Raw genomic sequence first — 68,920 nt, forward strand, 5'->3', positions numbered from 1 at the left:
GCAACTATAGGAGCCCTCCAATCACTTGAATCATCTTTAGCATCAATAAAGAGCAATTTAAGTCGATTTGAGGAAAATCCTATAGGCAAACCGGCCTGGCCAGTTTCTGGAACCGACCTAGCCGGTTCATCAGCCACAACATAGAGTAGAACCGGCCTGGCCGGTTTGGCAGACCCAGAAGTAGCGATGCAGTGCATCGGCTCCCTTTTGATGTGAAAATTCCACCCACCGACATCATAACATGATGTTTGTTGAGCCAACATGTTGACCTTAAAATTCTCATGCCTTGGAAATACGCCAAATTCAAAATTCGGCAAAAGAAGCAATTATATCAAGGCACATATCATGATGAGCATTAATAAGTGATCCTTCTAGACATTGAGGCTCACCAACTACTTGTTGTGCCACTAGTAAGGAATCACCAATGGCTTCAACATGTCATACCCCATGGATTGCAATATGAACAAGCCGAATAAGAAAAATTCACATTCGGCTCAAATGTTAGTGCAAATATAGTTTTAATTGGATTGACGTTTCAAATAGCACCATTGTGAGAAATAATTATTATGACAACACCTTAGCCTTATTTGCAATCCGATTAATCATATTGTCACATCCATGAAGTAAATCTAAATACATATATCATGTCCCCCGGGCATGAAAGCCATCAAAGTAAATTCCATGGAGGTCTTACTAATAGCACGATGGTTGCAAGCATTCATCGACTATATTTTTACACTAAGGGCGATATCAAGATATCATCCATATGAATTCATCCACAAAAGTATGCATTACCAAAATAAATATTTCAGCTCTTAATCATCGGTAAGCAAAATAATTTGATAACCCTCCATAACATAAAGTTCCAGACCAAGGATCAAAATAAGGAGATGAGGGATAACCATACATACTAGGGGATGAATTCCACATAGGCATAGGTATAGGCAGAGAGTATGGATGATGCCATGACCAATGATTTTTATGATTCGGTGCAAACCTCTAACTTGGCAATTGTTTCTTGAATCTCCTTCTCTTCTTTGCCTTTGTTGCAACACTTGCTTGAACATCATTTTTCTGAACTTGAATATTTCCTTTAGGAACCCATGCCAAGCCATTTTCTTTCAGCTTCTCTGCACTAAGCTTCTATAATTTCTTTTCTTTCCACCTTGGTAAATCGATTGAGCATATCACTTTTATTTTTGTTTTGGACAACAGCAATTCTTTCTTGATTTTGGGCACACTCACCTTCTTTCATTCAGATTTGGAATCTAGAATATCAATAGATGATTTTTCCATGTCTTTGCCATCAATAGCCGAATTTTTCAGTAATGTAATCGGCTTTTCAGTAGTTGAATTTAGATCTGAACTTTTCTTCTTTCGACCATCATACTTCATACGGTAAACTTGCTTTACCACTTTCTTCTTTGGCTAAGCTCTGGACCGATTTTGATCAAAATGGTCTTTACAAGATGATGACCTCTCTGGCCTTGCTTGGCGGTCCTCTCAAGCGTCGTTTTGACCTGGACAATGTCTTATATGCCAATGCCATGCACTACACTATACTACCACCCTTCAACTTGAACAGCTCTTCAAGTCTCACCACCTACTACCTCTCATGCATGCAATCCATGCGTCGCTCTATAATCATCAGCAGCATTAAATTGTTCGTAGCTATCCGACATCGTACGTGCTCGATCGAGGTCATGAAGATCACCGTGCACTCGTCCAAGGCCGTGAAGCCCGCCTACGAAGGCCGCGCCGTAGTGCCTCCGACTACTACCACGGCAACCGTGCCGCTAACGGTGTTCGACAAGGCCAACTTCGACACGTACATATCCGTCATCTAAGTGTTCCGCCCACCGGCGCCGGCCAACGCCGCCCTGGAGGCCGGGCTCGCCAAGGTGCTGGCGGAGTACCCCGAGTGGGCGGGGCGGCTCGGCGTGGACGCCAGCGGCAACCGCGCCATCTTGCTCACCGACGATGGCGCGCGGTTCGTGGAGGCCACGGCCGACGTCGCCCTCGACACCGTCATGCCGCTCGAGCCCACGGCCGAGGTGCTGAGCGCCTGAGCCTGCACCCCGGCGGCGCGGCGGAGCTCATGCTCATCCAGGTCACGCGTTTCGCGTGCGGCTCCCTCGTCGTGGGCTTCAACCACGCAGCAGCACATCGTGGCAGACGGGCGCGCCACGGGCAACTTCTTCCTCGCGTGGAGCCAAGCCACCCGCGGCGCCGCTGTGGACCCGGCCCCCGTGCACGACCGCGAGTCCCTGTTCGCGCCGCGGGACCCGCCGCAGGTGGAGTTCGAGCACCGCGGCGTCGAGTTCAAGCCATCGTCGTGCGAGAAGCATCAGGACGAGCATGCGGAGAGCGGCGGCGGCGACGGCGACGAGGTGGTCGTGCAGAAGGTGCACTTCAATCGGGAGTTCATCTCCAAGCTCAAGTCCGCGGCGTCGGCGGGCACTCCGCGGCGCGCCCGGAGCCTGCGCTCCCACAGGTCCCAGGTCCATTGAAGCTACAATATATAAGGTATTGGGCATTTCCAACCCAATATACGATGTGGGACTAAACACATGGACGAGTCCCAGCGCACCAGCGTGTGCATTGCCGTGGACGGGCGCGCGCAGATGAGCCCGCGCGTGCCGGACGGCTACACGGGCAACGTGGTGCTGTGGGCGCGCCCCACCGCGCTGGCCGGGGACCTGGTGGCGGGGCCGCTGCGGCACGCGGCGGCTCTCATCCACCGGGAGGTGGCCCGGATGAACGACGCCTACTTCAAGTCGTTCGTCGACTTCGCCAGCTCAGGCGCCGTGGAGTAGGAGCGGCTGGTGGCGGCGGTGGAGATGGTGCTCAGCCCCGACATCGAGGTCGACAGCTGGCTGCGGATCCCGTTCTACGACCTCGACTTCGGCGGCGGCCGGCCCTTCTTCTTCATGCCCAGCTACTTGCCGGTGGAGGACCTGCTCATCCTCCTGCCGTCCTTCGCCGGGGACGGCAGCGTCGACGCCTACGTGCCGCTCTTCAGCCGCCACATGGACACGTTCAAGAACTGCTGCTACTCCATCTCCATGGACCAGTAGGCTGCACTACCACTAGCTCCATCAGTCCATCTGCAGGCGTCGTCTGCCCTGCACCTGGACAAGATACATACATACATACATAGCTGTTGTTTCTCGATCGTATTGGCTCGTTGAATTGCCAATGCTGCTGGTACAGTGGTACCTTTTTTGTTTGTTTCGGAGGCAAATTGCCGATCGATGCCGTTTAATTGTCAGAGACTAAATAAATGAATGAAGCTTTAGTACCAAATGCTGCGATCACGAGGCTTGCAATTTGCAAAGGAGATTGCATGGATAGAGAGAGGTGGTAGCTGGTAGCTGCTGAATGTTCTCTGCAAGCTGCTGAGCCTCCATCTGATTATATGCTGACCATGTGTTTGTCAAAGAGAAATGCTTGATGGTGCTGTACAGTCAAAATTTGATAGCCAAGCACGTCCCTTTGCAATTGAACAGGACTACAGGAGAACATAGAAGCGTTGTGAGGAACTGTTCCACTTCCATTGGACAGGAAGCAAACTTCAAAGTTGAAACAGGTTCAGAAGCGCTGGATGCCCCAGTTTGAAGAAAGACGAGGCAAGGCAAGGGAAGTTGGGCGATCATTGGACTTGAAGATTGCTTTTGGTGAAATGGATGTTCTGCACGAGAATTTGGAGCTGATCAGATGGCAAATGGGCCTAGAGCGTGTGGAGGTGTTGCTGGCGTCTTCATGAGCAAGCCTGGTGGGCCGTTCACGATCTTCATGAGTAAGCAGGGTTTGAAGCCCAAAACTAAAAGTTGCGATTGAATTAGGCCCACGCAAGACTAAAAAAAACATTAAGGACCAAGAATGTTAATCTGCCACAGCATGGTGTGATTTACTGCTAAGTGCTAATACTCCTCACTGTGGCACATGTTCACGGATGATCCAACCAGACCGCCATCGTCGTCAACATTGACACTCGCACTGGCAAGCTCCCAGGCCTCGAGCTTGGACACCTTCACTGCATCTGATCCATTGTTGAACACGTACAGGTGGCTGCTGCCTGTTGCAACGTGCTCGGGGTACACTCTCGCCGTCATGCACGTCCTCCCTCCACCGCCGAAGCTCTCCACGATTGAGTGATCGATCTGTACGTACACGAGCACTCATATCATGAGTCTGCATATTTGAAGTATCCGTGTCACTGAGATTTTACTCTAAGAAGCTCACCAATGTTCTTAACGATATGCTCATGTCTTTCTCGATGTCCACGTTGACGAACCCTCCATGCGTTGGCTTGTACACGCCAGCCTTCGAGGAGGACCTACACATTTGATTTGAGGTTCACAGATTGGCAGATTGCCATGTCAAGTTCAGACAAAAGGATTGCTCAGTTTCTGTACCTGATGAGGTCCGTGCACATGAGAACAGCGTACTCGTGCAGGAGCCTGAACACCCTGAAGAACACGGCGGTGTGCTCTCGCAGGTCGCCGGAGGCCATCACCAGCAGGCCGAACGGGCCGACTCCGCCTCGCACGGAGGCGCCCTTCTCCCGGCACAGCGCGTCGGGGTCAGCCAGCCGGCTGGGGTCGAGTCCCTCGGCGCGACCTAGACTCGGGATCTCAAACACGACGTTCACGTCCGCCTGCGAGCTCACGATGCCGGTGACCTCGCGCAGCCCGCCGGCGGGTTCCACCTCCAAGCCATGCGGCAGCGGCGCCGCGCGCCTCGTCCTCAGCGTCTCGATCTCCTCCACGGGCCACTGCACCAGCTGCTTCCCGCCACCGTCCAGCCACAGCGCCCGCGGGAACGACTGGAGGCCGGACCAGCCCCGGGCGACGTCGTCGGCCTCGCTGTCGGACTCGTTCACCCACGCCCACAGCACCCGCCGGCTGCTGCGCGCGTCGAAGAACGTCTTGGATGCGTACAGGTGCCCGCGGTCGATCCTCCGCCACATTCGGTAGTCGCCGTTCCCGTCCGGCGTGAACGTGTCCGCCGCGTCGTCGTACGTCCCGACCGCGTAGTAGTCCTCCAGCGTGTCGGGCATGCTCACCTTGAGGACGTGCCGCACGCCCGCGCCGCTCGCCGACGTGTCAAGCCCCTCCTCCGCGCCGCTTGCCGCCACGGGGAACAGGTCCGGGCACTCGGCCATCACGGCGTCCCGCGACGCGTGCAGCGGCGCGGCGCGCCGCTCCCAGCGCAGGAAGTCCGCGCTGCGGTACACGAGCGTGTTGCCCACGCCGTCGGCCACCGCGGAGATGGCGAACCGCCACAGCCCGTCGCGGCCCAGCCACGCCGTGGTGGGGTCCCGGAAGTCGTTCGCCGACACGTCGGCGGGGAGCGGGACGACGGGGTTGTAAGCGGGCTTGGCCCACTCGCGGAGGAGCGGGTCGCGCTGGTTCTTGGGGAACGCGATGTTCTGGACCTGCCGGCGGTCCGCGTCGATGCCGGAGTAGAGGATCACCGGCGTGCCGTCGGGAAGTATGGTGACAGACCCTGACGCGCAGCCGTTGGCGTCGAACGGCGCCGTCGGGTCGAGCGCGTTGCCGAGGGCCGCCCAATTCACGAGGTCGCCGGAGACGGAGTGTCCCCAGGAGAGGTTGCCGACGTCCCACAGCGCGCCGTGCGGGTTGTACTGGTAGAACAGGTGGTACATGCCGTTGTAGTACACGGGACCTGTTGGTCAACAGGCCTTAGCGACCATGGAGCGAGCCAGCGAGGAAACAAAGGCAAGAACAAACCGAGCACTAGAAGAAGAACACGCACCATTTGGATCTGAGAGCTCTCGTCGTGACCGCCATGAATTTGCATCCAGAGGAGACGTTCCACAGCCGTATTAAGAGAGTTCACTGAAATCGATCTGTGGCTGAACTAATTCATAGCAAGGATATTGAAAGTTACCGTTCTGCCAGTTCTTGGCGGGCTGGAAGTGAAACGCCGTTCTCACATGGTCCTGCGTCCTCACGACGCAAATCGATGACGAAGACAACGAAGACAGGAGAAGAAGGCAGATCAAGAATACCGCGACGGCACGCATGGCAAAGGGAAGTGCTGCCATTGGCCCCGCCACCGGCAAATGTGAGTGACAGATCACGAGAGCAGATGGTTGGCGTTGTTGCAAATGTTTCTTCTACTGCTTTTACAATTTTTCATTTTTCAAAACGCTTGAAATCGACAGGCCTCCTAAGTCCTAGTCTCCAGCTTAGTTTATGGCCTGCCACCATGTGCAGGATGTTTAATTAAGCAATAATGACAAATTGGTCTTACATCAGATTCCTACGCAAGCATCTTGATCAGATCCAGTCAGATGCAAGGTTATTCAACATTTTGTAGGACCCAATGCACTTAGCTTTTGACCAAAACCCCTTGGCAATAACAAAGAGAACATATGTTTTAGGTGTTTCAAATGTACGTTGGAAGTGTTTCGTATTGGTGTTGTAAAATTATATCGGGATGTTGCAAAATTAGATTGGGATGTTGCACATGTTGCAATGGCTATACACGTATATTTCAAGTATATGTTCTAAATATTTCATCTGTATCATACGTATGTTGCAAATATTTTCATCTGGATGTTGGATATACATGCATGTTGCAAGCGTATTTTCCAAGTGGTTTCAGGTGTTTTACACTTCAGTTGCAAGTGTTTCATCTGGATGTTGCATATATTTTGCAATGGTTTTGAAGTGTTTTGCAAATATTTTAGACACATGTTTAAATGTTTCATCTGTCTTCTTTGTATGTTGCAACTGTTGCATTTAGATGTTTCAAAAGTTGATCAGGGATCACACATGGGATGCGTGTGGAAAGCGCTTGGCGACGCAGGCCCACTGCTGCGGCGCTCGCCCACAAGTCCGACGCGCTAGGGTGCTCGCTCTTACTGAGCGGGTGCCGTCCGACATTAATGCTCCGAATTGGACGTCCAAACGCTAGCACGTCTATTGCGAATATGGTTAAGCTGATAGGGCTACTGGCGAGCCAGATCTGTGGAATTCATCTTTTCCTCCTCCCCGAATCAACCAATATGGATTTCTCAACGTTTCTTATTTGAAATACAGTCTTTTCTTTTTCTCTCCCAAACAATCAAATCAAACGGACCCCATATTATCAACACATTAACCTGAAGATAATTAATAGGATTCGCTTTCGTCTTTAGATTGCGACACAACCAAGCCGTCATCCCCAACAGCATTCACGGTCGCCGCGGCGAGCTCCCATGCCTCGAGCTTTGACACTTCCACCGTGCCCGTGCTATTGTTGAACACGAACAAGTGGCTGTTGCTCGTCTCCGCGTGCTCAGGGTACACTCGAGCCGTGATGCACATCCGCCCTTCAGCTCCGAAGCTTTCCACCACCGAGTGATCAATCTGTGCAGATTCCAAACAAACTGAGCAAATCGCTGAAGAACAGTGCAGAGAATGAATCGCCAAAAAAGACTCACCAGGGTTCTCAATTTGATGCTCTCGTGCTCGTCAATGTCGAAGTCCACGAATCCTCCGTACGGCGGCTTGTACACGCCGGCCCTCGTGGTCGACCTCGTCAGGTCGGTGCACATGAGAAGCCTGTACCTGCCATGGTGCCTGAACACCCGGAAGAAGACGGCGGTGTGCTCCCGCAGGTCGCCTGAGGCCATCACGACGAGCCCGAACGGCCCGACGCCGCCGGGCACCGACGCGCCCTTCTCCCCGCACAGCTTCTGCGGGTCCAGCAGCCAGTTGGGGTCCAGCGCCTCGGCCCCCGCCAGGCTCGGGACCTTGAACTCGACCTCCACGTCCGCCTGCGAGCCCGCGACGCCGACGATCTCGTTCATGCCTCCGGCGCTCAGCACCGTGCCGCGGCTCAGGCCGACGCGCTTCCTCCGCAGCGTCTCGATCTCCTCCACCGGCCACTGCCGCAGCTGCTTCCCGTCCTCGTCCAGCCACAGCTTCCTCGGGAACGTCTGCATACGTCGTACAAGCCAGTGAGCAGTGAGTGAGTGTGTCAGAGACTGATCGGAGCAAGCAAGGAAGCAAGCAAGCGTGCCGGCGGGGTACCTGAACGCCGGACCAGCCCTTGGCGACGTCGTCGGCCTGGCTGTCAGACTCGTTGGCCCACGCCCACAGCACGCGCCGGCCGTGGCGCGCGTCGAAGAAGGTCTTGGACGCGTACACGTGGCCGTAGTCCAGCCGCCGCCAGGCGCGCACGTCGTCGCCGCGCTCGGGCTCCGCCGGCACGAACGCGTCGGCCGCGTCGTCGTACCGCCCCACCATGTAGTAGTCCTGGAGCGTGTCCATCACGCTGAGCTTCAGCACGTGCCGCACCCCGTCGCCGCTCGCCGACGCGTCGAGCCCGGCGTTATCACCGCGCTCAAGCACCGGGAACAGGTCCGGGCACTCCACCATGCCCGCGGCGCGTGAGGCGTGCAGCGGCGCGGTGGTGGCGCGCTCCCAGCGGAGGAAGTCCGCGCTCCGGTACACGAGCGTGGACGCCACGCCGCGGACCTCGGCGGACACAGCGACGCGCCACAGCCCGTCGTGGCCGAGCCACGCCGTGGAGGGGTCCCGGAACTTGTCGCCGGGGACGTCGGCGGGGAGCGGGATGACGGGGTTGCGACTGGGCTTGTCCCACTCGCGGAGGAGCGGGTCGGCAGGGTTCCTCGGGAACGCCACGTTCTGCACCTGCTCTCCATTGGCGTCGATGCCCGTGTAGAGGATGGCCGGCGTGCCGCCGGGGAGGATGGTGGCGGAGCCCGACCAGCAGCCGTTGGCGTCGAAGGGCGACGTCGGGTCCAGCGCCGTGTGGAGGGCGGCCCAGTTGACGAGGTCGCCGGAGACGGAGTGGCCCCACGAGAGGTTGCCGATGTCCCAGAGCGCGCCGTGCGGGTTGTACTGGTAGAAGAAATGGTACATGCCGTTGTAGTACATCGGCCCTGTTCGTAGTAGGAGTAACACAAGAATTAACCGTGGCTTTGTCATTTACTGTATTACCAGAAGTATACCATCGTGATCAGCAGATTCAGCAGCTAAGTGTTACACATACTGACACTGACAGACAGCATAGCCAGTCTGGTCCGGTGATTTTAGGCACAAATGTAAACAGCTGCATGGTTTTGTTAGCTGAATCATATCAGTTTGCTGTTTTCATGTTTCCTTTTTGTGAAAGATTGTTGTGTTTTTTACTGAATTGGAACAAGATGATTTCTTTTGTCCACTCAAGTTATAGAGCAGGCAAGATTTATGCATGCGAAAAAATCTTCGGAGATGAGACGCAACCAACTCCAAAGTTCAAAGCAGGTCCACGGTGGCAAGCACACTTGGCACTCCAATCTACCCTATCAACGTGGGCCACACGTGCATCTTTCCATGCTTTGTTTGTTCCTTTGTCTGTCTGCTTTCTTATCACCTATGGAGGTATGGATAGGTTCATGCTGCTGACTACTACTACTACTTTACTATGTTCCTCCCAGGATGTCATCCAGACTAATTAACGAGTTTAATCCGTGCGATTCAATTTAATTAGATACACACGCGACATGATCAAGCGACACAATTCAGCTTCAGCGGAGCAAAGCAAATTCTACATCTGCCGGGGTATGAAAACCAAGAACAGAGCACCAAGAACATGAAGGAGTCAGCACGTACCATTCGGATCTGAGGATCGCCAGAGACGGCCAAAGAAATCCACCGGGATGAGCAGTTCGCCGCGCGATCGGACAACCACACGAATCGGTTCAGAACATCTGGTTCGGATCAAAGCACTAGCATGCACAGCGGCTAGATAGAAGAGAAGTCAGCGCGCTCACCGTTCTGCCAGTCCTTGGCGGGCTGGAAGTGGTAGGCGGTCCTGCCGGCACGGCTGCCGCCGCCGCTCTCGCTCGCGGTTGTCGCCGGCCGAAGAGCAGACGACGACGACGCGAGGAGGCACAGTTGGAAGGCGACGGTGACCAGCGGGAGCCCCGCCATGGTCGATGCGGGACGAGAGCGAACCCTCTGGTTGCTCTGCTCCAGCTCTGCTGACGAGTCCCGGATTAACACATAGATATAGCCTCTCGAGTCTCAGAAGCTTGTTATTAACAAGTTGAAGACTTGCCACCAATCACCATGTTGTTGGTAGTATATATAATTTTGAAGTGTGAAATGCTATTAGCCATGGAGTGCTTATTCCTCGGATGCACATGGGATCGTGTTGCGTGAGCGATTCAGATTCCATTTCCATCACTTTGTTGCTGAGTTTTGAGCTCGTAAAAACTGCTGCTTGGGTTTTCTCAAGATCCGATCGGGCCAGGTCAAGGTCATTTCTTAAAGGTCACCACCGGCCAGACGACAAATCCAGATCGTGGCTCAGCAACGGGATCTACTTCTACTCCAACGCAAGCGATCCCTTCTTCTTCAACGCAAAGTTACCTGGGTAATCAATCATCTACAGGATCGAGGATACGAGCGTATGGAAATGGAACTATGGATGCAATGTTGCACGGGTATCCGGTCTGGATTACTGGCGGAACTAGTGGTATTGTTTGGTACTGAGTTTCTTGTCAAATGATGCATAGGTTGCTTCTGCATCTGGCCAACTAGGACTAGGATAGATGCTGAACAGAAGTACAGAACACCTGATGAGTACCTTCAGGAGTTGTTAAACTTTGGTAGAGCCCATTTTTCTTTTGAAGCAATATGGCAAACTCTATTCATCCAGGATAGTTACACCATTTGCTAGGAAATCAAGAATGAAAAGTACAATTTTGCTTTGATTCTCTTCTTGCTAAATTATGCGCTGCTTGATTCGTCTCTCTATTACAATGCTCGATCGTTATATTGCACTCGTCATATAAGGCTGCTACCGAATTTGCCGTGAATCCTCCATCCTCCGTTGTCCTCCATGCAATCTGATTGAATAATTAGCCGGTTGCATCCGATGTGCTGCACTAGCATCAAACCTTCCTTCAAAGCATAGGCTTCCGCCATCGGTGCATCCACTAAGTGTGGCACAAAGATGTGAGCAGCAGCTAAGACACCCTTGGTGCAATCTCTTATGATCACTCCCACACTACCGTGCCCCCCATCCTCATCAAAAGCCACATCAACATTCATCATCACTTTGCCTTCTGGAGGCTTCATCCATCCTGTCGTAGCTGTGAACCTTTACTTTATAATTCTTCGTTAGCGCCGCAATAGACATGGTTGATCTTGATGGTCGCTGGAAAGTCTCTCATGAACATATTGCTGCCACTCCCACCAAATATACCAGCCGGTAGTAAGCATCAATTCCGCTAAGCCCACTTTAATGTTCTATCACACGATCTTGGTCCTACAGTTTCAGTGTTGCTCAACTAGTTGTATGGGTTAAGTCATTGACTTAACATGGATGGTTGTTTCTTTTTGGATTTATTCTAAAATTTAATTTAATGACCCTTAGTCATTCGAAGGTGCTCGTAATGGAGTATATGTGAACGTGTTAAGAAAGATGGGTGCACATGCATGCATGTAAGTGTCCACGCCCCATATTGTGTTTTAGAAAAAAGACGAGTTGCTATATTTCAGATGCCCCAATTTTATGAAATTTTCAGACAACGATCTTACACAAACAACTAGTACAACTAAAATAACAACTCACAAGAGACAATTTAGCCAAATAATGACAAAAATGTATGTTGAATAACAACTTACAAGAGACAATTTAGCCAAATAATGACAAAAAATATATGTTGGCTGAATGACGACACCTAAAATCCGGGGGTCATGTCATGCAAAGGGGTGAAAATAGTGTGGATATTTTTCAACATATTCGAGACCGAATCCGTTTATAGAGGTTTAAATCTGTCCGTATCCAAGTCCGGATATTCAACATCCGATACCGTATCCGTATCCAAATACTCAAATCGCATATTTATGATGTCGATATTCAATTGTATCCTATCCGGCATGGTTGACACTATCCGTATTCAAATCCGAATCTGAATAGAAATATAAAAATAAATATAATATCAATGATATCGTCCGTATCCTATCAGTTTTTATCCATCACAAACGAGAGGATAATTCAATGCCTATTCTTTTTGGTCCATGTCGCAGTACTCTGAAATCGGTGAGTTGGCCCATACTGTATGAATAACCGGACTGTCCAGACGGTCCAGCTCTAGGAATGGGAAGATAAACAGCCCATTACCAAAGCCCTGTCCATCCCATCCGGAAAGACGACGGCTAATCGAAAGCCCAAAAAAAGGGAGCGGAGAGGAGGAAGACGACGACGCGGCACCATGGCGACGGCACAGGCAGCGTCGGCGTCCCCAACCTACCACCGCGCGTCCCCGGGGACGTCGCCGCCGCAACCGCCGTACCCCAGCGCTGCCAGGATCGACGACTCCGCCTGCTTCCCCCAGTACACCGCCTCGCTGAAGTGTACGCGCGCAGCTGCCCACCCGCCCTAATCCCTAATCTGGCCCTCCTCTCCTTGACCCATTCACACTCCAGCGTTCGCTAGGAAGGTGTTACTTGATACATGCCATACTTGTATGGCCGCTCGCTGATGCTGCTGTTGTTTCTTGATTAAAGGTTTGGAGGCCAACCAGGACAAGAGCAAGTGCCAGCAGCAGTTCGACGATTACAAGGAGTGCAAGAAGAAAGAGGTTTGCACCCCCCCGGTTCCTCTGTATCTCAGGAGTAGGTAGTTGGTGTACTCATCAACTACTATGTACCTGGTAGAGGTACCAAGCACCTGTATATATGCTATGCCAATGCAATACAACAAATCAGTTCAGTTGCCACAAACCAAAGGGCAGAGCTTCGGTAAACGCTGATGCTTGTGCTGAGTGTGTGTGTTGAGCTCAATCTCTTCTTCTATCTCTAGCCATAGTGAGTGAGTGTGCTGGTAAGCTTACTGCTTACCTGTGCAGGGCAGCCATGGACTAACAAGTGGTATTAGAGTCGTACAAGCGTCGTCGCTGGACTAATCGCTGGCGATATCGGACGGTTTAGAGATGGGCGACAGCAGCGGCGCTGCTGTGGCTGCCCAGCCACGACAGGAGGTCGTTGTGCGCACAGTGCGGGAGGTCAGCGGCACCAGTTGGCCTGACTCGCACTAACTATGGCGAGTGGGCGGTGACCATAAAGGTCAAGCTCAGAGCCCGATAGCTCTGGAATGCCATTGACAAAGGCACTGACAACGAAGAAGACGACATGTCAGCGCTGAAGGGCATCCTCGCTGCTGTGCCTGCGGAGTACCGGGAGCCGTTGGGGGCGAAGAACTTTGCTAAGGAGGTGTGGGAGGCTATTGCCGCGATGCACGTCGGCTCCGACCGCGCAAAGAAGGCGACGGTCCAGCTGCTGAAGCAGGAGTACGCCAACCTCAAGTTCAAGGATAGTGAGTCGGTGGAGGATTTCTCCCTCCGCCTGCAGTTGCTCATCAGCAAGCTGAAGAGCCACGATGTCACCATCGACGAAAAAGAGACGGTTTCCAAGTACCTCCACTTCGTGCCGGCGAAATACATCCAGATCGCTCTCTCCATAGAGACGATGCTGGACTTGTCCACCCTCACCATTAAAGATGTAACAGGCCGTCTGTGGGCGGTGGACGAGCGCATGGAGCAGGCCACAGCAACAACGGACAGCGGCAAGCTGCTACTGACAGAGGAGGAGTGGGCTGTCCGGATGAAGGAGAGGAAGTCCGGGAAAGCCTCCTCAAGCCGCGGTCGACCCCAACGCCTGCCGGTGCTGTGGGAAGACAGGCCATTGGGCAAAAGAGTGCCCAAATCGCAAGCGGGAGAAGAAGGCTGAGGCTCATCTGGCGTAGGCTAATGATGATGATGAGGCCACTCTCTTTATGGCTACGTTCTGTGCACTGCACGATGTTGAGGCCAAAGAGAAGGGAGAGACGACGGCGGTGGAGGAGCACGGGAAGGCTCTGAAGGCTGTCAACCTCGACGAACCGCGCGCCCAAGTCCACCTCGGATGTGTGGGTGGCGAGTAGGAGCAGCGGTGGTACCTGGACTCTGGCGTCAGCAGCCACATGACGGGCTCCAAGGCAGCCTTTTCCGAGCTCGACGGCGACGTGATCGGCACGGTGAAGTTCGGTGACGGCTCAAGGGTGGTGATTCGAGGGCGTGGCATCATCATCTTCAGGTGCCAGAACGACGAGCACCGCGCGCTGACGGATGTATATTACATCCCACAGCTGCGTTCAAGCATCATCAGCATTGGCCAGCTGGATGAGCGCGGCAGCGAGGTACTGATCAAGGACGGCGTTCTCAGGATCACGGACCGGGAGCAGCGGCTTCTTGTCAAGGTGAAGAGGTCCCGGAACTGGCTGGACCTGCTCGACTTGAAGGTGGAGCAGCCCATTTGCTTGGCTGCACGGCGCACGGAGGAGCCGTGGCTATGGCATGCCATCTCAGTTTCGACGCTCTTGGTCGGTTGGAGAAGATGGTGACTGGGCTGCCTCACATCGAGCACGCCGGCGAGCTGTGTGACAATTGTCTGGCCGGGAAGCAAAGAAGGCTGCCGTTCCCGAAGACCGCGAAGTACCGCATGGCTGAGGCCCTCGAGCTGGTCCATGGTGACCTCTACGGGCCGATCACGCCGGCAACGCACGGCGGGCGCAAGTGCTTCATTCTGCTCGTGGATGATTGCAGCCGCTACATGTGCCTACAGCTCCTGACGAGCAAGGGCGAGGCGGCGGAGGCGATCAAGAGGTTCAAGGCGCGTGCGGAGGCCGAGAGCGGGAAGAAGCTACGCGTGCTGAGGACGGATCGCGGCGGCGAGTTCACCTCGGTGGAGTTCGCCGCGTACTGCGCGGATCAAGGGGTGGTGCGTCACCACACTGCGCCGTACATGCCGCAGCAGAATGGCGTGGTGGAGGGCGGAACCAGACAGTGGTCGGCATGGCGAGGTTGATGATGAAGGCCAAGAAGTAGCCAACGGAGTTCTGGGGTGAGGCGGTGACCACGGCGGTGTTCATCCTCAATCCCGCGCCCACCAAGGCCCTGAAGGGCAAAACGCCGTTCGAGGCTTGGCATGGATGCAGGCCGAATGTGTCCTTCCTCAGGATTTTTTGCTGCATCGGCCATGTGAAGAACACCAAGCCTCACCTCGGCAAGCTGGAAGACAGGAGCACACCCATGGTGCTCCTAGGCTACGAGGAAGGCAGCAAGGCCTATCGGCTTTATGATCCCAAGAGAAGCAAGGTGGTGATCTCTAGGGATGTGGTGTTCGATGAGATGGCTGCTTGGGACTGGGAGGGTCCGGGCGCGGGGGAAGCTGGCAGCTTGAGCAGCACCTTCGTCGTCGAACACTTAGTCATCCACGGTGGTGGAGACGCTGGAGAAGAGGTGCCGACCACCCCAGGAGTGGAGCCGACCACTCCAGAAGGGGTGCCGAGCACTTCAACAGCAAAGCCGACCACTCCAGCAGTGGATCCGACCACTACAGGAGTGGTGCCGACCACTCTAGCAGTGGATCCGACCACTTCAGGAGTGGTGCCGAGCGGTCCAGCAGCGATGCCGACCACTCCAGCAGAACAGGGAGGCCGGGGACCATCGATCGAGTTCATCTCCCCTCCGAGCGACATCAGCGAGTTCGTGGATGCCTTCCACGACGGCGAGGAGGTCCGGTTCAGGCGGGTGGACAACTTCGTCGGCGAAGGGGGAGCTCCTAGGTTGGCCAGTCGTTTTCTTGACGACCCAGAGCTGCTCCTTGTTAGTGCCGAGGAGCCACCGACGTTTGCAGTGGCTGAACGCGACGCCAATTGACACCGGGCGATGTTGGAAGAGATGAAGGCTATCGAGGACACTGGCACATGGGAGCTGGTGGATCCATCGGTGGGCTGCAGGCCAATTGGATTGAAGTGGGTCTACAAGGTGAAACGGGACGATCGCAGCGCCATTGTCAAATATAAGACTCGGCTCGTCGCCCGCGGCTTCGTGCAGCGAGAGGGCATCGACTTCGAGGAAGTCTTTGCTTTGGTGGCGCGAATGGAGTCCGTTCGTCTGCTGTTGGCCATGGCAGCAGCGAAGGATTGGCGTGTCCACCACCTCGACGTCAAGTCTGCGTTCCTCAACGGCGAGCTCGTAGAGACGGTCTTCGTCAAGGAAGCTCCGGGCTTCGCCGTCAAGGGCGCTGAGCACAAGGTGCTCAAGCTGCGCAAGGCGCTCTACAGGCTATGGCAGGCCCCTCGGGCATGGAACGTCAAGCTCGACGCCACCTTGGGCGAGCTTGGGTTCACTCACTGCGCTATGGAGCACGCGCTCTACACGCGGCGGCGGGGGAAGAAGGAGCTCGTCGTCGGTGTGTATGTGGACGACTTGATCGTCACTAGAGCACGGGCGGAGGACATTGACGGCTTCAAGTGCGAGATGACTGCTCGTTTCAAAATGAGCGATCTCGGCGCTCCCCTACTACCTCGGCATTGAGGTAAGGCAGGGGAAGGAGCACATCTCCCTGGGCCAGCGTGCCTATGCGGAGAAGCTGCTGGAGCGCAGTGGCATGGCGAAGTGCAAGCCGTGTGCAACTCCAATGGAGGAGCGGCTGAAGCTGTCCAAGCGCAGCACGGCGGCGAAGGTGGACGCGACGCGCTACCGGAGCATCGTCGGCGGGCTGCGTTACCTCACGCATACTCGGCCGGACATCGCGTTCGCGGTCGGGTACGTCAGCCGTTTCATGGAGGACCCACGCGAGGATCACTGGTCGACAGTGAAAGGCTCCTGCGCTATGTCAAGGGGACGCTCGATCAAGCGATCATCTTCCCCAAGAGTGGTGGCAAGGGTGGGTTGCGGCTCACGGTCTTCAGTGAGGCACCCCCCAAGGCAAAGGAAGGTGAGCCGGAGCTCACTGTCTTCAGTGATGCGGACATGGCGAGCGACATTGATGGGCAACGGTGCACCTCCGGCGTGTTCGTCTTCCTTGGAGCGGCCCCCATTGCTTGGCAATCGCTGAAGCAAAAGATCGTGGTGTTGTCGACGTGTGAGGCGGAGTATGTCGCAGTAGCCACGGCGGCGTGCCAGGCTGTCTGGCTGCGCCGGCTGCTGGGCGAGCTGACCGGCGAGGAAGCTCACCCGCCAGCTCTGATGGTGGACAACCAACCCGCCATCGCCCCCGCCAAGAATCCTGTCCTCCACGACCGGAGCAAGCACATCGACATCAAGTTCCACTTCCTCCGGGACTGCATCGATGGAGGGCAGATCGTCATCGAGTTCGTCGAGACCGGCAGACAGCTCGCTGGCATCCTCACCAAGTCACTCGCGCACCTGCGGTTCATGGAGCTGAGGAAGATGATTGGCATGGATGAGGTCAAGGCATCAGGTTAGCAGCAGGATTAGGGAAAGAATTGTAAGACATAATCTGCTTCTCCCCATTTGAACTGGTCGGCTCAGTTGTCCAGTCCCTGCTGCTTTTGCAGTAAGGGAGTAGAAATGGCTTACTTCAGCCATATAGTGTAGAGATGGCTGAGCTAAGCCTTGTACCTTAGGAGTAGGTAGTTGGTGTGCTCACCAACAACTATGTACCTGGTGGAGGTACCAAGCACCTGTATATATGCTTTGCCAAGGCAATACAACAAATCAGTTCAGTTGCCACAAACCAAAGGGCAGAGCTTCGGCAAACGCTGGTGCTTGTGCTGAGTGTGTGTGTGCGCTGAGCTCAATCTCATCTTTTATCTCTAGCCATAATGAGTGAGTGTGCAGGTAAGCTTACTGCTTACTTGTGCAGGGCAGCCAGGGACTAACATTCTTGACTATTATGGCATAAGTACCAATGTTTTCAAGTCGTCTAGTCGAATCTAGTCGTCATGGGACTGATCAGGCGACTAATCGCGATTACTCGTCAACCAGGCCGATTAGTCTAGCAGAGTGGATTGCTTCTCTTTCCTTTGGAACCAGAGAATAGCAGAGGGACAGCAGTACAACACAACAAGCAACCTAGCAGTCTAGCAGAGAGCCAGAAAGGCTGCAGAGTGAGGGATGGGGGAGGAGGGAAGAAGATGGAGAGGAGAAAGGCACGTACCGTCGTCGGAGCAGCTCATCACGAAGACCGCAGCCACTTGACCTGGCAGAGGGCGCCGCCGGCTTCACAGCTCACCAGAGAGGAGAATAGCGTGCGAGGGAGGAGAATAGCACACGGGGGAGGGGAATAGCTCACGAGAGAGAGGGAATAGCGCGTGGGGAAAAATTGTGGCCGCCCTGCATTTGCCACCGTGCCTCCTGTGTTTTGGGGTGCCTATTCTAACCCTAATAGGCCAAATTTGGAAGCCCAATAGGCCACATATAAGCCCGGTTGAACAGGCCCAAAAAAACGGAGCAACCACACTAGTCGTCCATGGCCTAGTCGGATGACTAATCGTGATTAGTCGTCGACTAATCGGACGACCAGCTTTCTGGTCGAGCTAATCGGGTCGGTACCCCTACCGATTTGGATAATTAATCACGATTAATCGGACGACTTGAAAACATTGATGAGTACTAAATAATCATGTGGCCATTTACTTACCATTTTACAAGGTCAAATAATGACATCCTCTTGCTACCATTTTTTTGTTGTTGCGCTGTCTTCTGGTTTCTGAACCTCCCATAGTGCTTACCGACCTTCCCAAAATACAAAGCTACCCCTCGCCCCACAAAAAATGGATGCATTCTCCTATTCTGATATTAAAAGTAGTAAATGATGTGTCTTGAAACCTAGACAGGGTTGTAGACTACTACAATCATTATATAAATTTGGATAAGGTCACTAGTCACAGATGAACTCAATTTATGTCCCACTCATGCACTTTACCAAATCTGATAAGATTGGACTGTAAAAATTGTATATGCCAACAAATAATAATACAACCACACATGCCCAGTGAGCTGTATTTTATTTTAACAAATTGAAATGACACTTCTCATATCGGAGTAGTAGAAGTCCAGGTTATTTGATTCATTAATCTGAATTAGTGTGTACCGTGTATCAAAATTTTGCGTTTAACATGAGTGCTTCTCTTGGTACTATTTTCTGATAGTGATTAGCACTCTATAACTCTATATATAACACTTGGTTGCCAGAATTTTCTTTCCATATTATTTCACTTCTGTTGGGTATCTTATTTCCTTTGTGTTTCAATATTTTGCAGAGGGAGGCTCGGCTCGAACGGAATAAAACCAGATCACTCTTTGGGTGAACAATGGTGTCCCACCTGAGCAATTTGCTGGCGATGTGTCATAAGTCATTTCCTGATGTGAGCGAAATCACGGCTTCTTTGGTTTCATGATGATCCCTTGCAACTTGTGCAAGGTAGGGACTAGTAGACCGGTCTCTAGGTTCAGGGAGTTGTAAGGTCGTCTGAGAACAGCTCATTAGCACAATCCTTTGGTGAACTAATCAAATGAGCGAGGATGTATTTTGAGAACGAGCAGGCGTCATGACACGACAGTCTGTTCAATAGAATGTGTGTTCAATAAAATTGTATCCCTGGAATGATTGTACTCCAAAATATTTCCATGTGTTACTAGCAGCTTTGCATCCACCTTTTCGACCAGGCCTGTGGAAGTGGAAGTTCCCCTTTCCTGGGCGAGGTCCATGAAACAATTTTTTGATGTAAAAGTCCTGATGGTGGCTGCCAGAGTTTGTCTCAGGAACTAGTGTGCTGAATGCCCAGTATCTTCTGTCAGGGTATTTATCACAGCAAGATGGTGTTAATATGTATCTGGAACATTATCGCTTGTAACCCTTTCATGTTGCAATGCACAAGGTCAGGACAAGCTAAGATTATACACATAAACCAGAGGTCAGGACAAGCTAAGATTATACACATAAACCAGAGGGTATCTCTTTTGTCCTGTTGCAATGCATAAGGACAAGCAAGATTATTCGTGGGAAACGCAAGAGAAAAAGTAGATTATTCGTGGGAAACGCGAGAGAAAAAGTAGAAGGCAGTATATGGACCAATAAACCAGAGGTTATCTATTCCAAGGTGTGGATTTTCTTCTGTACGCACGATTGCAGCACAAACAATTCCCTGACACGCAATCGAGAAAAAACAGTACAGTTGGAGAGCTAGGCACCCACATTCGGTTGAATCCAACACAGGGCTGTTGGCTTGTTGCAGTAAAAGTAGTCAAAGATCTGCAAAACTAGTTCAATGCTGAGCACTTCTGTCAGCCTCACCGTGCTGAACCTCAAAAACACAAAGCAAACGATGCATACACTGAAACTCAATCTACCACTATCGAACACTAATCCAAGCTATAAATCTCCAGATAGCCGACGATCACCTCCGGGATGCCCTCAACGCGCTAAATGCCAAATCTAATGCCCTGCGAGTCACGGTTCACCAAACGAACCGCTCAGGAGAAGAGTCTTCGGGACCAAGCAGAAGCAGGGACCGGTTGAACCGCAGCAGCAGCTGCTTTATGGGCTAGGGTTGCTGCTTTCTCTTTGGATTCCACTATTCGTGCTACCTTTGGATCAGCCAAAAGGGATTTCTGGAAGGATTGTGGAAATCCTGTCGCAATGATTGTCACATGTATCTCACCAGTGTAACGGTCATCAACAACGGCACCAAAAATTATGTTTGCAGAAGGGTCAGCCAGGCTTGTCACAATCTGCAAAAGGTGAATACATGGTCACTACAATCTAAATAACCATTCTTCTATTTGAGATATCCAACATTTCTTAACTTCTCAGGAATTTATTCTTGAAACACCTTACAGTAATCAATAAAGAACTTGTAAGGAATCATACACGCACCTGGGACACCTTGTTCACTTCTTGCAAAGTGATGTCCTTCCCACCAGTAATATTGTACACAACGCCGGTAGCTGCCTCGATGGATGATCCAATCAAAGGAGCAAGTGTTGCCTGTTCAGCAGCTTCTTGGGCCCGATTTTTGCTGGAAGAAACACCAACGCCAAGCATAGCAGTTCCAGAGTTTTTCATAACAGCTTTTACATCAGCAAAATCAACATTGACGAGTCCCGGTATCTGCAATGTTTTCTCATAAGTTACATGACCGCAATTCACAGATAAGTTAGAACAGGAGAGGGGAGAAACCACCCACCGTGATAATGTCTGATATTCCTTGAACACCCTGACGAAGGACATCATCTGCAAGGAGAAATGCATCTTGCAAGGGCATGTTTTCATCGGCAACATCTAACAACTTATCGTTTGGAATCACAATAAGTGTGTCTACACTCTTTTCCAGCTTCTCTAATGCTTCCAATGCCTGAAATGGGCGTACACAAGTCAAGACGTTAAGTAACTATACAGAAAAGAAACAGGAGTTATTTAGAAAGGGAAAGTTGGCCAAAAACTGCACATAGAATTTCAAAAGTAACAATAGCGAAATGTATTCCAACTGGGAAAAATATTGATAATGGCGTATGTTTTGAAATATTTCACTATGTAAACATCCCTCCAAAATCCATCCGCAACCAGATAGCTGTATATAGTTTGGGGCGCCAACCATGCAGAAAGGCAGAAACAAAACTGATGACATGAACTACAGGAAATGCTACATGCGACCTACGTTTTGTAGATGATCAGCAATAAAATGTGGCTGGTTGTCATTGTTACTACTACAAACTAAATAACTAATGCCACCGTAAGTCACAGAATGAGACATGACAGTTTGAATTCTAATTCAGGAGTGAAGGGGGCCTCAGATACTTGCCTGTAGAGAGCGCTTACGGCCCTCGAAACTGAATGGATAGGTGACAACACCAACAGTAAGATAACCAGCTTCCTTTGATATCTGGGCAACAACTGGAGCAGCACCGGATCCAGTACCCCCTCCCATCCCAGCTGTTATGAAGACAAGATCTGAATCCCTCAGGGCAGTGGCTATGGCTTCTCTTGATTCCTCAGCAGCCTGCTCTCCCAAATTTGGATTTCCACCAGTACCTGTACATGTGATACATAGTATCATATTTACTGAATCTAGCCAACCTCTGTAACATTTTCAATGAAAATTTACAGTATTTACAGTTTTGCATGGTGCATGTGTTATAGGGTACAGTTCATTCAGTTGATCAGAATTCCATGTACTGTGGGTTTTGTCGCAAATTAGCAGAAGACCAACATTTGCATGAAAATGTTTCTTTTACACACATCGAGCATACATAAAGGGGGCACATAACATTACCTAGTCCACGAGTCAACTGATCTCCAATTTGCAGAGGATATTGCGCTTGTGAATTAATAAGGGCTTGGGAATCGGTGTTTATTGCATAAAATTCAATACCCTGAAATCGTACGGTTCAATTATCAGGAGTTGAGGACACAATGAAGAACATACAATAATTGCCACAGTTAAATCATACATAGGACTTGTACCATTCCGTATATATTCCAACAATTCCAGAACAAAGCATATCATAAACAATGCCATGAAGTAAATCCTCTTGTGCTAAACTTAAGCACTGTAGTATGGATGGTGGCATGGACTGGATGGAGAGGAAGTAAGCAAAGTGGCCCATAGACATGAAACTTTATCTTTCAGGAACTTAAAACTGTGGTTCCACGTCAGATTATAAAATATCACCATTTGATTCATTTCACATAAAAACAACCAGCACTACTTCACAGAATCTAAGGCAGTGTTATAAACGGTGCCACTGAACTGAACACGGAGCGAGAATGCAACAGGATAAATCATTCCAAATTTACATCAAGCAGATCTAGGCATCGAGCCCGGAGGCGAAAACAAGCCCAATTTCCAGAATGAAACGGGCCAAGGAGCGCCGCCATCCCGCCACTACCTGGACGCCGCTGCCTATCATGCGGTTAACGGCGTTGTTGCCGCCGCCGCCAACGCCCACCACCTTTATCCTCGCCGTCTCCACCGGCGCGAACGAGCACCGCACGGTCGCACGGCGGGGCGGCCTGTGGTCTCGCCACCCGCTTCGTGGCGGTGCGCGCAGGTGGCCCGGCCCCGGGAGGCGGACGAGTGCGGGTGCCGAGGAGGAGGCGGCAGCGGATGACGCCATGGCCACTCGCTCCCCTCGTTGGCGAAACGCGGGGACGAGGCGGGGTGGCGTGAGAGGTTGGTGTGTGTGTGTGTGTGTGGTGGTGGTGGTGGGGGGGGGGGGGGGGGGGGGGGGGGGGGGGGGCGGCATCTGAGTTCTGAGGTGGTCTAGGTTTTTTTTTTTTTGAGAATTTGGAAGGTTTGGTTTTCTTCTGTTCTAGTATAGTTTATACAACGAATTTAATATGTTATCAGTTTTGAAATGTACGCTTTTTCTTTACCTTATTTTACACCCAAATGTCTAGTAGTATAAATTATTTTTTATAATGATATATCAAAAGTGACATGTTACAAAAAATTGTTTTGAAAAGCACACGATAATATTATTGTATCCTAGAAAAATCAAAATACTTTTAAATTTATCTCAAGTCAAACTATTCACCATTATCTAAATCATCAAACTACTTTCATTGAGTCCACTAAAAAGTATGTATTAATAATGTTTTCATTTTATATACCTAACCGGATCAAATTTTTAAAAAAGGTTTGGATTTTAACAATTTCCATTTGGAACAATGGGAGTAGAAAAAGCATGTAAAAGTGCATACGATATAGGATCTATGCAATGTCTATTTTATCTACAAGCAAATTATCAAGCACATAAAAAAAATTCGTCGAAAAAAAAGCACATAAAAAATTGTTAGATTTATAAGGAATATAAAATGACACGCGTGCTTGTTTCAATACCCATTCTACTAGTAGGAAAAAGATCTTGTAGGATATCAAGTTTTGTATACTTAAGAGGAAAATCGTACTTACGAGAGAGGGTTTTTTTTTTTTTTTGAGGGGAACTTACGAGAGAAGTGAAATTATTTTTACCTATTATACTTTATTTCCAGCCCATCATAGTTCTAGAAGGAAAGCGAAAGAAGAAAGAGGGCCCAAGTGATTCCGGTCTATTCGCGTGTATCGCGGCCCGTCTTGGCGCAGTCCACGCCCTCGACGCTCGCTCTTCCCTGCAACGGCAAAGGCGTCCCGGGGCGGGTCCACTTGCGCAGAAACCGCACCCCCCTACGCCCTACCCAGTAACCACTCAACAATCGCTTCCAAAAATCGTGGGCACTATCGTCATTCCGCAACGCGCCCTCCTGCATCCACCCGGTCCCGACACGGAGCCCCGCCCCGCCCGCGTCCATGACACGTGGGCCCATACTCCCGCAGCCCACGGCATCACAAGCCGCGTAAGAGGATTGGAGGTGCGCTTAGCGACCTGTCCTTTTCCCTCATTTTTTTTCCTTCCCTCCCGTAGAAATTTGCCCTAGTTTAACGAAACATAGGCAAGACGCTAGACCGAGGGGCCAGAAGAGAGAGCGACAGAGAGAGAGGCCGAGGAGAGACAAAGGGGGAGAGACCAAGCGCCAGAGACACAGAGAGGGGGCGGAGGAGAGAGAGAGAGAGAGAGAGAGGGAGAGAGAGGGGAATCGCGGGAGGGAGGCGGGGTTTTGGCGAGATTTGAGTTTTCCCCCACGCTCCCGCCATGGTGTCCGACCAGGAGATCGCCAGCTGCGTCGAGTCCGTCCTCTGCGGCTCCGCCGGCGGGCCCGGGGAGGCCTCGCTCGCCGCCGTGCTGCAGCAGGCGGAGGCCACGCTCGGCGTCGACCTCTCCCACAAGGCGGGCTTCATCCGCGACCAGATGGACCTCTTCTTCGGCCCGCGCCTCCAGCCGCAGCCGCCGACCAAGCCCCAGCCGGCGCCTCCCCCGCCTCAGGCCCTCGTTGCCCCCTCGGGCGCCGTGCCGCAGCCCCAGCATCAGGTCCTGCCGCAGGTGCAGGGGCAGCCGCAGGCGCTGCCTCCGGACCAGCAGATGCAGCCGCAGCCGCAGCAGCAGCAGCTCCCGCCGCTCCAGCCGCGGCTCATCTTCCAGACCATTCCCCAGCTCCCCGCCATGGCCCCCGTCCCCGCGGTCTCCACGCCGCCGGCCGTGCCGGCCATGGCGTTCTACCCGCCGCCGCCGCTTGCCTTCCGCTACACCACTGGCCTCGCTGGGGCCGCCACGGGTGGGACAGTCTCCTTCCAGCAGCCGGCCCCTGGGGCTGGTGGCACTGCTCCCCCCACCGCTGCATCGCAGGTCGCAGGCGACAACAAGGAAAGGTGAGCTGTCGATGGAATTAGGGTTTGCGTTCCGCTGATTGAGGTTATTCGTGTGTATATCTGTCAATTGGCGCGGAAATCTACTTTGTTTTGACATCTAGTCCGTTGATTCGCATGATTAGGGTTGTTTATATTGAAGATTCAAGGTTTTTATGAGGATGTCTAGTTGGCATCATGGAATGGTTTTGTTCTTGCTAAGCTAAGATTAGGGTTTAGGGTTATGACCTTCTTAGTGGTTGTCAGGTTCCACTTTAGTTCAACTGGTTCTTATGTACTGTAGTGTACTAGTGTTCAGGATATGTGACTTCGGATGGCATTTTCTGCCCCCTTTGACTTCAGATAAGCAGTCAGTAACTGTTTAATTGTAGTTTTGTGGCCAATTTCTTTCAACTCAACGGTATTAGTCAAACAGAGAAGAATCCAGATGTTGTTCTGTCGACAGCTTGTATCATGCATATTTTGTGCTTCCAAAAATTGCAAAGCGGAAAAGGTCAATATTCTGTATACACTTATAAGGTACAAAAAAAGGCTTGCATATTAGTAGTTTACTAAAAAGGCACAACCAGCCAAGCATGGGAGGCATGTTGTGTTTCATGAATTTGTTTGGATTTATAACACTACTTTCTGCTTTCTGAGAACAATTGAGTGTAACTGATTATGTTCCTTGTTCGTTTGAATCTTATTTCTGACTTGTCTCTGTGCATGAAACGGTCCCAGTAGACAGCTCAAATCATTTGCAGACATTTACTAGTGCCCCCGTACAAGGAAAAAAAATAACTGTTATTCTGTTATGTACTCTACTTGAGTTTTCATATGTACTATTTGCAACTGACATCTTAATCCTCAACACTTGATTCTTTGGATTTTTTGGTATGATTCATTTTCCTGGCTAGTTTGATGGGGTTGCATGCACCTTTTGCACCTATGTCTTTGTTTCTTCTTTGAGATGTATTGACTAAGCTTGTGCAACCTGTCGCACAGTACTATGGGAGCAGGACAGCGTGTCCTGAAATTTAGTCTATTTTGTTTGAAGAATATGTTGAGGACTCTTGTATTTGACCAACATTCCTTTATAGGTTGTTCTGTTTTGCTGGTCACGAGTGCTCATCTGTTTTTGAAACTTTACTCACTACTCATCACATCAACTGATTTGTACTCTGCTATAGATTCTTGGTTCTTTTCCTTTTCTGAAACTCGCTGATTAGTGATATGTATGTAATTTCTTCTAGTACTTCTAAGCGGAAAAGAGGTGGACCTGGTGGTTTAAATAAAGTTTGTGCAATTTCACCTGAACTTCAGACCATTGTTGGTGAGACTGCCATGTCAAGAACTCAGGTACTACTCAATTCCACTACGATAGAAATTGACACACACTGTACTCTTCTGGTACTCTTAGAATTATTGACTCTAGAAAATTAATATTAGTCTTCATTCAGATTGTGAAGCAGCTCTGGGCATATATCAGGCAGAACAATCTTCAGGATCCTGATGACAAAAGGAAGATCATTTGCAACGACGAACTTCGTGTGGTTTTTGAAACTGACACCACCGACATGTTTAAAATGAATAAATTGTTGGCTAAGCACATAACCCCACTTGACCCAAGTACATGCTTCTATTTCTTTTGATCAACATATGCTACTTTATGTTTGCTCTACTAAAGTTTAGTGCTGGATTTTGCTCAAGTGCTTCCTAATGACATTGCAGAAGATCAACTTCGTGAAGTAAAAAGAATGAAGGCTCCCGCCGTGGCTCCTCAACCAAGGCCTCCCATTAATCAGCCCTCCATAGTTATTTCTGATGCACTAGCAAAGTTCATTGGAACAGATGGAACATTTCCTCAAGATGATGCCCTGAAATACCTGCGGGATTACATAAAAGCAAACCAACTTGAGGTATGGTTAGGTCCTACCTTTTTGTTTGCAGAATATCCATACCATGTGTTCTTGCTTTCGCTGCAAGCCTGTGGTGAATATTAAGAATTGAACTGCACATTCACTGTTCTTTTTCTAGAGGTACATTGAATGCATACGCTGCAGACCATTCACTTCTTAGAACAAGTTTTCATTAATGTTCAGAAGCAGTATGACAGTAAAAAGTGAAGAATGACCGGGTAGAGTCAACAGTCAACACCTTTGTGTTAATGCTACAAACTTGGACTGTTTATGGGCAAGAAGACGTGGGTTGTCCATAGGGGTTCTCAGGATAACTAGGAATGCTCTTACTGGGAAGATTTTATTAGGCTATAATGGGAGATGCAGAGAGTTGTGGGTGGCATTGTTTAGATATTTGTTTATTGGACTAGGTATTTTGTTTATTGAAAATATATTAGTTCAGATATCCTGAAATCTGATTGAGGTTAGGACAGTGTCGACCTGAAAAGTTCTGCAAAGATTTGTACTAGCACTAGCAGTTAAAAAAAGTCTTTTTTTTTGTCTGTTTCATTGTCTTTTTTTCGAGAGTCGTGATTATCAAGTGTAAAGTCATTGTGAGCTGTGAAATTTATATCTTAACACACCACATTTATAATTGTTCTCTTTGGTAATGCATAGGATGTCATCAATGAATCAATATTATGTGATTCAAAACTTCAAGAGCTATTTGGCTGTGAGAGCATTCCTATGTCAGGACTATCAGAAATGCTTGGTCACCACTTCATCAAGAAAACATAGCAAATCTCTATTAACTGGTGAGTTTCTGGCTGTATCTCCTCTTTCTAGTGTCACATTCGCTGATTTCAGTCCAGATAGTATTTTTTTCCCTAAATTATTTTTATTATGGCACATTGGTACAAGTTAGGAAATTATTTTCTACCCACTCATTTGAATCATAGTAGTTTGATATAAGTTTGTCTTATTCTGATTTCATACCTTGTGTGCAGATCTAGGATTGCAGTGTGGCAGATAGGCCTAACATTACAATATGGTGTTCTTGACAGAATGGACAGCATAGCGTATGTATTTCTTCAATGTTATGGATTATGAATTGTGTCTGGCAAAGATCAGATTATTTGTGGTAGCCTGTACTTTGTTATGCGTGCCGGCTACCACTGTGGTGTCTGGTGTAACCTTTTTACTGAATTCGTAGTGTTAGTTCCTAAATGTCAAATCCTAAATGTCAAAATGTCATTGCTGACTATGTAAAGTTAAGCTTTCTATTTGAGTGCCAGATTGTACCCTTAAAAGTCAAGTTTTTCTTTTACTGATATTTTAATGTTGGGGAAATCTGACTTCAGTAGTTCACTGCCCACCAGTCCAAGTGGAAGTGGAGTACAGTGGTTTTGGTGGTGGTCTCTTCTTCCAGAAGAAGAATTTTTCGTTGTATCAGTCGTTGGGCCGGCTTGTTCGCTTGCTCGTAAACGATCGTAAATTTCCAGCCGGAAATAGTGTTTTTCTCTCACACTAAACCAGCCAGCAGTAAATAATCCACGATACGAAAGGTGGTGGTGCGCCTATAAGACTTTTGATTAACTTTATTCTTTTGATTAACTTTATTACCTGAATGGTTGCTAGAATACTCAAATGTCGAAGTAAAAAAGGAATGTTGGACACTTGTTGCCAGCGTTATTCCAGCTCTGTAGCTAGACAGGCCAAGACGACGTTCATGGAGTCGCCATCTAGATCCAAGTGCGTTTATTCATGGAACCTGATCCTAAATCAGCATGTGCAAATATGCATGCACCAGTAATCGGGTTACTTGCCAAATGCGAAATGCAAAGATGAAATGTTTGCTTTACATACATGTACAACAAAGTTATCTTGTAGGAACGACTGAAAGGTGGACGAAATGGTTCAGTCTCATAAAATGGTTGTTACACAGACATAGTAGTTAATAGGGAACATGTCCATACCTAAAGAGTTTCAGAATACATTCATCCGAACGTATCAGTGACACATATGCTACCCCACTGGGTATTTTCTACGGTCGACTTCACTGTAAATTGTAGGACACCTACATGTCAGTGGCAAAGTCACGGGAGCTCGACTCTCCAGAGGCGGCCCACTCACCTAAGGCCTTAACCTACCCCGGTGCCAAACTGGTGCTTCATAATCACCGAATAGCCTTTAATTCCTGAAATAAAACACGTAACAAAATCAGCGCAGTGAGAATGGCAGAGCTTCAGAGAAATTTGCAACGATCCATGAAGGTCAAATTCGGCCGCACGGACCGATTGCATGCACTGATGATGCACAAACCTGCAAAGTGTCAATTCGGTCTGACCGGCTGATCGCCTAACGAATTTGGATTTGGATGGGCTGGATCCCCCAAATTCACAGCCTCACAGTTTTTTTTTTTTTGGGTTTACTCTTGTGTTTGCACAATTGCACCAAGTTGGACATTTAGTTCTTTCTCTCTCATTTGCTAAAAAAAAAGGGGTTCTTTCTCTCTCATTTTTTTTTTCTAAAAAAAAGAAGAAACGGACATTTCGATAGATTTGGAAAAAACAAAGCACTCCTCCTCCAAAACATTGTATTAGGTAACATACAAGGACATCTAGCCGCCATTTGTAGTCAAACCCTACGATTACAAAGCCAGAGCCAGCTGGAGGCGGCAAAGGCTAGCTTATCTTCGACTGGAACCCGGCGTCGCTGCTGGCCACGGCCGCCAGCAGCTGCTCCTGCACGTCGTCGAACGCGTCGTCCTCCACTTCCTGCTCATTCCGCTCGCCGACGCCGATGAAGGCAGCGGCGGCGGCGCCCTGCTGCGGCTCCATCACGGTCCTGCTCGCCTTCATCTGCTCCTCGAACATCTTCTGCAGCTTCTTCCCCTGCTCCTCGATCTTCAGCTGTAGGTTTCTCTGGATCTGCAACACACGTCACCAAAAAAGAAAAAATTACCGAATGTCACGAACACACACCAGAGCTAGTGTTTGACGCGTAGATCGACAGAGCACCTCGAGCTGCTCGTGGAGGCGCCTCTGCACGTCGAGCTGGACGCGTAGTGCTTCAGTGATCTTCATCCCACTGCAAAAGAAAAGGCGACATGGTTGCCATTAGGATTCTTGCAATGTCAAAAGGTAGAGGACGACGACGACGGTTACGTACGTGCTGGGGTCGGGATTCTGCACGTCATTTCCAGCGGCTCGTTTCTCCTGTTTCCCTGCAATTCGACAACGGGATGTGTCAGCCGGCGATAGGACTGAATTTGAACACAGTGAGCTCACAATGGCAACATGTGTCAGCCAGGCATGGCAATTGGCAAAACGGCCATGGCCCATGGAATGAATAAAGCTTGGCGTTGACGTGTTCGTAGAATAATGTATATTTTAGTACTGTACTGTTCTAAAATGGAATTCTAAATTCTTGAATTAGATTACCTTCAGACGTCGATGCTGGCATGTACTTGGCAATGCGGTATTTCTGAAATCCAAGAGGAAAATATCAAATTGTTAGTTAAATTCAACTAGCTAGGCCGTCCTACAAATTCTTGTACACAACAGCATCAGTTTAAATTTGAAATTTTCTACTGCTGACGAGTTCACAGTTCAGAAAAGTGGCCTTTTTAATTTGAAAAAAAAAATCTATGTACCTGAAGGTGGCTCTTGATGTGGTAGATTGTGAGGCCATCAGAGTTCATCAACTTCAGAATCCCCTTGGGAGTCGCCTCTGCAAATGTCACGCAACAACAAGAGAAGACTATGACTCTATGAGAAAGTAACCAAGAACTCTTGCAAAGAAGAAAAAAAAAGAGTTTCAGTTCTCACTGTCCGCGCCGCCGAGCTGATTCACGCAGTCGACGAAACGCTCGTGGAGGTCCTGCGTCCACCGGATCCGCGTCTTGCTGGGCGCGCCTTGCCCCGGTGCGGCAGCGGTGGCGACGTTCCCGCTACCTACATGGGTCGCCGGTGCACCGATGATACTGCAGCTCCTGGACAGCGGGTTCTCCATCTGGCTCTGCTGCATGCCCGCCGGTGCCTCCATCGCCGGGAGAAGCGTGCTCGCCGCAACCTGCTTCAAGGTTTAGCCAGACAAGAACGGGAGAATCGCTATCAGAATACGATCATGGCATGCTTAATTAGGAGAACGACGATTCTATCAAGCAATGATCCCTAACGTTCACTTACTTGAGCTGAAAAGGAGTGGGCTTTAGGCTCGCCGCCGCCAAGCAGCCTGCCGGTGGAAGCGTCGCCGTACAACCCGTGCGCTCGTTCTTGCTGCTGGCGCCGCTGGAATGGCAGCTCCAGTGAACGAGGCGCCTCTGTGGCGCCGTCGTGCTGCTGTGGCCGGACGTAGTACGTCCTCACCGCCGAGTTGTCGCGGAGCGGCAGCAGGTCGACTGGACGACGGTGGTACAGCTGCTCGGCCTCCGTCGTCGGCCGGCCAAACGGCGGTCTCTTGGCAAACGCTGACAGCTCCGGGAGCGTCGACGTTCCGCCGAGAGGGCAGTCGAACCGCGCCATGCCCATCATCAGCTCCTCGGCGGCGAAGAACGCCGCGGCGTCGGAGCCGACGCAGCGGCCGCCCTGCCCCTGCGTCGCGAGTACCGACCTCGGAGTCGTCGTGGTGTGCTCCTCGTGCACCCAGCCGCCGCCATGCAGCTGCGGCAGGGAGCCCACGAGCCCCGGACCTGGGTGGAAGGAGAGCCCTGCGGCTGTGGCCGGAAACAGCTGCGGATCACACAGCGGCGATCCGTAGCGGTGGTAGTCGTGCAGCTTAATCTTCTTGGCGTCCATCATCTAGCCTAGTGGTCACCAAGTCTCGGGACTGAACACAAACAGAGAATGAAACGAGCACAACCGGCTTGTCAAATCATTTCAAGACAAGGTCGATTGAACGCATCAACAGTTCATCATATATACAGCTTATTTTAGCATCATCTGAGTGAGACATGAAACAGACGATTCTAGCAACTAATCAGGGCGGCAATTGGAGCAGGAGAACAGGATTAGCGCAGCCGGTATGCTTAAATAGGGCCGACGATGCATAGGTTCCCCTTCCATCCAATCCAAAGGAATTTGGGAGCTGGGTTCTAGTGGCCGAATAGGATCCTGCACCAGTGCATATTATTCCTGGTGGCGTGTCTCGCAGCGTGATGAGAATAATTCGACGGCGGTGAGTGCCTCCGGAATGCACACCCATGCACAGAGGACTACTGGGAATCGCGAAACAGCCGACGGGCATGCATGCCGCAGCCGCCGTAGGAGGAAGCAGCAAGAACACGGCAATGCAAGCAAGTAGGAGGAAGGAATTGTGCAGGCGCATCGGCAAATGTGGTTAGAGCAACTTACAGCTTAAAGGCATCACATGTGTAGTAGCACTGAAGCAGGCTTCCTGGAAATCGTGTCCCTCACTCACTCTGTATCAGGAGGAAGGATTGGAAACGAAGAATGGGTACAGAAAGGGCTCCTGATCATCCCAATTGGAATATGAGGTCCTCCCTGGGCCTCCTGATGGGAGCCAAGCAGCTAGCAACTGACACAGATTAAGATGCAAAGATCATCCACCTGCTAATAGTAGTATATAAAGTGCAGGCTTCCATGTCAGACACGAGGCTAGGGGACAAACGCAGGCTTTGGTGCTTTCGCCCTCTCTTCCTTTTTCCCCTTGGTAGCTTGGCATTGTTCTTATTTATGGCTTCCATTTCTAGCTGGATTGCAAGCATACAAATTGCAGTAAAGATCAGAGGGGGGACATCTCTATGCTGAATCCTTATGCCCTGGGTTGTCCTTTGATATCCCAACAAGAGATGATTAGACACCCATCGTTCCGGTAGGGGCAGGCTATTAGGCTAATCACGGAATCAAACAAAGCTCGGATTTCAACTTTCTTGTATGTGATGTTCAAATGCTCATCCCTTCGTATTTTATTATACTCAAGAGTCGCGGACATAATAGTAAGTAATGAATAGCCAAACAAATGGATCTTGTTTCTTCGATGAGGGGTGACTAGTTATTTGCTTGTCATTCTTGCTGGGTGACAATCGAACAAAATGGTAATATCGAACCGTGTTTTCACTTCATTTGTTCCAATTGCTACTGAAGACGACGCTGTTTATCATTTTCTTCAGTCGTCTTTTAGAAATGTCTAGTATCTGTTGGTACATATCTAAGTGATTCCTCATTGGTCCGTTGAATCAATTAAGTTAGACTACATCTATATAATGAACATTCCAGGGGATTGTCCATATCCTTTAGAACCAAAACCTCTTCCTGGAAACATACATCAGCTTATGGCATTTGTAGTAGCAAGCACTTGTCTTGAGAAAAGGCTTTCGTCGTTCTCTAACCGATGTTCAATAACAAAGTTAAATCAAATCCACATCAAATCGATCCAATCATCTGGGAATCCACTGGGTGGTGGTCACTGGTCACTGATAAGCCGTTAGAAATTACTGCAGGTATCAACTGAGCATATTGGACTACTCCTGGCGTCTTCAGAATCCCATGATCCATCCGTAAAGAAGTATGAAGGGGCCGTCCCGGTCGCATCCACGCACAAATGTGAGGTATGTGTGAGATTCTTAAGATCATCTAGTGTAGATTAGAGGGTGAATCCGGTACTTGTTTAGTTCAATTCAACCTATAACTTGATACAGAGAGGGAGACTGTGAGAGAGGGAGATATAGGAGTGGCTGGCCGTCGGCTTGGGGGAGGATGAGCCGTCCATGTCGAGGTCCCGTCGGTGGCGTCGTCCGGCGTGGCGCAGAGGCGGTGGTGGTGCTTCCCATCGCTGACAGCACCCCTCTCGATCAGTCTAGGTTTAGGAAGTAGGTGGGGACGTCTAGCGACTCAGGTAAACCTCGTGTCACGTGCCCTAGCCCCCACATTCTTCTATATGGTGCTACGTGACGGGGGCCCACCAACCTTGGTTTGGTTGGATGCCCCCGATCAGGGCACTGGATCAAGGCCTGACTCCACCGTTGGGCCGAGTCGGATGAGATCACCACTAATAATCTCTCCCTTGATCTAACCTCATACTTAAACTCAACTTTTTTTATCTTTTTCCCATTCAACTTTTTTTTATCTTTTTCCCATTCCATCACAGATCTGTGCATAGAGCGTGCTTCATCGTCACGGTTAGTTGTTATTAAATTTAACAGCTATAATGCACCTCTCTGTTTTGAAACAGATACTCAACTAGGCCCTTAGTATCCAAAAATCATAGGCTTTCCCGTAAACCCATGTCGACTGTGTGTTTTCTGAACGCATTTGGTGGTAAGCCTTTGGTAAGTGGATCCGCAAGTACTTACTCGGTACTTATGTGTTCAATGCTTTCAAAATAATTCTGGATTTTCTCCTTTACAACATACAACTTAGTGTCAATGTGTTTGGCAGCACACTTGATCTGTTATCTTAGGAGTTAACTTACTTTAAATGATTATTGTTGTTATCCACCATTGTTAAATTCGGATACAAATTCCCTTAACATCTTTTGTCTGTTCCTTAAGTCTCATGTCAAGCTATACTATGGTATGCATCACTGAAAACACCACAACTATTTCTTTAGAGCTTTTCTACAATAATACTCTAACTGCGAGTGTTAGCAACTCCTGTGAATTTCACTACACATCTCGCCAAGACTTAACATTTGTACCCTCAACTATTTGAGAGTTCTTGTTCTTTCTTACTCAGCATGAGGCCTATGATACTTTACAAAATTGCAAGACATTTTCAACTCTATTCCAATTATCTATATTTGGATTGGACTTCTGCCAAAATATCCTGGATACATAAACTACGTCAGGGTAAGTTCTTACTTGTACTTGTACTTGTACACTCATCAAGCTTTCAACAACTGAAGCATATGGAACCATATTCATTTGATCGATCTCATATCGGCTCCTTAAACACTTAAAGTTCCTAAATCTATTACCCTTGACTATAGGAGCAGTCGTAGGTTTATTCGCGTGCATACTTTACTTCTTTAGAATCTTTTCTAAGTATGCCTTTGCGATAGTCCTAATACCCAATTTTCTTCTATCTCGATGAATTTCGATTCCTAGAACCAATGACGCTTCACCAAGATCATTCACATTAAAACTTGAGGACAAAACTTCTTCTCCAATAGCAGATTAACATCACTACTAATGAGTAGAATGTTATCTATTCACAGGATGTGGAAAATAAAATTTTCATTCTTGATCCTTGCATAAATGCTATTGTCATCCTCATTTTCTTTAAAACCTAAACTTTCTTATCGTTTCATCAACTTCAAATACTACTGTCTAGAGACTTACTTTTAACCCATAAATAGATTTATACAGGCGGCATCCCATATGTTCTTTTTTTTATGACAAAACCTTTGGGTTGTGCCATGTAAACGTTTTCATACAAATCCTCGTTGAGGAATGTCGTCTTTACATCCATCTGATGTAACTCTAAATCATAATGTGCCATTAACACCATTATGATCCTAAAAGAATCCTTACATAAGACTAGAGAGAAAAATCTCATTGTAATCTTTTCATTCTCTTTGCGTAAAGCATATTGCCACAAGTCGTGCTTTATATCTTTCTATATTTCCTTTAGAGTCATATTTTATTTTGTAGACCCATTAACAACCTACTGTTTTGGCTCCATTAGAAATTTCTTTTAAGTCCCAAACATCGTTGGTATTTATCGAATTCATTTCAACTTTATATCTTTTTGCCATTTAAACGAGTAAACACTTCTCATGGCTTCTTCAAATGAGATGGGATCACCCTCCATTTGAATTTCTTTACTAACATAGACTTCATAGTCATTGAAAAAACTGGTTTACTAATTCTTTTAGACCTTCTGGGGCCTCAGTTACTGGCACTTTCATATGGGGCTGTTATTGCTCTTCATTACCAAGAGAATTGATTCTACGGGCTCCTATATTATAAGATCCTTGTTTATATTATTCATCTTCTTCAAAGAGCTAACAACATGTGTTGTATTAGTCATACATCAATAGGTATTGAGAAATTTGTTGCTCCTAAGTCACTGGAGTGGGCACACAGTCCCTCTTCTCTTTAAGTCTTAGGTCTCTACATACCTCTACATACTATGCTCCTCCAGATCTTTCCATCTTTTCTAAAGATAGTGTATCTTCAAATTTCTTATTTTTGGATTTAATCTTTCAAAACCTCATACGACGCTTTAAGCACCACTTTAACATCTTTGAGGCTGACTATGCTATCTTTCTGTCGGAACTTTAAAAGGTCCAGGAATTTAACTATTTCTCTGCTTAGGGGTATCATTGTTGTGACAGTTGTACTCCTCCAACGGTCGTATTCATCTTAATTAATCTTTATCTCACTCTCAATAAAGAGTATCTTTCTTAATTAATCTTTATCTCACTCTTAATAGAGAGTATTTTTTCTTAATTGATCTTAATATTCTCCTCCTCGAAATATGGCATGAACTTTATTGCCATAATTTTGAGAACTATTTAGAAAACCTGTGAACGAGGAGACACTTATAACTTACTTCATTCACATGATTATGTCATATAAACAAAGTTATTTCTTTAATCCGTTTAGGAGTACACTTTTCTTATTTCACTTCGAGAACTCAACGAGGTTTTTCATTAACAATATTTTTGCAAGTCACGCTTGCATCTTTTCTTATCTTCCGGTTAGTATTGACCATGACGATGCATTTCTATTGTGTCACGGTCAATACTAGAACAACGTAAGAGCTATCCAAGCTTCTCTCGCTATGTGGGATAAAAAAACATATGAGTCATCACAAAACTTCTCCCGCTATGCAGGACGGACTAGCATAATTACTATGCCAAAACTTCTCCCTATACGAAATACATCTATACGAAAACTTAGTCATGACGACTAAAACATTCACTTATACTTTATTTTCCGATTAAACCTTCCCATTGGTTCCAATTTAAATAGAAAATTAGTAAACTAACAAAAATTATACTGAATTGGCTTGAATCAAGTCTTTTCATTTACATACACCAGCATTGCAGCCCATTGGCATGCAGCCGAGTGATCTCAGCGGTTTAAAAATAAAACTTACAAGATATTTCTGCATCAATTCTACATCACCGTTGGACAGAAAATAGAATTAATGAATAAAAACTCATAAATTAACATAAAAGTCATATAACTACTCTTCAAAATTAAATTCTCCTATTGGTTCGAATTTAATTAGAAGATAATCAACTTCATTGCAGTGGAAACGTGTTAATAAAATACATTCTATTAGTTTAGGAGCATTTTTTTGTCCTTATCTACTCTCTGAAAAATTAACCATGTTGGTGTTAATTTTATCAGAGATTTAAACCTCAAACTTGAACTCGTTATAATATTGTCATCATCAACGTTGGTCAAAAAATGATAATACCATAATCTTACATAAACAAAAACGAACTACTCCTCTAATTAAATTTTTCCGTTAGTTACAATTTAATTAGAGGACAAACATAATCATAATTTACTAAAAGTAACTGCTCTTCAAATTAAATTCTCCCGTTGGTTCGAATTTAATTAGAAGATAATCAACATTAAACTTTGCAGCGGAAACATGAAAATATTCTTTATCTACTTTTTAGAAGCATTTCACTGTACTCATCTACTCTCTGAAAAAATATCATGTTGGTTCAAATTTTGACAGAGATTTAAACTAGACAAAAATCATCAAAATTTGCTTCTGAAAATGAATTAACATGAAAACTAAAAACTTCACTGTGCATTTGGGTCGTAACCACTCGCGCGCTGCGCTCTGTCGCAGCCCAGCAGCAAAAACCGGCCTAGCCATCCGCGCGCGTCGCGTTGTCCCCGCGCCTAGGCCGCAACCTGGGCCTAGGCCGAGAAATCACTCGCCCGCCTAGGCTGAATCCAGCCCGAGCGCTGTCGGCCGTTGATTTGCATCCGACGGTTGTCCGCGCTTCTCGCCCGAGTAAAAACCCCGCCGCAGCCGCTCCCGTCGAAACCCTAGGACCATTCAGTATTTCACTCTCTCTCTCTCCCTTCCTCAGCGCCGCGACGGAGAGATTAGGGGCACCGCAGAGTGGCGCCGCCGCCGGTCCCCTCATCGGTGAGCTCACTCGCCCGAGGCTGAGCAGGCCACCGTCGAGCGGTCTGGACGACGGTGCCCTTGACTCCGCACGGCTACACTCCCCTAACCCAAACCTCATTCCGTCGCTCCCCTTTCTCTCTCTCAGCGGCAGCCACTGACCGAGCGAGCTTAGAGAGCCCCCGGAGCCGAGAGAGAGAAGGTGGCACCGGTGCTGGTCCCCTCGCCGGCGCGCGCGCTCCTCAGAGGGTGAGCGCGCTGCCGTCGAGCGGCCTAGCCGCGGCGCCCTGGCACGACCGCAGTACAACCGGCGCGGAGGCCCTTCCAGGGGTGATACGGTGAGTGGAGGCCGGCGAGGTAAGCCACCTCCCTAGCCCTTCCCCTTTCCCTTTTCTTCTCTATTTGGATCTTCTTTCTATTCTTCTCGGATCTTGTCCGATTTGGGGTTAGGGTTAGGGTTAGGATTAGGGTTTGGGTTACTGTTCATCTTCCCCGACGGGTTAGGGTTAGGGTTCGAGTACTTTTCGAAATCGAGACCCCCTTCTTACTCTCTTTTCTTCACCAATTAGGGTTTAGAGTTCGATGAACCCTCTGCCTTTCTTTCTTTCGATCCGAACCGGATCTATCTCATATCCTTCTAAAGTGCTACTTCCCCTACCGGATCTACGCCTAGAGGAGCGGCTCTGGTACCATTGTGAGATTCTTAGGATCATCTAGGTGTAGATTAGAGGATGAATCCAGTACTTGTTTAGTTCAATTCAACCTATAACTTGATACAGAGAGGGAGACAGTGAGAGAGGGAGATGTAGGAGTGGCTGACTGTCGGCTTTGGGGGAGGATGGGCTGTCCATGGCGAGGTCCAGTCGGTGGCGTCGTCCAGCGTGGCGCAGAGGCGGTGGTGGCGCTTCCCGTCGCTGGCAGCACCCCTCTCGATCGGTCTAGGTTTAAGAAGTAGGTGGGGGTGGCTAGCGGCTCAGGTGAACCTCGTGTCATGTGCCCTAGCCCTCACCTCCTTCTATATGGTGCTGCGCGACGGAGGCCCACCAACCTTGGTTTAGTTGGATGTCCCCGATCACGGCACTAGATCAAGGCCCGACTCGACCGTTGAGCCGAGTCGGATGAGATCAACACTAATAGTATGTACACGCATAGGTGGGGTAATGCAGTTTAATGCAGAAATACCAAGGAAGGATATAATGCAGTTTAATGCAGAAATACCAAGGAAGGATATAGACAGGTTTCAGCTGTCACGGGTTCCTTACTTTCTTACCGGCAAGGCGGCAACAATGGCAAACCGAGTTAAATCGATCCGATCCAGTCATCGCTTTAGTTTCGATGTGTACAAAGCAGAATCCATTGGGGGTGTTACTGACCGGCCGCTAAGAAGAATTGCCTCTTTGGAATCTCCATGCTCAGAAACAAGAACGAGAAACCACTGTAGAGAGAGACAGAGGCTGCCGTCCCGGTCCCTCTGGGATCGATCGCATAGTGAGACTGTCAGTCTCAATTCTGACAGCCAGAAACCAAAAGAAAAAAAGAAAAAAGACCACCTGTGAGCTGGTGCAGTATTTGCAGACGCAGGCATACTCTCTCTCTCTTTTTTTGTCAATGTATCCGAATGGACGGTGAAACTTATGCAGATATGGGATTTTCAGATTTGCACGCGCAGGCAGGCGTGCCAACGTGGAAAGAATTGGTCAACAATCTTATCTGGATGCATGTGTGTGTATATCATAGATATATATCATAGAAATATATCCTTGCAGCTAGGCTTGGTGCTTCGCCGGTTGGTGCTGGGGTTAGAAAAGGCAGCAGGGGGGCTGGAGGTGGTGGTGGTCGGCCTCTGAATGCCTGAAGGGCCATTGCAGCGGATCACTGCTGGTGGTCGACCTCTGAATGCCTGAAGGGCCATTGCAGCGGATCACTGCTCGGCTCATCGGCGCTCCCAACTCCACAGTCCAATCCTTTTCTTTTTCAACTCCTCGTCGGATTCGTCCATGGATCGCCCGCGCAAACGACATGGCAAGCCAGGTGGCGCAGGTGTCGAGTGTCAACCCAACCAAAGTACAAACCCACGATGGCATTCGCATCGCATGGTATCTTGTGTTAGGGACGATGATAGATTAAAAAGAATACAAAAGACTATAAAGCTATCCGTAGTATAATTGTTGAAGGGGATTGCTTGATAATTCATAATCCTGCCCAGGTTCAGCTATTTTCCTAAATTCGTTGTATTTGAGTAATAATTTTTTAGTGCTTCTATACACTAATTAAATGACGGATTGTGGTGTAGTGTACCTATCAAATTTGTTCAGCTATTTCTTTAAATCCTTTGCATTTAGGTGTAATTTTTCAGCTATTTCTCGGGTTGTCTTGACACAAGTTCGCGGAATTAGCAGTCGGAGCATCTGCTCCACCGTCACACATACATATACTGGTGGAATCGAAACCTGCGTACATTCTAGTACTACATGCTATCTTATCAGAGTAGATAAATACTAGTACTAGTGTGTATCCAAGAGGATGTCAGATGGACGGCTGGCTATAGCAAGCAACTTAGGAATTGTACCTTGTTACTCAAGATGTGATCATCATGAGCTTTCGCCTATATTTCTGCACATAAACTGACCATAGAAATCAACACACCAGATCATAATGAAGTAAAGCCGCATCACCTTAACATACTATGTTGACAATAACAAAACTGGTTTCCCCAGACAAAGGATAACATAAGCTGTTGACAGAAAAACGACGCTAGTTTCACCAAACCAAAGGACAATCTGTTGACAGACACGAAGCTGGTCTCACCAAAACAAAAGGCTACTGTAAGTGCTCAATCTTTTTAACATCCGACTCTTAAATGTGCGGCAAAATAATAAGAAAAGGGCCATACGCTCGGACTATTAGCAATGGTGCAAGCTCAGCTTTCAGCCCTGTCTGCTGAGGAAGATGGCGATGGGGACACCAGGTGCGTTTTTCTCCAGCAGCGAAACATGCTCACCGGCCTTAGCGCGAGCGGCTTCGTCGGACGCCGAGAGCACCTCGACTTGCTCAAGGCCCAGCTGCCTCTTGATCAGCTCCATGTTCTCCCGGAGAACATCCATCTCACCAAACGGAAGCTTCAAGTCCAACACCTGAGGACCAACCTCCAATGCCTCGTCCTTCTTTTTTTTTATGAAGGGCATGCACAGCTTCTGAACTTGCTTCAAGTTCATTTCCTGCCCGATGGGACACTCCTTCAGAGCTTCTGCTATTTCCTTATCAGGTGCGAAGGAGCGACTTTGGCTGTCGAACTTGGACTGCAGCACCCTCAAGCACTGCTCTTTCCAGCCAGAGTAGTGCTCATCCACATATATAAGGCCAATGCTCATCTTCTTTTCCTCGGCTGGAGGTGCTGGTGCAGCTCCCTTCTTAGGCTTCTTGGAACCAGACTCTTGCTTCTGAAGCAGCTTCCTGAACGAAACTATGGAATCCTGCAAGTATTTATTTGCAATTCTCAGCGTAGGATCTGGGGTGTCTGCGACTGGCCAGCCAGCTTTTATTGCAAAGCCTTCTTTCTTCATGATCTTCTGCCACACGTGCTCAGCGTAGTGCGGGCAGATGGGGGTGATGAACCTGGTCTGGACATCCATAAATCGCCACAACAGATCACGGTTCATCCCTGCTGCACCGCAAGAGAGCCTGTACTCATCTCTAGCCGATTGGAGGTCATAAAAGCCAGACGTCAGGGCGGCTCTGAACATGAAAGCATTGTAGCTCTTCTCAGTTTCTATGATTGCAATGTTCATCTCATTTTCAAACACACGGTCAGCATATGTAGTGGGCGGCCCCGCTCTTAATTTAGATTCAGCATCTGTAACCTCTTCCATCCATGAAATTTCTTTTGTGAGCCTCATCACAGCAGAATTTGCAGTTTCAGTGACAAAGTTTGCATCATCCACACCATCGCCAGCATCAGCAAGGGCAAATCGAGTGGCATCAGAAGAGTACTTTTTGATGGCATCTTCGAGAGTTAAGAAATTCCCTGTGGACTTGGACATTTTTTCAGAATTAAGCATAAGATGCCCATTGCAGCGGAAACCAAGAGGCCAATGGTGCTCAGGAAGAAGTGCTGTATGATTGTATATGCAGAATGTCAGATGGTTTTGAATAAGGTCTTTACCAGACACACGGATATCAAACGGGTACCAGTACTCAAATTCCTGCTTCATTTTGTTCAACAGAGCAGCAGGGATGTCACTTTTTGGTGCTGGACCATCACAAAACACAAAATCCCAGACTTCATCCGTCATTTCTTCTGGCCTTACTGAAGATATTTCTTTCCCATACATATTACCATTTTGCAAATGATGTGCAACTGTATAATAAGCCATGTATAGGGTTGAATCAGAAAGAGATTCTACAAGGAACTGCTCATCCCATGGGATTCGAGTACCAAGGCCAAAAGAACGCGAACAAGCCCACTGGTTCAGCCAGCCCAATGTGTGTTCAAAACCATTACGGGTTTCAGTTGAGAATGTATCCATGCGGTCCAAACATTTGACTGCCTTCTGCTTCCATTCAGCCTCACCATAAGTTATGTACCACTGATCAGTGAGGGCAACAACACATTCATCACCAGATCTAGACATGACCTTCTTCTCCGGCTCACTATACAAGACGGCTGTGCCTTCTTCCAAAAGCTTGCTTTTAATCAGTGGCTTCGCTTCTTGAACCTTTCTACCACTGAACTCACCTACAATCATTGTTCCATCAGTAAATCCCTTCAGATATGTCATTCTTTTTGCTTCAGCAAGCTTCTCCTTGTCGTTCTGGCTTTTAATCTTAAGATCATGACAAACCTTCTCTGCTGACTTGTCTCCAAATTCAGGAATGTGGATTATTGGTATAATCTCATAAGGAAGAACCCACTCATCTTTCACTCCATACTTTGCTCTCAGTGCTGGCTTTGCGACTAAATCTTGCAGTGCCATGAAATCATCAGGTGAATCACTAGGAACACTAGTCACAATGCCAGTACCTTTGTCAGTCAAGACAGTGAGCATTGGAAGAGCATATATGGTTTCATTGAAGGCAAGAGGAGATTTCAGTGGCAAACCAATCAAATCAGTGCCAGACAGCTCACATAAGCAGGTTGGTTTTTCAGGGACCCTGGATAGGTGTTGGTATGCAAGATTAAGAGCAGACCTGGCTGTAAGGATGAAGACATCAGTGTCGTTGATCTCAAAAGCACCATACATTCCATCAGGAAGGACCCAGCAATTTGTCTGTCCATACATCGTCTCAGGTCTTAGTGTAGCAGCTGCCAAATATACCTTCCTCCCTTCCAACGCCTTCAGCTTGGGAGGAAAAGGTGATATCACCTCCATTTTAATCAAGACGTATTCTTGTGGCTGCACACCTTCACCTGTTGCCCTATCATGATCAGCACAAGGTTGGCCATCCAACGGAGAGTAGATCGTGTACCTCATGTCTTTGACAACCTTGCCCAATTTCTTCAGCTTCCTCATCTGCCACTTAACAAAAGCATCATAGTACGGATTCATGTCAGTAGTTATGAATGACCTCCTCCAGTCACAACCCAAGCCAAATTTCTGGAGAACCTCCTTTGCCAATGGAGGGAAGTGAGTCAACCAGTGATAAGGATCTTGAAATCTGGCAATTTCTTCATCATCTAGACCAAAGCTCTTCATGATCTCCCACTGGTACTTTTGTGCACCAGCCTTTGCAGTAGCCTTGGACTTCTTCCCCTTAAACTTATCCGGGGCAACAACATCAGCCTGGTCAGCTTGGATAGCATCTGCTACTGCAACACTAGAACCCTCTGCCACGGGAAACACCGGAGGATATCCATATTGTTGGATTTCCCTAGCAAGCTTATCAGCTGAGGCCTTGATGGGCATTCCAGTGCAGTGGAAAGCAAAAGGCAAAAGGACATTGGAGCCACGAAGCCTGTGGTATGCAGCACCGAACTCAAGCTTGGACAACGAGAAGGCATGGCCCAGATGCAGCAAGCCATTCATGTAAGGGTATGGAAAGTTCCCAAAGAATTTTTCCCCGGGGCTTGGAGGCTCATTGCCAGGATCAGCCTCAAAAACCTTGTTCTCATCCCAAAACTTCTGAACCTCTGATTCATTGTTGAGCAAAAAGTCTGTCCGGGCACGACTCTTAGGCTCATCAGGATTCGTTGACATTTTCCTGGAATATCAACAAAAAAGAATGTCAAAGGCCAGCGTCTCAAATTGATTCTTTTAACTCAACTAAATTCATATCTGAAGTGTAAAAGAAAGAAGAGCTAACAAAGGCATGAAACATACAGAAACAAACATTTATTTTTGAACGAAGTATAGCATCACAATCTCATGTTAACTCGACTGAATTCATATCTTAGGTGTAAAAAAAGAGAGCTAACAGATGCATGAAAAATACTTAGCATCTATTTTGAATGAAATATAAAGGTTGTACCCAGTGCAGAGAGCTCCCGCTCTGTGCGGGGTCTGGGGAAGGGTGTCAGTGGCAAGTCCTACCCTCGCCTGTGCAATGCGAGGAGACCGCGACTCGAACCCGGGACCTTCCGGTCACAGGCGGTAAGACTCTACCGCTTGTAAAGAAGAGAAGAAGCTAACAGATGAATGAAATATAAAATCATAATTTGATACTAACTCAACCAAATTCACATCAGTAACTCAAAAAGAAAAGTGCTAACAGGAGCATGAAACATACAGATAGTGCTAACAGGAGCATGAAACATACAAGGTATACCATCACAATTTGATTGTAGTTCAACTGAATCCATATTCCATATCTCAAGTGTAAAGAAGAGAAGGACTAACAGATGTATGAAACATACAGATACAAGCATTTATATTTTTTTAAAGAAGTAAACCATCACAGAGCTGATATCTGAAGTGTAAAGAAATGGAGAAGCTAACAGGCACATGAGAAAAACAGGAATACACATTTATTTCCGAACAAAGTATAACATCAGAAACTGTCCCCCCGCCCAACCCCAACTTCTAGGAAGCGAGACGGCTACAGATATAACATGAGGCAAGCAGTTCAGTTCGATTCAGTCTAACCCCAAATTTGTTTGGCACATGAAAGGACTGCTACTGATAATTCTGTCCCTATCATCCACATGGCAAGAGTTCTTCGATATTTTTTGTCCAAGTTTATTTGCCACATGAATGAAGTCACATCCACCCAGCAAAGGAATCCAATGAAATGGATGAACTCAACTACCCGTCACAGCAAGGTTGCGGTTGCGGATGGAGATCACTCCCTCTCCTCTCCACCACGCTCACGCTAGAAACCACCCCACCAAGGCAATCAACAAGCAGATCAATGACAACAAGACAGCCCTGTACAACCCCACAAGGAGAAGCTAGGACATTTGCCAAGAAATTCGGTATATAGAAACACAAAATAACCACAAGTACAATACACATATATATTACATGTGAAAGGTCTAAGTTCAAAACCTGCATGAATTACAATATAAATACTACTAGTTCTAGGGTGATTTGCTGATTCATTGGCAATGATGTGTTTCCTAAAAGAGAAAGATGCATAAAATCTTAGTATGACATCTGCTTAAGTGCTTATGGCCACGAACTGAACTGCCCTAGCGATCATTGGGACTTACTATACATTACCAAATAGGCAATTACAAGTGACCAAGCACTGAACAAGCAGGGAAAAGGACTGAAAAAACAACTAACCCTCCGTTCACGCAGCAGATGCTCCTGACGACGTCCTTGATTCCTCGGTTCAGCAACTTGTCCTCCGAGGCTGCAAATTCGCCCACAATCAATCATCACGGCGGGACAAGAAGAAACTCAGAACCGAAAACGGGCACGTAATAATCGAACAGGACCAACAGACAAGTATGACGAACCTAGACGCACGAGCTCGAGGGTCCGCTTGCAAAGATTCTTGCCGGCGAGGGTACTCGCGATGCGCGCCAGCGCCCCCCGGGCCCTCTTCTTCGTCGGACGTCGGTGCGACCTGGAGAACGTGCCGCGGCTGCCGCGTGCGTGGGACGGCGGCGGCGGCGGCCGTGCGTAGTCGCTAGGAACTAGCTAGCGCTGGTGTGGAGGAGAAGGTAGGGTTGGATTAGTTTGTGCCTTTATTGGGGTTTGGGTTTGGACTTTGGGCTGTATGATACCCCAGAATCTCAGATCCTTCATGAAAAAAGATTCGGCCCAAATCCATGGTAGTGATGGGCTTGTATGGGCTTATATGGTGGTTGCTGGTTGTGGTTGTCACGTTCACGGGGCCGAGAAGCCCAGCTAGGCCAGCGGAGTAAGATTTTTTTTATTTCGATACTTTTATTTTATTTAATTTCGTCTTTTAAAAAACAATTGGCCCTTTCGAAAAATTGTAAAAAAAAAACTCCTCCCGCCAATTGAAGTGGGTGTGCCCCAATAGTTCCCTTCCTGTGTGAATCTCAAAAGATCATAACTTTTATGTATATATATAAGCTTCAATGTAGTTAATAGTTATTTGAAAATTTTAAGCATATAAAACTTTATAGTTCATGACCATTTCATCTAAAGCCATTTCTATGCTAGATCTAGACACTATATAAATTAGTTTGACATCAAATTGGCTAAAAAGGTTATATGAGATACAAAATTGTAGATCTCACTGAGCACAGGAACATTCATGTAAATTCTATCCCTATACAAGGTTATATTAAAAGCTATCGGTTTTCTAAGATATATTGTGCTAGTAAGTGGACAGATCCAGTGATTTCTTCTCTCCCTTCATAAGTCATATATACCTAAAAATTTGTAATTTTTTTGGTATAGGCTTATATGATAACATTTTTTTACATGAATCATGCTCATTGAGTTATATAACTTTTTAACTCACAACATTTTTCGACTATATATTAGGTGCAAAATGATGGATATAAAAGAATCATGAACTAATAGAGTTATAGATCTTGATGGGCTAGAATTTTCGTATATAACTTCATTTCCGTACGTAAAAGTTGTCTTTAAAAAAAGTACTTCCTTTGTTCTAAAGTATATGACGTTTTGACTTTTGTACATATATATTATTCTTACTATATGTAGATCTAAGTGATATAGTAAAAATTATGTACTTAGAAAAGTCAAAACGTTTTATAATTTAAAACTGAGGGAATAATATATAGTTAGTGGTAGAATTTGCTGTTTTCAATCCTGTCACTTCAATTAGCGATAGAATGTATTTTAGTAATTTTTTATTTAGTAGAAAATTATTTCATTTAAAAAATAAAAAATTTCTCAGAAACAAACGTGTGCTACTTGAGGCCTACATCCTTCTGGTAGCGGCCCGGACAGGGACCTCTCTATTTCATCTCTCTCTCTCTCATCATGTAATAATGGAGGAGAATTCTGTCGTCAGATCACAACGTACTGACTCGAAGCAACGAGGGGACCTCTGGTCCGTTGGCAATGCAGCAGGTAGAGCAGGTTCCCTGCGACGTTCTAGATGGATTCCTCGTCTGGTCCCTCGGCGTACGCGCGCGCGCTGCCGTGTGAACGTACAACCGTGGCGTGCGCCGCGCACAGTGGCCTGCCCGCAGCGGCAGCGGCAGGCCGGCAGCCATCAGTGAGCGAGCGAGCGCATGACATGATCGATGGACCTCGCCGACGCCGATCCGGTGCAGGTCCGACTCACGAATCCACTGGTGATGCAATGGGATCCCTCCCGCCGTTGCGCCCAAGCAACATCAGCTCACGAATGATTGATGGCTCCGGCCGGCCGCTTCGCAAGTTCGCATTCGCTTCCATGCATGGCACTTGGCGGGAGCGAGCCATCGCATGCATGCGCGCGCGCGCGAGCGAGTATCCTAACAACTGGATTTGCAGGGCCTCTCGCACGCACGCAAGGCGCATGAGCGCCCAAAAGTGCACGCATCCATCCATGCATGCACAGCAAGCAGCGCGGCCAGTAATGCATGCATGCATGGCGTCGATCTCTTGTCACTCGACGACTGGCCGCAACGAACCGAAGTGGCCAGGAGGAGGAAGAAGAAGACAGGAGCTGGCTGGCCAGGTTGGATCCTCGGTGTCCTCTAAAGTGTGAACAGACCAGAGCTCATTGGATTGGAGAATGCAGACCACAAGGGTTCATAACAGGCAGTGTGCAGAAGCCACGCAACGTTCCGTGGAGGAGAAACTCTTCGTCCTCCTTGCTCTGCTCCTGCTGCTCCTGAAAGGCTGAAACGGGATAAATCACAGCGAGGATGGCCGCTTGATGCTGCTTGTTTGCTTCGTCAAGCCAGGGGGTCCAGCTGTTCTGCACACAATGCTATCAAGCATTCGAGCTGCAGCTGAGCCCCTAATCCAACTTGCAGATAGTGACACCATATATACATGATGTTAATTCTAAGAGCAGCAGCACTATTATTGTTCAGAGTTGATCAGACGGTAGTGCAATCTTCTCGTATTTTTCTGAACCGATGCTGATCAATCCATTTGTCTCTTCTTCTTCTTTTTTCTTGCGAGGAAAGTCCATTTGTCTTTAGCAATTAGCAAAACAAAAGGCTTCACCGAGGAGGGGAGTCATAGACATTCCACATTCCTGGTCTGGTGTGTACGTGCATGTGCACCACGGTTTCGTTTTTCTACGAACGTACATTTTTAATTTGCACGGCCAAACAACACTGAACATTGCTGCAGCTCATCATGTTCACGTTATTAATAAACGTACAAAAATGCTAATAGGATAAACACGATCAACTAGAGCTGAGTTGTTCGCAAGATCCATAATTATTCCATATTCCATTGTGTGCACTATAATCTACTAGTAATTGGCTAAATCACCTAAGTTCTTGCTTGATGATCCTCTCGATACATATAGATTGGTGATGAAGGGGATAATTTATTTCCAAAAAAAAATGGCCTAAGCGCGATGATAACTCGCACTTCCCATCGCTAAGTCCAAATTTCCATTTCCATAGCTGATCGAAGACAACACCAGTGCATGCAGAGATATTTCTAACAAGATCTCCAAATCCAATTAATTAGGACGCCTACGATATCACGATATCCTGAATTCCTGATTGACCGATCAAATTAAACCCTGCATTCCATTTTCCGAAGCAGAAATATATACTGCTTACCATGCAAGTGCAACGTCATAAACTAACGATATATTATCCGATAAATAATAGATATAATATCTGTTTCCGCCCTACGGAGATACGGTGGCATCGCTGCGACGCGACGCTGCGGAGGCCACAGTGAGTCGGTGTCTCGGTGACACGTACATTTCCGTACACGAGGAGGCTGGTCCTTATAAAGGTCCTGGACTAGCACTACCGGCAGCCGCCGTCGATTGGCACACACCTCCACCCTCAGCCACCATCTCCATCTCTCCACCGCCGTGCCAGCGCCACCATTCTTCCGGCCGTCCAGCTAGCTCGACTCCTCTACATGGAGGCGCTGCTCCGCCCGAGCTCCAGCGGCATCTCGCCAAAGATCAGCACGATCCTGCAGTCGCACGTGTACCCGCGGTTCGGCCGCGTGCTGCGCGCCCTCGCCCGGGTCAAGTCCGCGCTCCTCGACGCCCTCGGCAAGACCAAGTGGGGCACGCGGCGGCGGCGGAGGAAGCAGCTGCAGCAGCACCGCGCGAAGAAGAGGAGGAGCAGCAGCAGGCATGGCGGCGGCGGTTTCGCGAAGACGCCGCCGCATCTCACCTGGTCCGGCGGCGGCGGCCTGTCGCCAGCTCGGACCGCGGCCGAGATGGCGCTGGACGTGGACTACCACGTGTACCCGTCCTACGAGTCGGTGTGGAACGCGGTTGTCGTCCCCGCGACGGCGGCGGCGGCTCCCGGCGAGTACTGCGGGTACCTGCGCTGGCTCGAGGAGGAGATGCCGGACGAGGTGGTGGTCGTGGAGGATGACGACGACGAAGGGGAGGAAAACGACTCCGACGTCGACGGCGCCGCCGCCGGCGGGAACGAGATCGACCGGCTAGCGGAGCAGTTCATCGCGAGGTGCCGTGCCAACTTCTTGCTGGAGAAGCAGGAGTCGTACGACCGGTGTCAGGAGATGATCGCCAGGAGCCTCTGAATCCGTCGTCCTCACCCGGATTCGATGCGTTTTTCCCCCTTCTTGCCCATGCCCACTGAACCATCTGGATTTGGCTTTGCATGCGTACGTGTTCATAATAATCTGCGTGTAGTGTGGCAGTGGCTGGCTCGCTGCTGCATGCTTGAGTGCTGCAAGCTAGCGTTTGTGGTTCTTTTTCTTTAAAGCGTCGAGATTGATGAAATATATATAGCACGAGCGCAGTATACGTATATTCATGGAGCAGCTGCTGTGGCTTTCTTGCACCTTGACAACACTGAATATGCTTCTTCAGTTCAACAGGAAATGTGCAAGCGTTTGTTGGACCGGCATGCTTCGTTTGAAATGTCTAAGATATAACATCTCTATAAGCCACAAAAAAAAGAGATATAACATCTCTAGCGCTAGAAAAGATGTTTGAGTTCAGTCCAAGTTTTTTTTCGGTTGGGTGTATCATTAATCATTAATTAAGAAGTTGAATTCCTTCATATAACCTCACAGCAGTGGAACAATCTGCTATGAATTCTTGCTTGAAATGGAGTCTTATCCATATCTGTAAACTCTTTTAATTTGCGCTAATATAAAAATCTAGACAGCCCTAGTCCTTGAGTTTCATTCATCGGTCCCGTTCGCTCTTCGCTGAAAAAACAAGCTGAACACTATTCCGACTAATTTGTTTTGAGAGAAAAACATTGTTCCGACTGAAAAGATAAGCCGAAAAGTACGGATTATAAGACAAGCGAACAGGGCCATCATACCTTATGATTGCTATATTTGAATCCTGACTTCCGAGACACTAAATCAAGGAGTTGATCCTAATTTGCTAGAAAAAAGGGAACAAAATCAAGATTTGTTGCCTTGTTCCTAGCACAAATTAATTAAATTGATCAAACAATTCGACCTATTCCCAAAATCAAAATATTGAAATAAATCCCCACTTGTCCATGCATATTTTCCTCCACACATATCATCCTCATATATATATATCCTCCTACTGCACCAAATTCACGCACACATAAAAAAAGCTTCTATTATTATTAGGTTCCTTACAGTTAACATATTTAAACTTTTACCATCAAGGTTTTTCTACCCTGCCTTTTAATTTAGAAAGCAAGGTGCCATACAAAGTAATACTGGGGTTACCAGCTACAAAAGAGAAAATCCCTTATTTACACTACGGGAGACGCGCTCTTTGCCGAGTGCTCGGCGCTTTGCCGAGTGTCGAAACACGGGCACTCGACAAAGAGACAGTTTACCGAGTGCCGCACTTGGCAAAGGCCGTCTTTGCCGAGTGCCAAACACTCGGCAAAGATGGACACTCGGCAAACGTCCTCTTTGCCGAGTGTCAAGCACTCGGCAAAGAATAACCCTCGGCAAAATACCTCAGGCGACGCCGGTGGCCCCTCTGTCATCCTTTGCCGAGTGTTGGCCGTTAACACTCGGCAAACGTGCTGTCTTTGCCGAGTGCTGCAAGCCTGGCACTCGGCAAAGAGGTTCCTTTGCTGAGTGCCGATTCTGACACTCGGTAAAGTATTTTTATTTTTTTTGTTTTCAAATTTTTTCTGTGGCATTTATACAGTACCTTGAAGCACATGTTCCAATTTGAAACTTTTCTATGACTTTTTCGTATATTTTTTAAATTTTTTATGTTTACTTGAAATTTTCTCGAAAAAGTAAATTTGAACTGCAGGTGTATGAAATATTGGAATTTAGCGATTTAAAAAATGGTATTAACGTTTTTGAGTGTATTTTGAGGCCGTGTGCAGGGACATTCGTGAAATTTCGAACATCTGTTTCACGAAACATGACCACCAACTTGTTAAAAAAGTGTTTTTAATTATATAAAATGCAAACGAAGTCTGAAAATCATGAAACTTATCGAGGTATCGTGTCATCACATGTAGAGGTTGTGGTAAAAAAATTTAGAAGTTTCCGAGCAAGTTGTGACGTACGATGCCTAAAACCTACGATGCCTAAAACCCAGACATCAACTTGCTCAAAAACTTCTAAATTTTTTACCCCAGCCTCTACATGCGATGACACGACACCTCGACAAGTTTCATGATTTTCAGACTTTGTTTGCATTTTATATAATTAAAAACACTTTTTTAACAAGTTGGTGGTCATGTTTCGTGAAACAGATGTTCGAAATTTCACGAATGTCCCTGCACACGGCCTCAAAATACATTAAAAACATGAATACCATTTTTTGAATCGCTAAATTCCAATATTTCATGCACCTCCAGTTCAAATTTACTTTTTCGAGAAAAAATCAAGTAAACATAAAAAAATTAAAAAATATACCAAAAAGTCATAGAAAAGTTCTAAATTGGAACATGTGCTTCAAGGTACTGTATAAATGCCACAAAAAAATTTGAAAATAAAAATACTTTGCTGAGTATCGAAATTGGCACTCGGCAAAGGAACATCTTTGTCGAGTGCTTGGCTTGCAGCACTCGGCAAAGAATATTTAGATTTTTTATTTTTTGGAATAAAAGAACCCCTGAATTTCTTTGCCGAGTGCCCGCATCTCGGCACTCGGCAAAGGGCCACCCCACTTAACCCTAGCGGGTCGGCCGGCCCGCTCCCACTCTCCCACGCTCTCCCTCCAGCCGCGCGCCCTGGCCCCGCCCCGCCGCAGCCGGACCGTGTCCGGTTCTCCCTTCCCCGACCGGTGGTGCGCCACCCTACCCTGGCCCCGCCCCGGCCCCGCCCCACCGCCGCCCGACCTCCACCACAGTCGGCCCCGCCCCGGCCCCGCTCCGCCGCTGCAGACCACCGGCGCCGCCGGACCTCCGCCGCGACCGGCCCGCGCCCGGTTCTGCCCTCCCCGGCCGGTGGTGCGCCGCCCCGCCCCGGCCCCGCCCTGTGAAGGGCCGAGATGGCGACTAGAGGTGGGGTGAATAGTCTTTTCTAAAACCTAATCACGTTAGCTAACCGAAACAAATGCAGAATTATAATTATCGGTCTAGCCAAGACTACACCCCTCTATCTATATTCACAAGCACCTTTCAAAGATACTAATTAAGCAACAAAGATGACGGGCTAGCAAGAGATCACCTATCCAATTCTAGGAGCAAGGTCACACAAACCTATGACACTAGTACTTTAAGCAACAAGGGAGCTCCTACACATGCTAGTAAGCAAAAGTACAAAGCCAACTAAGCTCACTAGCAATGCTCAATAACAAGGCAACCAATGCCAAATTAGAGAGCGTAATTACTTAGCTATACAAACTAAGTAATGTGACTAACAAGGTTACACAAACCAAATTAGCCACGTAAGGGAGCTACTTCTATGCTACACAAGCAAGAAGGTAACTAGTAAGCTACACAAGCTATCTAATTATAAGAGCAACTACACAAGCTTAATGTATGTGAAAGTAATTGCAAGCTTATGTAACGGGGATGCAAACCAACGGGAAGAACAAGGTTGACACGATGATTTTTCTCCCGAGGTTCACGTGTTTGCCAACACGCTAGTTCCCGTTGTGTTGACCGCTCACTTGGTGGTTCGGCGGCTAATTGGCATCACCCGCCAAGCCCGCACGTCGGGCGCCGCAAGAACCTACCCCGGAAGTGAGGGTAGCTCAATGACACGCTTTACTAAAGTTGCTCTTCATGGCTCCCGCGGGGCGAGCACAATGCCCCTCACAAGCTCTTCTCTGGAGCACCGCACAAGCTTCTTACAGGCTTCGATGGAGACCACAACCAAGCCATCTAGAAGGTGGCAACCTCTAAGAGTAACAAGCACCACCGGCTTGCAACTCGATCACCTAGTGCCACTCGATGCAACCTCACGATGCAATTGCACTAGAATCGCTCACTCACACAATCGAATGATCACTATCATGTATATATATGATGGAGGGCTCCCAAGCACTCATAAGCATGGACACTAAGTCCCCTTAGGTGCTCAACAACAGCCATTGCCGAGGGCCACTTCTATTTATAGCCCAAGGGCTAAACTAGCCGTTACCCCTTCACTAGGTGTTTTTCGGGCTGACCGGACGCTGCACCGGACACAGCACCGGACGTGCATACCAGACGCGTCTGGTCGCAATACCAGACGTGTCTGGTAGCGCCTGACCGCCACGTGTCCCATTCAAACTAGCCGTTTGAAAGGTCCTAATATGGCTAGGGGGTGAATAGCCTATTTAAAATCTACAAATCAACTAGGGCAATTTGATTAGTATAACAAATAGCGTAATGCAAACTTGCTCTAGCTCTACAAGGGTTGCAAGCCACATATCCAATAATTCTAGTTGCAATGATTACTTAGGCACTCAAACTTGCTATGTAACTACTCACTAAGAGCTCTCAAACTCGCTACTCTAAAGAGCTCAACTAGATGAATATAAATAATAATGCAAGCTCTCAATTCTAATTACACTAAAGAGCTTGTATCAACTAGTTTGCAAGAATGTAAATAGGTGAGTAGGGTGATTATACCGTCATGTAGGGGATGAACCAATCACAATATGAAGATTAAGCCAATCACCGGGAGAATGCCAAAGATAAGAGACAATCGATTTTCTCCCGAGGTTCACATGCTTGCCAACACGTTACGTCCCCGTTGTGTCGACCAACACTTGGTAGTTCGGCGGCTAAGAGGTGTTCCACAAACCTCGTCCACATGATAGGACACCGCAAGAACCGACCCACAAGTGAGGTAACTCAATGACATAAGCAATTTACTAGAGTTACCTTTTGGCACTTCGCCGGGGAAGGTACAACTCCCCTCACAATCACCAAAGGCGGCCACAAACTTACCAACTCGTGCTGATCCTTCACCGCTGCTCCAACCATCTAGGTGGTGGCAACCACCAAGAGTAACAAGCAAATCCATAGCGCAACACGAATACCAAGTGCCTCTAGATGCAATCACTCAAGCAATGCACTTGGATTCTCTCCCAATCTCACAATGATGATGGATCAATGATGGAGATGAGTGGGAGGGCTTTGGCTAAGCTCACAAGGTTGCTATATCAATGAAAATGTGCAAGAGTTGGAGCTTCAGTCGGCCATGGGGCTTAAATAGAAGTCCCCATGGAATAGAGCCGTTATACCCCTTCACTGGGCAAAACGTGCTCTGACCAGACGCTCCGGTCATACTGACCGGACCCTGACCCTCAGCGTCTAGTCCACTGATTTATGCCATGTGTCACTAGCTTCAAACGCTGTTCGTCAGATTTCAACGGCTACAAAGCTGACTGGACGCTTTGGCAAAACTGACCGGACGCTGAAGCCCCAGCATCCGGTCGTTTCCAGTAAGCTCCCCGAGGCGTATTTCTTTGACCGGACGCGTCCGGTCCACCTTGACCGGAACATAGACTAGCATCCGGTGCAATACCCTAGATACTATGTAGATCCGTTAGTTCGATCGGACGTAGCCAATCATCATCCGGTCGAAGAGTGATCCAGCGTCCGGTCAGTAGACCGACGCTAGCATCACTTCGACCAACTCCATTTCAATTCTAACTTCTTTACCCTTGCTCAAATGTGTCAACCACTAAGTGTATCACCTTGTGCATATGTGTTAGCATATTTTCACAAACATTTTCAAGGGTGTTAGCACTCCACTAGATCCTTAAATGCATATGCAATGAATTAGAGCATCTAGTGGCACTTTGATAACCGTATTTTGATACGAGTTTCACTCCTCTTAATAGTACGGCTATCTATCCTAAATGTGATCACACTCACTAAGTGTCTTGATCACTAAAACAAAATGGCTCCTACATTTTATACCTTTGCATTGAGCCTTTTGTTTTTCTCTTTCTTCTTTTCCAAGTCTAAGCATTTGACCATCACCATGCCATCACCATTGTCATGATCTTCGCCATTGCTTCATCACTTGGAGTAGTGCTACCTATCTCATAATCATCTTGATAAACTAGGTTAGCACTTAGGGTTTCATCAATTAACCAAAACCAAACTAAAGCTTTCACCGTTGCCACAACGGCTCTCTGACATGTCCGACCGGACGCTCACACCGGACGCAGAAGCAGACATGACCGGACGCTAAGGCGCTGCGTCTGGTCGAGTCAACACATGCACCTAGGTCCAGTAAGCACCCAGGTCCGACCGGACGTGTCTGGTCGACTGTTCACAGAACGCCGACCATGTAGATTCACACCGGACACGTCCGGTCACTGAGTTCGCCGGTTAATACCGGACATGTCCGGTCACCATACTGGACACGTCCGGTCACTCTCTAACCAGCGCGACTCACTCCTTTTCTTCACCAAGTTGATCCACATCAACTCCAACTTCATCTCCTTTGTAAATGTGCTAACACCACCAAGTGTACACCACCATGTGTATATGTGTTAGCTTTTCACAATCATTTCCCAAAGGGTTAGCCACTCAACTTGCCACGCCACTCAATCCTAGCGACGATGCAAAGTTAGATCACTCGAGTGGCACTTAGATGACCGATATGCAAACAAGTTTGCTCCTCTTGATAGTACGGCCATCTATCCTAAACCCGGTCATAAACTTCTCTACACTCCTATGACCGGTGAAATGAAATGCCCTAGGTTATACCTTTGCCTTACGCATTCCATTCCATCTCCTCCAACATCGATGCAACACATGCACCAACACGATCAACAATGATATGATCCACTTCATATCATCATGTGATCATATTGGTTCACCGATCTTGACTTCACTTGCTCTTCACCAGTTGCCATTGTCCATCGGTGCCAAGTCTTGCTCAAGCTTCACCACCACGCGGTCCATCACTCCAAAGCCTTCGACTTGCCCTTCACGCTTGCAACCGGTCCATCAAGCCAAGTCTTGTCTTAATCTTCTCCACCTTGATCACATGACTCAATGTCATGTCTCATGTGCAATAAGCTCCTTCATCATCACATGTGTGAGCTTTGCAACATCTCCAAGCCATTTTCACCTCCATGGCATATGTTGCTCATACACATGTACCTATGGACTAATCACCTGTGTATCTCATATAAACATAATTAGTCCACCTAAGTTGTCACTCAATTACCTAAAACCAAACAAGGACCTTTCAATCTCCCCTTTTTTGGTAATTGATGACAACTCTACAAAGATATGGAAATTAACCTCTTTTGGATTTATGTTGCTTGCCCAAGCAATTTTACCATATGAAAATGATTTTGGGCAAGTACCACAAACCCAAAATGATAGTATTAGCTCCCCCTACATATGTGCTAGAGTGTTTGACTTTAAGTTCGCACATATGCATAGATTAAAAATGTGGGAGAGTAAATACTATAAAATGATGCTAAGGTGTATAGAATAAACCTTTGAAGCGTGTACCGATCGAAGTTGCACCTTTAAGTTCATCCTTAGCACCATGGTTAACTAGGTATCACTTGGCAATAAAAAAACACTAGATACCTTGTGAGATCAACATTAAAAGCAAGGTACTAGCATTTTTCTTGAAAAACATACCAAGTGTCTAGTTATCATCCTATGCATGCTAGTTATCAAATCATCATCCAAGTTCTACAACTAGCATACACCACACAAGCATGCATATTGAATTTAAAAATTTATGCAATACAAGCAAGCACATGAATATGCACATATCAAATGCAATCACTCAAAGTTCATGAGCTTGCTCCCCCCTACTTGTGTGCTTCTCATTGTCCAAGAATTTTAATCCTTCTCTTTTCTCCAATGTTGCTTCCTCTTTGTCCATGTTCATGTCTAACCTCCTAAGCTTTCATATCTTATCTCTCCCCTTACACAATTTATCTCTCCCCCCTATAGAGGCTTATATCTTTGTACAATCTCTCCTCCTTTATCATCAATTTCCATAAAAGGTATGCTTCTCATTGATGCAAATGTATGTATTTAGGGTAGATGGTTGAGGCTTGAATCTTGCATTTTTTATGGATATCTTTCATGATTGTTGAAATGACACCACTTGAGGATACCAATTGTAACTTGTGTAGGGCTTCTTGAGATACCACACATAGGATCTTTGATCTTGATATTAATTTGTGTGACACCTCCCCCTATATGATAGCATGGGTCATCCATTAGATATACTTGAGCTTTTGTAGTTGAGGGATGCATTCTTCATTTGATGATCACTTAAGGTTGAGGATCACTTGTGGAACCATCATTATGTGTAGATACCACTTGAAGGGAGTGAATACCATTTGAAAGAATCTTCTAGTATAGAACCACTTGTTTAATTTATCAATAAAGACCATTTCTTGAACATTTGCTATCTTCATGAGTACCACTTATAGGATATCACTTGTGAGTTGATCTAGACATCACTTATGAAATCTTGATAAAATACTTGAGTCTAGATACCACTTGAAACATACAAACTAGATATCCATTTGTATTGTTGTCTTAGTGCTTGTACTCTTATTACTATCATGAGCTTCTATGGTTGACTTGAACTAAATTGATTTGCCTAAGCTTTCAAGTCCGGTTTGAATCCAATGATAAGCTTCTTCACACCTCTTGCAAGGGTTATCTTGTCGATGTTGTACTTGTCACTTGTTAGCAATCCAAATTAAGTCAAGTACTTAGGTTCACTAGCTCATGAACAAATTCATATACTAACCACTAGATCAAGTAATCATTCAAGCAGTAGTGGTAGGCCATGAATTTAAACATTTCATTTGTTATGCATGATCCTATGAAGCATGTACTATATATGCACTAACCGCATACTAGTAAGGAGATGAAATGATCATGCACATTACAATGATACATTTGCTATGTTGGAGTAGAGGATAGTCACATAGATTCCAATTCATTACTCCAATAGCAATAGTGAAGTCCAATTATAAGCTTAGGTGAAGACCAATAGATACCATATTGAATTTCATTCTTCACCCATATGAAATGAATACCACTTATGATCAAGTGCACTTTCTTGTTTTGGTTGACTTGCTTTATCTTTTGATCTTTGCTTGCATGAGAGTATCAATTTGTGAATACCACTTGAAATATCATGATTAGCTCTCTTTTGGGTGTTGCTTGCTTTTCTTAATCAACTCTTTTGATTGCTTCAACTAAGCATCTCAAATGTTCCTCAGGATCACCACTTCCATGTTAGCCTTCCAAGTACCACACTTGGTTTACCTACACATAGGCGGCAAGCCCCTACACTAGGGAGAAGTGACCTCTTCTCTAAGAACCATTGTTGACACTCACTTGAAATAACTTGATTGATTGATCCAAGTGATGGACTTAACTTGATGAGTAACCTTGATTCCTTCTTTAAGTTCCTTTTCTTTATTCTTGTTTAAGTTCTTTTCTTTCTACTAAATGATTTCCAATAGTCACTAGAATTTAAACTTTAACTTCATCTTGAGTTTGATCTTGATCTTTCAATTTGAGTACCGAATGTGTGTAAAGTACACTTCCTAATTAAATAGCCTTGTACTCATATCTTGTCATGCTTCTAGATCATTTCAAAACCAAACTTAGGTACCTCAAACACTTATAAACATGTTTCCAACTTGAGGACCTTTCAATCAAAGTGACTATTGATCAATCCAACATTTGTCACTTTTTCTGACAGATTCAGTATCCTTCAAAGAATTAAGCATATCTCCCAAAGTATAAATACAAATATCACTAAATTTGGTGGGAATGTGCTTCACAAAGTTATCTATCAGCTGTAAAAATTTGAGCTTCATTTGACTTCTAGATTGCTGCTATATTTCAATTCTTCCACCACTGCTACATGCTGAAAACTGCTGCACTATAGCTGACAAGATCCACTCCAAAACTAAAGTATTTCTTATCCAATTCTCATGAAAATTTTATAGCATCTTATACCATAAGTCTAGAGCATGCACACCTTTTTTATGCTAATCCAATAGGTTTTGATCTCTCAAACATGGCTAAGTTCACAGCTAGCTCAGATTTTGCAATATAGGACAGATTTCAACAATTGAGCTATACTTCATCAAATATGAATCAAACGTGATACTAACTTGTTTGAATACTTCCATAAGACATATATCTATTCAAACCACTTACTAAATGTCATCTTATGAACTTATCCAACACAAATCAATCCAAACTTGACTACTAATCAATTATCCATTCAATCGACTTATAGCAAGCAACTTTGCATATTTATCCAATTCAATCACCTTATATGCACCCAAATGAAATGATCAACAAAAGATATACTTTGGTTAGCTCATGATCATCCAACTAGCAAGCTTTAACTCAAATATTTACAAGCCATCAAATAATATCCAATGAATCACCAACTACTTGAATTGTAGCACTTGTATATTGATAGCACTTGGACTTCACTCAATTTTCACTTAGCATTGGGTTGGATATGCACTAAGCTTCCATACTTGATTCAACATATGATGATTAATATGAAAACAATTTGAATCAAGCCTCCAATGCCATGGTACCTACACACATCCATTCACTTTTTGATGGTACCTAAACAAGTTTGGGTTCTCTCAAGTTAGGAGCAACATACTTAGGTGATGCCTTAGTATGAGTAGCGGAATGTTTTGCAATAGCAATCATAGAGGTACCATCACCATCCTTTCTAAGCATATCATGATCATCAATTGAAATAGGCTTAGAAATTTTACCTAGGGGACATGAATGTACCATGTGTCCTCTTTCTCGGTATGAGTAGCACTTTCTCTTTGCTTGAGCCTTCTCTTCTTTGCTCATGTGGTGCTTCTCATTGCCTTGCCTCTCATGGATTGCTTGAGCCTTCTTCTCAAGCTTGGTAGGACACTTAGAGACAAAGTGTCCCACACTTTCACACTTAAAGCACTTGATGTGAGCATGATCTTTCTTCTCATCTTCATTCTTACTCATCATCTTGGCATCTTGAGTTTGCATTGGATGCCTTGCCTTTCCACCCCTTCTTATTTTCTTCTTCTTTATCATTAAATCACCACCATCTTCATGGTTGATCTTGATTTGAACTTGGGGTGTTTTCTCTTGCTCAACTTGTGGCTTTGGTTTAGGCTTCACTTATTGCTTCACCAATTACTTGGTTGGGCACATTGAGATAAGATGACCCCAAGTGCCCCCAAGTGCGGCACTTGAAGCACTTAACATGATTTAGCCTCTCTTCTTCTTTTATCTTCTTGAGCTTCTCAATGTTAGGGCAACCATTTGCAAGGTGTCTCGCTTCATGACACCGGTAGCACATGGTATGAGAGAGCTTTCTCTATTGTAGCTTCTTCATCTTCCTTTCTCTCTTTCTTTCTCCCTTTGTCATATTCTTCTTGAAGCCAAGGCCACACTTGTTACCATAGTTTCTTTGAGTCTTCAATATGTGCTTAAAGGTGACTTTTGAGTTGTAGCACCTTCTCTAACTTATTGCTCAATTTCGTCACTTCACTTTTGAGCACAATGTTCTCCTTCAAAATGTTAGTCTCACAAGATATAGAAGTAGAAGCGAGCATCTATATAGTGAAGAGCATGGCATATCTAATAAATCGTCACAAGAGGTGGATATATGCTTCTTGCCTACATCACAAGGGTTAGCAATATTTTGCAATTTATCATTTGATCCATGTGATGAGCTCTCATTATTTTTAAGTTTCTTTGTAAATACTTTAATGAGAGAAGCATGTTGTTCTAATAATTCATCATGAGATGCAAGTAGTGTCTCATGATTCAATTTAAGCTCATCAAGTAAAGATTTATATGCATCAAGTAATTTCTTATGTTCTTCACAAGAGTTCTTTAGAAATGAGTTTTCATTTTCTAATTTCAATGTTTTAGCTTTCTCATTTTCTAAAGACATGGTCATGCTAGCAAGTCTACTAACAAGCTCATCGTATGAATCAACATGATCAACCACATCATCATTTGATACCTTGGTGTCACCTTGTGACATGAGACAATGTGGTGCAGTGGATGGGCTTGTAGTAGCATCATCATGGCTGAGCATGAACCATCATCACCATCAAGTGTGCATGGGGTAGCATCGTCACTTGCAACACTTGTGGCACCATCATCAACCTTGTCAAGTGAACTTGTAATAGATTGATCATCATCATCATCACTTGACCGTGAGGTGGAGCAATCTTTCACAATCACCAAATTGTGATCATGCTCAACACACTCATGCACCTCCTTTTTGGGCTCATCCTCCTTCTTGAATTTGCCATCATCCCATGTGAAGGAATCACCGTAAAAGGCTTGGAGTGCTAGCCACATATCATGAGCACTCTCCAAGTCCCACACACGTCTAAAAATATCATCATGTATAGCACACGTTAGATAATAAAGAGCACGATGATCAAGTTATAAGCAATCCTCTTGCACTTGGGTGAGGTTATCCTTATCCAAGGCATCACGAGAAAAACTAACAACAATGATCCACCATGCCTTGGGACCCAATTCACAGAAATGATCAAGCATATGACGTTTCCACCGTGCATAGTGTGTTCCATCAAAAAAGTGTGTGTCACAAATAACTTCTAGCCTAAAGTTCACCATCCTCTCAGGTCGGTGAAGACCACAAATGAGAGACCGGGCTCCGATACCACTTGAAGGGTCGAGATGGCGACTAGAGGGGGGGTGAATAGTCTTTTCTAAAACTTAATTGCGTCGGCTAACCGAAATAAATACGGAATTATAATTACCGATCTAGCCAAGACTACACCCCTCTATCTATGTTCACAAGCACCTTTCAAAGATACTAATTAAGCAACAAAGGTGTCGGGCTAGCAAGAGCTCACCTATCTAATTCTAGGAGCAAGGTCACACAAACCTATGCCACTAGTACTTTAAGCAACAAGAGAGCTCCTACACATGCTAGTAAGCAAAAGTACAAAGCCAACTAAGCTCACTAGCAATGCTCAATAACAAGGCAACCAATGCCAAATTAGAGAGCACAATTACTTAGCTACACAAACTAAGTAATATGACTAACAAGGTTACACAAACCAAATTAGCCACGCAAGGGAGCTACTTCTATGCTACACAAGCAAGAAGGTAACTAGTAAGCTACACAAGCTATCTAATTACAAGAACAACTACACAAGCTTAATGTATATGAAAGTAATTGCAAGCTTGTGTAACAGGGATGCAAACCAATGGGAAGAACAAGGTTGACACGATGATTTTTCTCCCGAGGTTCACGTGTTTGCCAACACGCTAGTTCCTGTTGTGTTGACCGCTCACTTGGTGGTTCGGCGGCTAATTGGCATCACCCGCCAAGCCCGCACATGTCGGGCGCCGCAAGAACCTACCCAGAAGTGAGGGTAGCTCAATGACACTGCTTTACTAAAGTTGCTCTTCGTGGCTTCCCGTGGGGCGAGCACAATGCCCCTCACAAGCTCTTCTCCGAGAGCGCCACACAAGCTTCTTGCGGGCTTCGACGGAGACCACCACCTAAGCCATCTAGGAGGTGGCAACCTCCAAGAGTAACAAGCATCACCGGCTTGCAACTCGATCACCTAGTGCCACTCGATGCAACCTCATGATGCAATCGCACTAGAATCGCTCACTCACACAATCGAATGATCACTATCATGTATATGTGTGATGGAGGGCTCCCAAGCACTCACAAGCATGGACTACTAAGTCCCCTTAGGTGCTCAACAACAACCATGGCCAAGGGCTACTTTTATTTATAGCCCCAAGGGCTAAACTAGCCGTTACCCCTTCACTGGGCATTTTTTGGGCTGACCGGACGCTATACCGGACACACCGGACGTGCACACCGGATGCGTCCGGTTGTAATACCGGACGTGTCCGGTAGCGCCTGACCACCACGTGTCCCATTCAAACTAGCCATTGCCACAATGGCTCTCTGACATGTCTGACTAGACGCTCACATCGGACGCAGAAGCAGATATGACCGGACGCTAAGGCATTGCATCCGGTCGAGTCCAGTAAGCACCTAGGTCCGACCAGATGCGTCTGGTCGACGATTCACAGAACGCCGACCATGCAGATTCACACTGGACACATCCGGTGTGGCGACCGGACACGTCCGGTTGCTGAGTTCGCTGGTTAATACCGGACGTGTCCAGTCACCATACCAGACGTGTCCGGTCACCATACCGGACGCGTCCGGTCACTCTCTGACCAGCGTGACTCACTCCTTTTCTTCACCAAGTTGATCCACATCAACTCCAACTTCATCTCCTTTGTAAATGTGCCAACACCACCAAGTGTACACCACCATGTGTATGTGTGTTAGCTTTTCACAATCATTTCTCAAAGGGTTAGCCACTCAACTTGCCACGCCACTCAATCCTAGCGACGATGCAAAGTTAGATCACTCGAATGGCACTTAGATGACCGATATGCAAACAAGTTTACTCCTCTTGATAGTACGGCCATCTATCCTAAACCCGGTCATAAACTTCTCTACACTCCTATGACCGGTGAAATGAAATGCCTTAGGTTATACCTTTGCCTTGCGCATTCCATTCCATCTCCTCCAACATCGATGCAACACATGCACCAACACGATCAACAATGATATGATCCACTTCATATCATCATGTGATTATATTGGTTCATCGATCTTGACTTCACTTGCTCTTCACCATTGTCATCATCCATCGGCACCAAGTCTTACTCAAGCTTCACCGCCACGCGGTCCATCACTCCAAAGCCTTCGACTTGCCCTTCACGCTTGCAACTAGTCCATCAAGCCAAGTCTTGTCTTGATCTTCTCCTACCTTGATCACATGACTTAATGTCATGTCTCATGTGCAATAAGCTCCTTCATCATCATATGTGTGAGCTTTGCAACATCTCCAAGCCATTTTCACCTCCATGGCATATGTTGCTCACACATATGTACCTGTGGACTAATTACCTGATGTATCTCACATAAACATAATTAGTCCACCTAAGTTGTCACTCAATTACCAAAACCAAACAAGGACCTTTCACCCTAGCCCCACCCCACCATCGCCCGACGTCCTGCCGCAGCTAGGCCCTACCCTGGCTCCGCTCTGCCGCTGGATGCGGACCCGCCTGGTGGTGCCTGCCCTAGGCTGTCCCCACCCCTAAACCAGTGGAGTGGAGGAGAGGAGGAGTAAGGGAGTAGAGGAGAGAAGGGAGGTGGAGGAGAGGAGAAGGGAGAAGGAAGAAGGAGAAGGGAGGAGAAGGAGAAGGGAGGAGGAAGGAGAAGGGAGGAGGAGGAGCCTCGGCCACCGGCCATGCCCCTCGCCGTTCATCCCCACCATCATCCTCGCCCCTTGCTGGAGACGAAGGTGACCCCGGAAGCGCGTTGCCCGACTCCACCGCCACCCAAGGTATAAAGCCCCCCCGGTTGTTGGCCTTTGTGCCTTGTATGTCATTGACGACCTTCGTGCCGTATGTGGATGTGTGGGCCTTCATGCCGTACATGGATGTGTGGGCCTTCGTGCCGTATATATGCTATCGGCCATCGCGCTGGCTTTTTTCTTACAGGTTTTGGAAACCTCCCCGTATAGGGGAGGTTCTACTGAAATTTTTAACTTATAGTATTATAATTCTTATTTTGTAGAGCAGGACCCATTGGAGGGGACCCAGAGTACGTAGGCGACCCTGATCGTCTTCGTCGGCGCAGTCCTGCCTGCACAGCATCGCCTCGCTACTACCCCGCTAGCCTGACTCCACCGCCACCCTAGGTATAAATAACCTCTCTTCCTTATTGTTGTCGTAGATTGGTGTAACCCAATTAGGCATCTCCCGTTCGAAACAGATACGGTTGGAGGTATGCGGATCTTCGTATATCTAAGACCGTATCTGTTTTAGATTGTTCACTTTTTTGGACAGCCCGTGGATGCGTAGATGGGGTAGTTTCCATGTTCTGCTTCGATCCGAGACAAAGTTTTGGCACCACCTCCCTGTTGTTCTCTGGATACACACTCTCCCTTCTAGGACGTGTATCAGGAGAACAGCGGGGAGGTGCTGCCGAAATTCTATCTTGGACCGGAGTAGAGCATGTAAACTAACCTCATCTACATATCCACGGGTGGGATTAGGACCTATCCTCACCCATTAGATAGTAGGCACGCCATTCAGATGCAATTGGTGGTTATATTACTCGCTCATGTATATGCTAGAGGATGGATAACCGTGAGTGGATGTACACAGGCTGCCCAAGTTAGGCTGAAATCACCCCTGAATGGATGGACAAGACCGAGGGTTTCTTGAACCAAGCATTTGGCAAGGCAGCTAATGGAGCGAGAGACATGTTTTGTCCCTGTAGCGAATGCGGAAACAGGAAAAGAAAAACAAGGAAGATCATGGGGGGACATCTTTGCAAGTATGGATTTACACCAAACTATACCCAGTGGGTGTTCCATGGTGAAGCCCGTCATACTAGAGAGGAGGTGGTGAGACCACGCTTGGAGGCGTTTGATGCTGATGGCGGGGTAGCAGGATGGTTAGGTGACTTTCATGAAGCAACGTTCACTGAAAGACCTACAGAGGAGGAGGAGGAGAGGGAGGATGAGGAAGAGGAGCCAGAGCCAACCGGAAAGGCGTTCTACCAAATGTTGTCTTCGGCACAGAAGCTCCTACACGAGAAGGCAACAGTTTCTCAACTGGATGCCATTGGACGCCTAATGGGGTTGAAGTCCCAGTACAACATGAGTCGAGCCTGCTTCGATGGTATGTTGGCAGTTATTGGTGGGCTACTTCCAGAGGGTCATATTCTACCGAGCAGCTTCTATGAGTCACAGAGACTCCTTCGTGCACTTAAGATGCCGTATGAGCAGATACATTGTTGTCCGAAGGGATGCGTCCTATTTAGGAAAGATCACAAGGATACAAAGTACTGTCCAAAGTGTAAATCCTCTAGGTATGTGGAGGTAGACAAAGGTGATGGCTAGAAGGAGCAGCTTGAGATCCCCATGAAAGTCCTATGGCACCTTCCGATCATACCGAGGCTCCAACGGCTATTCATGACCGAGGAGTCTGCGAAACAGATAACATGGCACAAGAATGGCATTTGATACAATCCTGACAAGATGGTACATCCAGCTGATGGTAAAGCATGGAAAAGCTTTAATTGCAAGCATCGTGACAAAGATCTTGAGGCCCGTAATGTACGTGTTGCGCTAGCAACAGATGAGTTTAATCCTTATGGAATGATGTCCATCCCATACACTTGTTGGCCCATGTTCACTATCCCCCTCAATCTCCCTCAGGGTCCTCCTTCAACGGCAAAATATATTCTTGACGTTGATAATTCCTGGACACTCGGGAAACAAAATGGATGTGTACATGGAGCCTATTTATGATGAATTGATCAGTGCTTGGAATGAAGGGGTATGGACTTACGATCGAGCTACAAAGAAAAACTTCAAAATGTATGTTTGGTACCAGTACTCCATGCATGACTTCCTGGCGTATGGAATATTCAGCGCCTAGTGTGTCCATAGGAAGTTCCCATGCCCGGTATGCAAGACAACTCTGGAGTTCATTTGGTTGAAGAAGGGTGGCAAGTTTTCATCGTTCGACAAGCATCGATAGTTCCTCCCTCTTAACCATGCATTCAGACAAGACACCAAGAACTTCATAAAAGGTGTCAAGGTGACCGACCTTGAACCTCAGAAGATGACTGGTGCCTAGGTTCATGCTCAGATAGATGCTCTCGTGGTCAATCCACAAAAAGATAGTCGAAAGAAAGATTGCTTTGTGGGATATGGTGTCAAACATATGTGGACTCATAAGTCAGGCTTGGAGAGGCTTCCCTATTTTGATGACCTTCTCCTTCCATATAATATAGATGTAATGCACACTGAGAAGAATGTCACCGAAGCACTTTGGGCAACACTCATGGACATTCCTGATAAGACAAAGGACAACCCTAAGGCCAGAGTGGACCTAGCAACGCTATGCGATAGACCAAAGATAGAGATGTGCCTCCAAGAGATGGCAAGCCATGGAAAAGGCCTAAGGCCGATTACGTCTTAGAAAAGAAGCACAGGACGGAAGTGATACAATGGATGCAGATGTTAAAGTTCCCGAATGGGTATGCAGTGAATCTGAGGAGAGGAGCGAACCTAGAGACTAGCCGAGTCTTAGAGATGAAGAGTCATGAGTACCACATATGGATTGAGTGGCTTCTTCCATCGATGGTTCGAGGCTACGTCCCTAAGAGTGTCTGGAAGGTGCTAGTAGAGTTGAGCTTTTTCTTCCGCTAGCTTTGTGCCAAGGAGGTATCTGTGAAAGTGGTTGAGGAGTTAGAAAAAGCGGCACCTCTATTGCTCTGTAAGTTGAAGAAGATCTTTCTACCTGGCTTTTTCTTATCGACCAGCATTTGATTTTGCACCTCCCGTCTGAGGCATGAATGGGGGGGGCCATAGCAGAACCGTTGGTGCTATCTAATCGAGAGATGTCTAATAGACTATTCGCAAGAAATGTGGAAACAAAGGCAGGATTGAGGCTTCCATTACTGAGCATTCATTCATGAGGAGGTGTCAAACTTCACAACAACATACTATAATGAGAACCTTCCTAGCGTGCATAATCCACCCGCTCAGTACAATGAGGATGAAAATGAATCGACCCTTAGCCTTTTCAAAGGGCCACGCGGGAGAGCAAGTGGAGCGACCACAAAGACCTTGAGCTATGAAGAGTGGTGCAAGATCATGCTCTATGTGTTGACCAACCTTGACGAAGTGGAAACATATCTGGGGTAAGTTCTCAATGAACTTGTTACATACTCCGTAACTTTTGTACATCCAACAACATTATTCCTTATCGGTGCAGGGAATTTTTTGATGAATCCTGGCATCATTCAGGCCACCTTCTGACCATGAACGAGAGACCCTTCTTCAACATGGTTCGCCTGATTTCATTACATGGTTCCAAAAAAAGGTACCGCCAACTTAGCTCTTACTAAGTTTGACGTTCCA

The 68,920-nt window shown here is 47.2% G+C and overlaps 8 protein-coding genes and 1 pseudogene across 9 annotated transcripts; 4 read left to right on the forward strand and 5 right to left on the reverse strand.

Moving 5' to 3' along the window:
* Window positions 1–1,703: 1,703 nt before the first annotated feature.
* LOC136496230 (agmatine coumaroyltransferase-1-like) lies at window positions 1,704–3,077 on the forward strand (annotated as a pseudogene).
* A 752-nt stretch (window positions 3,078–3,829) lies between these two features.
* Window positions 3,830–5,913, reverse strand: LOC136497692 (beta-fructofuranosidase, insoluble isoenzyme 6-like). The gene is made up of 4 exons (XM_066493540.1): window positions 5,782–5,913; window positions 4,419–5,691; window positions 4,246–4,339; window positions 3,830–4,163 (listed from the first exon to the last, which is right to left on the reverse strand). The coding sequence occupies exons 2-4, from the start codon at window positions 5,669–5,671 to the stop codon at window positions 3,924–3,926; spliced, it is 1,587 nt and encodes a 528-aa protein (XP_066349637.1). The 5' UTR covers window positions 5,672–5,691; window positions 5,782–5,913; the 3' UTR covers window positions 3,830–3,923.
* Window positions 5,914–7,130: 1,217 nt separating this feature from the next.
* Window positions 7,131–10,036, reverse strand: LOC136496425 (beta-fructofuranosidase, insoluble isoenzyme 7-like). Its single transcript, XM_066492092.1, has 5 exons — window positions 9,797–10,036; window positions 9,636–9,644; window positions 8,049–8,923; window positions 7,457–7,954; window positions 7,131–7,382 (listed from the first exon to the last, which is right to left on the reverse strand). Exons 1-5 carry the CDS (start codon window positions 9,954–9,956, stop codon window positions 7,146–7,148), a joined length of 1,779 nt encoding a protein of 592 aa, XP_066348189.1. The 5' UTR covers window positions 9,957–10,036; the 3' UTR covers window positions 7,131–7,145.
* A 2,151-nt stretch (window positions 10,037–12,187) lies between these two features.
* Window positions 12,188–19,651, forward strand: LOC136496427 (cytochrome c oxidase-assembly factor COX23, mitochondrial-like). Its single transcript, XM_066492094.1, has 3 exons — window positions 12,188–12,389; window positions 12,543–12,616; window positions 19,087–19,651. Exons 1-3 carry the CDS (start codon window positions 12,248–12,250, stop codon window positions 19,132–19,134), a joined length of 264 nt encoding a protein of 87 aa, XP_066348191.1. The 5' UTR covers window positions 12,188–12,247; the 3' UTR covers window positions 19,135–19,651.
* Window positions 19,652–20,027: 376 nt separating this feature from the next.
* Window positions 20,028–23,015, reverse strand: LOC136496426 (cell division protein FtsZ homolog 1, chloroplastic-like). The gene is made up of 6 exons (XM_066492093.1): window positions 22,715–23,015; window positions 22,099–22,198; window positions 21,628–21,857; window positions 21,013–21,180; window positions 20,703–20,936; window positions 20,028–20,557 (listed from the first exon to the last, which is right to left on the reverse strand). Exons 1-6 carry the CDS (start codon window positions 22,940–22,942, stop codon window positions 20,300–20,302), a joined length of 1,218 nt encoding a protein of 405 aa, XP_066348190.1. The 5' UTR covers window positions 22,943–23,015; the 3' UTR covers window positions 20,028–20,299.
* Window positions 23,016–24,266: 1,251 nt separating this feature from the next.
* On the forward strand, window positions 24,267–28,255 carry LOC136496464 (uncharacterized). The gene is made up of 6 exons (XM_066492147.1): window positions 24,267–25,071; window positions 26,301–26,406; window positions 26,508–26,676; window positions 26,779–26,966; window positions 27,624–27,760; window positions 27,953–28,255. Exons 1-5 carry the CDS (start codon window positions 24,458–24,460, stop codon window positions 27,741–27,743), a joined length of 1,197 nt encoding a protein of 398 aa, XP_066348244.1. The 5' UTR covers window positions 24,267–24,457; the 3' UTR covers window positions 27,744–27,760; window positions 27,953–28,255.
* Window positions 28,256–29,503: 1,248 nt separating this feature from the next.
* LOC136497218 (myb family transcription factor RLI1-like) lies at window positions 29,504–32,472 on the reverse strand. 2 transcript variants are annotated; one of them, XM_066493005.1, is made up of 8 exons: window positions 32,300–32,472; window positions 31,136–31,775; window positions 30,776–31,022; window positions 30,601–30,677; window positions 30,389–30,431; window positions 30,117–30,171; window positions 29,966–30,035; window positions 29,504–29,875 (listed from the first exon to the last, which is right to left on the reverse strand). In XM_066493005.1, exons 2-8 carry the CDS (start codon window positions 31,745–31,747, stop codon window positions 29,630–29,632), a joined length of 1,350 nt encoding a protein of 449 aa, XP_066349102.1. In that variant the 5' UTR covers window positions 31,748–31,775; window positions 32,300–32,472; the 3' UTR covers window positions 29,504–29,629. The 2 variants fall into 2 exon arrangements, with proteins under 2 accessions (XP_066349102.1, XP_066349103.1); XM_066493006.1 differs by lacking the exon at window positions 32,300–32,472 and having other exon boundaries at window positions 30,776–31,019; window positions 31,136–32,187.
* Window positions 32,473–40,664: 8,192 nt separating this feature from the next.
* Window positions 40,665–46,103, reverse strand: LOC136497888 (leucine--tRNA ligase, cytoplasmic-like). Its single transcript, XM_066493768.1, has 3 exons — window positions 45,909–46,103; window positions 45,733–45,802; window positions 40,665–44,209 (listed from the first exon to the last, which is right to left on the reverse strand). The coding sequence occupies exon 3, from the start codon at window positions 44,203–44,205 to the stop codon at window positions 40,939–40,941; it is 3,267 nt and encodes a 1,088-aa protein (XP_066349865.1). The 5' UTR covers window positions 44,206–44,209; window positions 45,733–45,802; window positions 45,909–46,103; the 3' UTR covers window positions 40,665–40,938.
* Window positions 46,104–49,351: 3,248 nt separating this feature from the next.
* LOC136495224 (uncharacterized) lies at window positions 49,352–50,375 on the forward strand. Its single transcript, XM_066491211.1, has one exon. It carries the CDS (start codon window positions 49,444–49,446, stop codon window positions 50,080–50,082), a length of 639 nt encoding a protein of 212 aa, XP_066347308.1. The 5' UTR covers window positions 49,352–49,443; the 3' UTR covers window positions 50,083–50,375.
* The last annotated feature ends 18,545 nt before the right edge of the window (window positions 50,376–68,920 follow it).

Source organism: Miscanthus floridulus, chromosome 12 (assembly GCF_019320115.1).
Source record: "Miscanthus floridulus cultivar M001 chromosome 12, ASM1932011v1, whole genome shotgun sequence".
Taxonomy (NCBI): Eukaryota; Viridiplantae; Streptophyta; class Magnoliopsida; order Poales; family Poaceae; genus Miscanthus; species Miscanthus floridulus.

Bases quoted from the DNA above. Each gene is read 5' to 3' on its own strand.
- LOC136496427 (XM_066492094.1), top strand. From the start codon at position 12,248: ATGGCGACGGCACAGGCAGCGTCGGCGTCCCCAACCTACCACCGCGCG. The intron at 12,390-12,542 runs GTACGCGCGCAG...TCTTGATTAAAG, and splicing joins GTACACCGCCTCGCTGAAGT to GTTTGGAGGCCAACCAGGAC. The intron at 12,617-19,086 runs GTTTGCACCCCC...AATATTTTGCAG, and splicing joins AGGAGTGCAAGAAGAAAGAG to AGGGAGGCTCGGCTCGAACG.
- LOC136495224 (XM_066491211.1), top strand. From the start codon at position 49,444: ATGGAGGCGCTGCTCCGCCCGAGCTCCAGCGGCATCTCGCCAAAGATC.
- LOC136497692 (XM_066493540.1), bottom strand. From the start codon at position 5,671: ATGTACCACCTGTTCTACCAGTACAACCCGCACGGCGCGCTGTGGGAC. The intron at 4,340-4,418 runs GTACAGAAACTG...TCAAATGTGTAG, and splicing joins ATGTGCACGGACCTCATCAG to GTCCTCCTCGAAGGCTGGCG. The intron at 4,164-4,245 runs GTGAGCTTCTTA...GTGTACGTACAG, and splicing joins GCATATCGTTAAGAACATTG to ATCGATCACTCAATCGTGGA.
- LOC136497218 (XM_066493005.1), bottom strand. From the start codon at position 31,747: ATGATGGACGCCAAGAAGATTAAGCTGCACGACTACCACCGCTACGGA. The intron at 31,023-31,135 runs GTAAGTGAACGT...TAAACCTTGAAG, and splicing joins CCCACTCCTTTTCAGCTCAA to CAGGTTGCGGCGAGCACGCT. The intron at 29,876-29,965 runs GTGCTCTGTCGA...CGTGTGTTGCAG, and splicing joins GCCTCCACGAGCAGCTCGAG to ATCCAGAGAAACCTACAGCT.
- LOC136496464 (XM_066492147.1), top strand. From the start codon at position 24,458: ATGGTGTCCGACCAGGAGATCGCCAGCTGCGTCGAGTCCGTCCTCTGC. The intron at 26,407-26,507 runs GTACTACTCAAT...GTCTTCATTCAG, and splicing joins CTGCCATGTCAAGAACTCAG to ATTGTGAAGCAGCTCTGGGC. The intron at 26,677-26,778 runs GTACATGCTTCT...ATGACATTGCAG, and splicing joins CATAACCCCACTTGACCCAA to AAGATCAACTTCGTGAAGTA.
- LOC136497888 (XM_066493768.1), bottom strand. From the start codon at position 44,205: ATGTCAACGAATCCTGATGAGCCTAAGAGTCGTGCCCGGACAGACTTT.
- LOC136496426 (XM_066492093.1), bottom strand. From the start codon at position 22,942: ATGGCGTCATCCGCTGCCGCCTCCTCCTCGGCACCCGCACTCGTCCGC. The intron at 22,199-22,714 runs GTAGTGGCGGGA...GTACGATTTCAG, and splicing joins TGATAGGCAGCGGCGTCCAG to GGTATTGAATTTTATGCAAT. The intron at 21,181-21,627 runs GCAAGTATCTGA...CGCCCATTTCAG, and splicing joins GCCGTAAGCGCTCTCTACAG to GCATTGGAAGCATTAGAGAA.
- LOC136496425 (XM_066492092.1), bottom strand. From the start codon at position 9,956: ATGGCGGGGCTCCCGCTGGTCACCGTCGCCTTCCAACTGTGCCTCCTC. The intron at 7,955-8,048 runs GTACCCCGCCGG...CGACGTATGCAG, and splicing joins AGGGCTGGTCCGGCGTTCAG to ACGTTCCCGAGGAAGCTGTG. The intron at 7,383-7,456 runs GTGAGTCTTTTT...GAATCTGCACAG, and splicing joins GCATCAAATTGAGAACCCTG to ATTGATCACTCGGTGGTGGA.